Genomic DNA, 70295 nt, shown 5'->3' on the forward strand with positions numbered 1-70295 from the left:
TGAGCCTGGGGACAGAACTGCTGGGCCTCTTGGCTGTCCCTGGACCTGACCTGAAGTCCTGGGCGGGTCCCTCAGCCCAGTTCACCGCAGTCACCTCGTCCAGTTCACACCCTGGCGAGGCTGGTTCAGCCAGGGGCAGAGCAGGACGGCTAGGAGGCTGGGGGAGGGAGGCAGGGAGGTGGGGAGGGTCAGGGTGCCCTCGACTCTGTTCCTAGCACCGTGGGCCATGGGGAGTCAAGAGGCATGGCCTGGGCGGGAGGATCCTGCACCCGAGGGGGCCACACCAGGTGGGCACACCTTAGCCTGCCACCACTGCCGCACACAAGGGCACGGGGGAGTGTGGCCGCTCACCCAGGGCCCACAGCTGGGGTGGCACAGGCTTTCCCATGGGACCCAAGACGTGGAATAAGGTGGCTGGCACTCCCTCCAGGGCACTGTCCAGAAGACTCTGCTCAGGACCTCTCATGGCTTTTCTGGGGGTCAGAGTGAGGATGCAGGTCATCATTGCCAGTTGTCAAACTATCGTTTTCCTCAATCCTGCTACAGGGGTCTTAGATGCAACAGGTGGCCACAAGGAGGGTGGCTGAGGAGTACCAGAGTCAGGGACTGTCCACAGCCCATAGTCAGCAGCATGGCCAGGATGGCCAGTGCCTCCCACTACCCCACCACCCCCTCGGGCAACTCAGAATCCATGCTGGCCCAGCTCTGCGGCCAGCTCTGAGCAGCCCCGCTGTCCTCATGTGCTGGACCCTCGGAGGCACCACTTCTGTGGGAGTGTGCTGGGGAGGGAAATGTCAGCACACCTGGGCAGCCAGCTCCCCTGCTCCCCTGGACCGGGAAGTCCGTCTTCTCTTGTGGCCTTGACCACAGCCTAAGTGCCTTAAACACAGAGATCCTCTTACAGCTCGGGGGGCAGGTTCCCAAACCTCGACTCATGGCCGCAGTCACCGTGTGAGCAGGGCTGGCTCTCCAGGTCTCCGGGGAGAGGCCACTTCCCACCCCTGGCAGCTGCTGGCGGCCCTTGTCCCTGGGCCCACCCTCCACCTTGGAAGCCAGCAGCAGTGGGCCTTGCCCTCTGCACCTCTGCCTCTCTGATGGCACACAGGGCCATCCAGGGCCATCTCCCCTTTCCAGAGCCTTGACGTTTGCACCAGTCCAGTCCCTGTGGCCCTGTAAGGTCACAGTCCCAGGTCCCTCCTGGGGACCAGCATGTGGGGACCTCAGGTGTCGTTCTGCCCTACCTCCTGCTCCCCATCACCCTCCAGTGGCCTGACTCTTTCTGACAGGGTCCCTGGCATCACTGCCTGCTCACCACCCTGCAGCAGCCCCGTGGCACTCAGAATAACCCAGAACCTTCCCCCTGCCCACCCCCTGAGTGATGGGCCCCCTCATGTCACAACATCTCCAACACCCATGGCTGCCCATGGCCACCCCTGGTGGGGGCCTGTCACCTAGAGGGAATCGTCTTCTGTCCAGTTAGCTCCTCAGGCCCTGGTCATCAGCCTGCCCCTCCTGCCCCCTTCTCCAGCGGCCTGCGGGTCCATGCAAGCAGAGGTGCCCACAGCGCGGTAGCAGCAGCAGACCTTGGAGACGGCCACCGGTGGCAGACCCTAGAGAGTTAAAGTCAGCCCTGCCGCTTCTTGGCGAGACTCACTGTCCAGTGGCCGACCAGTCAGCTATTCAGAAACACAAAGCCTTTGGCACTGTCGGGGAGAACAAAGGGGCTGTGTGCTGCTCCAGGCCGAGTCCTCGGGGAGAGTCCTCAGAGTGCTCATTATGGGCTTCCGCAGACGGAGCCTTCCTGACGGGGAGACAGGGCCCTCACGGGGCGCTGGCGGGGCCTTCTCCACCCGGGGTTTGGAGTCTCGCTTATCTAACCTGCCCTTTCCCGATCCCAGTTTGGCCTCGGCCCTTGGGAGCAGAGAACAGCATTCCTACACTGGATGAATGACACCGAGCCTTGGCAGCAGGACCCAGGCTGCTCCTTTTGGGGAGCCTGTGATGAATGGACGGCAGAGACACGGGGAGCGCCGAGGCCAGCCAGGCCCCAGCACGATTGTCATCTCTGATCTGGTGGGCAGGAAGTTCAGAGGGCTCTGGCGTGGCTTAATTACAGCAAAACACGGTTAATTATCTCTGGGGAATGTGATGGGGCATTATTTTACCCAGGGCTAGAAGGTGTGGCACAACCAGGTAGATGGAGAGCCAGGGAAGCGCCAGGCTCCTGTTTAGTAGGACGAACAGACTGTGGGAGTTTATTTTCATTTGCCCTGTCAGGAGCATCTCCCAGGGACCGTGGAGACCCAGAAGCGTGGCCTGCAGAGGCAGCAGGGGTCTGGCTGGCTTAGGGAGAGCATCTGAGGGTGCTGTGGGGCCAGCAGGGAACTCGGAAGACTTGGGGAGGAGGCATAGTCAGGAGCCCCCGCCCCCCACTCCCAGCAGAGACGAGGATGTTTGGGGCAAGGCATCTCTGTCCCGGTTAGCTTGCTCTCTACGGCCTCCTGCGTGCCCCCGACCCCATGACCCTGCAGGTCGGCTGGCACCTCGTGCACATGGAACAGTTCCCTCCACTCTGGCACTGACACCAGGACTTTGCCAGCTCATGACACGTCCTGTTCCCCAGTTCTGGCCTGGCTTGTTAAAACCCTCAGAATCCTCTGTGAACTCCCAGGAATGAAACAGCCAGAGGGGCCCAAAGCAGCCAGGACTCATTCCAACGGATCAGCAACTCCCGCCTGGCAGAACAGGCCTGCGGAGCGGCTCCCTCCTCCCGACTTCCACACTGTCCTTTGTTCCTTGTGCCATGTTTTCAATACTTGGCCAAAGGTAGTGCCCATGTGCCCTGTACGCATCGTGGGCTGGAAACACAGCTGCCACTGCAGAGCCAGGGCTGTCACAGCAGTGCTGCCCTCAAACAAAATCACTGATGACTCCTGACACTGTGCTTTGATCTGAAGACTCACAGTCCTTTTCTTTGTTTTTTTGGTACTGGGGATTGAACCCATGAGTGCTCAACCACCGAGCCACATTCCCAGCCCTTTTTTTGTATTTTATTTAGGGAAAAGGTCTCACTGAGTTGCTTAGGGTCTCACTAAGTTGCTGAGCTGGCTTTGAACTTGAGATACTCCTGCCTCAGCCTCCTGAGCGCCCCTGTGCCCATCTCACCAATCATTTCTTAATAAAAATGACAAAGCCTTGCCCTCAACATGGAGTCTTCCTGCTACTGGATAAATCCCCCTGGAGGACGCAGGTGACCCCCAGGAGGCTGTGGGGAAGGCAGACATGACAGCCAGTTTGTCTCAGGAGTGCAGGAGGTGGCTGGATCAGGACCCCCCAAAGCAAATGTCCCATAGACCCTGAGTAGTGACACAGAGGGGGACTACTCCTGGCCATGCCCTGATTTCCTCTTGGCCCTGGAGTAGAACTTGGGAATGGGCCCAGGAACTGTGATTGCAGGAGCACCACTGGCTCCCTGTGAAGTCACATGTCCACCTCCCGGCTGTCCTCCTTCCTAGACACCTGAGAAGCTCAGCCCGCCGTGACTCTTTTCCTTTGCATGTCCATGAAACCAGCTTTCCTATCTGTGGGTGCACATGCGTGCGTGCGCACACACACACACACACACACACACACACACACACACACACACAGAAAATCGGAGATTTGTTGAAAATGGCACTGAATCCAGAGATAATGTGGAGATAATTGGCACCTTTTTATACTGAGTCTCCCCTCAATAATTGAGAGGTATCCTTCCTTTTATTTATGCCTCCTTATATTTCTCTCAATACTTGGCAGTTTTAAGCATAGAAGTATTTCACATCTCTTATTCAATTTATTCTTAGGTCTTTGGTGTGTTTTGCTTCTCTTATAAATGTTGGCTTTTTTTTCTTTCAATTTTTGTGTGCTGGGGATGGAAGCCAGGGCCTTGTTCACAACTGGCATGTACTCTCTCACTCGGCCACATCACTACCCGCAAGGGAAACTTTCAAGAGTTTACTTTCTACTCGTTCATTGCTGGTACATAACCAAAATTTTAATGTTGATCTTGTGTCCAGCAACTCAGCTGATCTTGTGTCCAGCAACTCAGCTAAAGTTACTAATTAATTATGGTAGATTGTGAGTCAGTTATTTGAACTTTCTGCATTGTATTGTGTCTGAAGAGCAACAGTTTAATTCCTCTTTGCTAAACCTTACACCCTTTATTTATTTTTCCTGCCTTATTGCTATGGCTAATTCCTCTATGATGATAATACATGTGGCAATGAGGGAGATATAGAAGGGCTTAGCCAGCCAGGGCAGATGGCAAGTGAGGAGGTCAGGGCCAGGGCCACGTGGAGAGGATCTTCTAAGAAGGTCAACTTTCTGCTTGACAAAAGCACTCCTGGACCCAGGCGGGGGACCCAATCAGACAGATGCTTTTCTAGTCTGTGCTGCTAAGCAGGGGATTCAATAGAAAAACTAAAACAGACACGTGGACAGAGGGAACACCCATCAATAATAGTGAAGAATGCAAGGACAGGGGAGGAGATAAGGAAAGGAGGAAATGCCGGAGACCACAAAAAGAACAAGCCCAAACTTCCCCACCAGATCCCAGCTCTGAGCCCCCCTCTTTTTGGAGAAGTCTGTCCCTGTCACTTTTGCAATAAACCTGCTGCTTGCTGACTGTCTCCGTGTCCCGTTCTTCAATTCTTTGCTGAACGGAGACAACCAGTCCAGCAGCCCTAGATGGTAACAGCGAAGAGGACAGAACAGCTTTGCGTCCTGGTCTCACCCCTCCCCACCACAAGCTCATGGAGGGTTCGTGGGAGAGGCAGTGGCAGCACACTCCAAAACCCCCACATGAAAATAGAGAGTCCGAGTCTCTGGCAAGATAAGGACCCAGGGTTCTCCTGTGGAGATGGGTTTTCCAGGGACTGTGTGACAGGCGACAGGCCAGAAGATTAAAGGCTGGAGCAGAGGTACGAACCCAACCTCTTCTGTTAATGCAGACAAACGGAGATTTGCAGGAACAAAACAAGCCACTGTCCTCACTCCATATTGTGTTTTCAAAACTATAGTCACTTTTCACTTAAAAATAAGTTGTTTATGTGAAGATGTAACTGGACCTGCTGGCCCAGTGTGTCTGAGGGACGCAGAAGTGGGTCGGAGTGAACCAGGGCAAAGACAGTGGAGCAAGTGAAGGAAAGTGTTTAGGTCAAAGTGAGGGAGAATCCTGGACCGACCACCCCAAGGCAGGCGCCCTCCTTGCTGATGTCACACAAAACAGCACAAGGACATCCGTGACATGAGAGGGGCTCCTGTGGCCAGCCTGCTCTCAAACCACGGCCACCACTTCTCCTAGAAAGCCGCAGCAAAGCACCTCCCACGCGAGGTCACCCTAAAGGAAGCAAGAATAAAGAGCAGAGTGACGACTGCGGACCAGGGAGCACTCCAGGAGGATGTGGCCACGGGCACAGACAAAAACGGCCACCTGCCGCTTCAAAAGCTAAAATGTCTGAGAAAATTAAAAAAAAAAAGGGGGGGCTGGGGATGTGGCTCAAGCGGTAGCGCGCTCGTCTGGCATGCGTGCGGCCTGGGTTCGATCCTCAGCACCACATACAAACAAAGATGTTGTGTCCGCTGAGAACTAAAAAATAAATATTAAAAAAAAAAAAGAAAGAAAGAAAGGAAGAAAGACAGAAAAGGCCCAAGTAAAATCCAGAGGCGAGGTGCAGACTCAAGACGTGAGTAAGGTGGAAGGTAAGTACATCCTCTGTCGGTGGAGACTGGCCTAGAGGAGGCAGAGCAGTAAACTGACCCGATCAGTGACATTTGAGAGAAACACAAGATGATGAGGAGACACCTTTAAAACTCAAAACAACCACAACAAGCCCAGAAGGAGCCACGGGAGAGTGAGAGAAAGGGACACCTCCAACCTAGGCAGAGGCCCAACGTCCGGATAACGGGGGTCTGAGGAAGACGGCCGGGGCCAGCGGACCCCAGAACTCCAGCCCAGGAGGCCAAGACACACACGGCTGGCAACATCCACCCCCTGGGCTTCCCGTCCACATCGCGGACTCGGGAGAGAGGAGCTGAGCTCTCGGCAGACTTCCTGTGGCACCGCCCCGCAGTGGACATGGAGTGACGGACATCAGAGGCTCTAGAAAGCACCTCGGAGCTGAAGTCTGTCCAGCCAAACGGCCACCTCGACACGAGGAGCACAGAGGAGACGCTGTGTGCTGTGAACCGTGTCCCTGCAATCCTTCTGAGGAGCCTGCTGGGGAGGGGCTTTGACCACCTGAAGGACCCAGGGGACATGGACACCAGGATGGCTCGTGACCTGAAGACAGGCAGGTTGGGAAGTACCAGCATGAAAGGAGATGTGGTAAAGTGCAAGGGCTGTGCGGTGTGGTGGTGTAGACGTTGTGCAAACGCACAACAGGGGACAAGGGGGACATCTGCTGAAAGCCGAGTGACTTTGTCAGCAGTCACACTGGGTGGTGGCATTGATATGCTCTCCTGAGACTACTGTGTGTAACCAGAACACAGCCAGCCAGCAACGAGGGGCAGTTGCCCTCTCCCCTGGGGTCCTTGAGAGGGACCAGGTGGTGGAGAATGGAGGGAGTCAAGCAAGGTTCCAGCTGGGGTCTCCACTCCCAGAGCCAGGAAACGGACGCTTCCAGGGCTGGGCAGAAAGTCGACAAGGGGAGCCCGCGAAGTCTTGGTGCCTTGTTAGGGTCTGTAAACAAGTCAGGATGGCGCCTGGCATTTTGCAGAGGGAGTGGTTTGTGAAGTAAGGCCAGCGAGCCATTGAGTGTGGAGATTCCTGATTGGTTGACTGCTGTATCTAGTTTATGGTAATTAAGATAAGCTTTATGGAATGTGTCTATACCCCTCCTGTCCTGCAATAAACAGCTCCCACTCCTGCTGTATCAGTCTTCACAAGTTGTTCGTCACCCCCCCCCCCCCCCGCAGCCGGACTGCGGCAGTGCCTCGGGAGCCGGGAGCCGAGAGGACTGCGAGGGGCCCTCAGCAGGGTCTGGCGTGAGTGGGGAGGTTCTCTCTGCCGCAGGATGGGGGGATCTCAGTACCATGGTGTCGGGAACTGCGACAGACTTGAAGCCACCAGATCTATTTAAACCCAAAGAGTCCACAACGGTATTTAAAGAGGAGAACAAGTGAACTGATCAGTCACAGCGTGAGAGTGACGGGGCAATTCTCTCTCTTGAAAATGAGGTCAGTTAGAGTAAGAACTGGACTTCCTGTAGGAAGGGCACCACTGTAATCCAACAGCAAATGAGGGAGAAGACCTCTTTGTAAATCACAGATTATTCCGACTATTTGATGAACACAAAATGGTCAATTAACTTTATACGCCCCGTGGCTCCCGACATCACAGAACAAGGTGCCAGCAGATGCCTGTGTCCAACCCAGGCGCAGACACCGCTGCGAGCCTGGCGGGAGACCGCGCTGTGGGGTGCCAGCCAGCACTGTGAGCGCACACCCAGCCAAGCCCAGGCTGTGGGAAATTCCTCAGCTTGAACCGCGTGGGCACAGCACAGATTGCTGACGAGGAGCACAAAGGTGAGAACGCTTGCGCCACACCGACAAAGAGTGAGCTTCCTGGGCAACGCCCCAGGGTGCGCACAGGACCCGAGCCTCCGGGAAGCACGAGCAAGGAGTGGTGACCAGACAAAGCCCATGGGCGCCCAGAGAAGAGGGCTTGTACTGGGGTGAGGCCGGTGGGGGTTCTAGTGGGCCACAAAGGCCGCTTCTTTGTTCTTTTCTTACCCCTGGTAAGCCGGGTGTGTGTGTGTGTTTGTGTGTGTGTGTCTTGGTATCAGGGTATTTATTCTTGTTTTGCATGGCTTTCTGTATCTGTGTTCTACTTTTACAATATAGAGGTTAACAAGAGCGGGGTGTCCTGTGCTGAGCTGTGTTCTCCCGGCCTTCCTGCATTGAAGCCTGTGACCCAGTGACTCGGCATGTGACTGCATCTGCGACGAGGCCTTTCAAGAGGTGACTAAGGTACAATGAGGATGTTAGGGTGGGCCCAAGTCCAGTCTGACTGCTGTCCTCAAAGAAGAGAGAATTTGGGGGATGGGGTCATGGCTCAGTGGAAGAGCACTTGCTGCATGTGTGAGGCACTGGGCTCAATTCTCAGCATGATGTGAAGCAAACAAGTAAATAAAGGTCCATTAATAACTAATAAAAATATTAAAAAAAAAAAGAAGAGGGAGTTTGGACAGGCCGAGAGACACCAGGGACACCTGTGTGCTCAAGGGACAGCCATGGAGGTGCAGCCGGGGGTCAAGGAGAGAGGCCTCAGGGGAGATTAACCCTGTTGGCTCCTTGACCTTGACTGCCCAGCCTCCAGGACTGTGTCACAGAAATTGGTAGCATGGTTTCCTCCTCAATAACTGCCCAGCTATCCTTCAGCAGTCTGAGCAAGAATACTGGGGAGGTGGAGTCTCAGCCCCAGCTGAGGGGGGGACTGCAAAGTGGGGCAGAGGGCAGGGAGCAAGAGCCCAGACCCTGCCACTCGGGACAGGAGCCAGCAAGCCGGGGGCCACCCAGGATAGCCAAGCCACACGGGGGCTTGCTTGTGTCTTTCAACAGACTTTTCTTTTAAGAGCAGTTTTAGGTTCATGGCAAAACTGAGCAGGAAGTACAGAGAGTTTCCACACATCCTACCCCCATACCCACACCCCCCCACTGACAACCCACACCAGTTGGTCACGATCCAGGAACCTCACAGGTACATCATGGTCACCCAGAGCCCTTAGCTGTTCTTTAGAACAAGTTTGTTCTTCCTCCGGACTCCACGCTGGCGTAGGAAGGCGTCTCCTGGTCCAAAGTTCTGGGGCATGAAGCAGGTGAAACCACAGAGAACAAAAGGAAAGGCTGGGGCGGAGCCGAGCACCCTCCGCGAGCTGGCGCTGGCGAGGGGCAGGAGGCCAAGGGCTGGAGTGGGCCTGGGCTGGGACAGCGAGGGAGGATGCCTTCCCTGGGCGGCTGGGCCTGAGGAGAGACACTGTGGGCTGATGCGACTGACCTAGCAGCCTGAGCGAGACAGCTGGAGGCTGGGAGGAGGCCACAGACCCCAGCCTGGCCCCACAGCCAGGGGCTCAGTGTCTCTGTGCTGGTTCCCTGAGTTTGCAGAATGAAGCCAGACATTCTGCAACCCCAGCATGTCTGGGAGAAAGAATGAGACAGGATAACAACTGGCCAGTGCGGGTCATCTGGGCCACAGGAAAACACCAGGGAAGCCCTCTTCCTGCAGCCGCAAAGACACCCGAGAGGCCACCTTGAGCAGGTGACTCAGGTGCCACTGAAGCCTTTCCACCAGGGGGCAGCTGCAGGGTGGTGGGGTAAATGTACCTTGTCTTCTCCTCGGGCCTCACTGGGAACAGAACAAGCTCCTCCTGAGAACCAGCGACATCCAAGTGGGGGCTAGAGTTGGGCTGGCAGCAACGTCCCTGTGTCGTCCTCTTAGATTCAACCACTGTCCTGTGGCCATGAAAGCTGAGCCCAGAAGAACTCTCAGAATTTGCTGCCACTTCTCTGCAAACCTAAAATCATTCTAAAAGAAAAAAAAAAAAAAACACTATCAAAAACACACAAAAAGGGCTGGGACTAGAGCTCAGTAGGTAGAGCACTTGCCCAGCACAGAATTAGGCCCTAGATTCGATCCTCAGCACCACATAGAAATAAATAAATAGAATAAAGGTGTTGTGACCATCTACAAAACAAACAAACTGAAAGAATTCCCACACAAAGACACTTCGCCAGGAGAATTCCAATTTTACTGCAAAAAGCTGTGTGCTTATACAGAACTAAAGGGGAGATGGTAGGGCTTAGATAAATGGCAGGCTGCCCGTTTATTGGCAAGTTCTTCCAGATATCAGCTCCCGCGCCCAGGAATTAGCTCTCATTGGGCTAAGGTTCCCCGCCAGCGAGATTTGAAATTGGCGCGGCGGGAGAGTTCACAAGGGCGGGAACTTTTCGCGCCACTGCAGAGAAGAAGAAGGTAGGAAGAAGAAGTCCTTAGGCGCCATGTTGGGGTTTTTTCTCTGGGGTACGGCTGCCATTTATACTTTTCCCAACACAAACAAAATGTGCCACAGCAAGAACCGCGGGGGGCTGAACCAGGGGGAGAGGGCAAGGGTGGTGTGGGGACTCTGCGAAGGAGGACATGCGGCTCTCTTTGAGGGGCAGAGGTCAGCCAGTGCCTGCCCTTTCATGTGTGTGGATGACGAAGATGATGCTGGTGAAGATTAGGATCGCAGTCAAACAGACAGCCGCCCGGGCCCTTGGCAGTTGCCCACTCGCCTGGGTCCTTGCTGCTTCCTTTTTTCTTCAGGACGAGGAGCAAACAGTGATTCCCTGGTCTCCATGGACACCTAGGAGACACTGGTGACTCTGGATGGCAGTTGTCCCTGGTTTCGGATGGGTCCCCTCCTCCTCCTCCTCAGCACTCCTCCTGGATGGTAAAAGTCTGGCAGGCACCTCCAGCTCCCAAGATTCCAGCTGTGCCAAAAGCTGGCTCAGTTGAGGGCCCACCCCACACAGTCTGTCCAGCCATGCCCTGGGCAGGGAGGAACAAGTCCTTGCTTCCCCGATGTTGAAGAATAACACCAGAAAAGCACGCCGAGGCCAGGTCAGAGTAGAAATTAGAAGTTTATTAAAGGATAGCAGAAAAGACTTCTCCCGGAGGAAGAAGGGGACCCAAGCGGTGGAATCAGTGGAAGTGCGGTTGTCTCCCCTTTTTATAGTTTTGGTGATGGAATGTGGGTTGAAAGGCCCGAGGGGTGGGACACAGGTGGGCCAAAGGAGTAATCTGGGCAGGAAGGACTTCATTATCACTTCTTGGGATGGGCTATCTCCCAATCTGTTGGGGGCTGTTTCCTGGGTTCCATTAACATTTCTTTGGGGTGGGCTTTGGCCTAGGGCCTTTCCATTCCATGAGTTGTCCTGTGTTTCCCGGAATCATTGTCAGCATGGCCTCCATTTTAGATTTCACTGATATGAGACCCGATTTACCTAACTACACTGACTACCTAACTTTAAATCTGGCTTCAGAACTTCTGGCCGCCCTGGGCTCAAGCGGGAAAATGGTAGCATTGTTTCCTCCTCAATAAATTCTTAAAATGGTCACTAGATCTGCACCAAAGCCACCCCCACCCCCGTTTTTTTTTTTTTTTTTTTTTTTTTTGGTACTGGGGATTGAACTCTGGGGCACTGGACCGTTGAGGCACACCACAGCCCTATTCTGTATTTTATTAGAGACAGGGCCTCACTGAGGTTTTGAACTCAGGATCCTCCTCTCTCAACCTCCCAAGCTGCTGGCCACCGCGCTAGGAACAAAGCCCCTCTTAAAACACACGGAACAGAAATGCAGCTCCTCAACATTTCAGCCCAGGAGGAAGGAGCCGATTCAGAAAAGCTGCTTATCAGAGCCATCTCCCCCTCTGGCTTCCTGGGCCTGACTGGCCAGCACAGCTGCACCAAGGGACCAGTCTGTCTTCGTGTCTGCGATGGCCGCGCAAGCCTCACAGCTGTTACAAGAGAGGCTGCGGAGGCTGTCAAAGCCTCCGCGTGGGCTCAGTCCCGCTGGCCCTGGGTCCTCCTGGTCCTGGAGAGGATGATGCAATGTTTGTGTCCTGTGTTGGCAGAGCTAAGGCCCCTTCCGTGTTGATGGGCTGACCTCTGGTGGCCGACCTGGACATTGCCGGGCGCAGACAGAGTTTCTGACCAACTTGTATGCCGAGTTGCATCAGCCAAGAAGCCATTAAGAAAGTTGAGATCCGTTCAGCCCCTGGGGCCCCACAGGTCCTGGCTTTGTGGGGGTGGGGGGGTCAAGGGACCTCAGTAAGTCTGCCTCGGATGCTCAGATGCTCAGCGCTGCGGGGACTGTGACTGACCGCCTGCAAGGGCTCCTGGCTGGTGGGAACTGGTGGCCAGGAACAACCCTCCCAGGGGGCTCTGCCACTGTTGCTGAGCCCTGGCCAGAGTCTGTGCTGACCCTTCGTGCTTGGGTCCTCTCCGTGCTCATCTTCAGCCCATGGAAGGGTCACTTGTCTCTGAGCAAATGCCCAAAGTGCCTGGGACTCAGGCCAAAGCGTCTGATAGGAAAACAAAAAATCCCTCTCCTCTGAAAACCGTTATCCCCAAGTGATGTGTGTGACAGATTCTCTGGAGCTTCATGGAGGCACGGGCAGGGTGCCTCAAGGGTCAGAAAGGGGCAACAGGAGCAGGGTGAGGATGCTCAGCTTACTTGGTACCCATGACCGGATTTTTATTTTCTATTTTTTGTAGTTGTAGATGGACAGAATGCCTTTATTTTATTTGTTAATTTTTTTTTTTTAATGTGGTGCTGAGGATGGAACCCAGTGCCCCACCCATGCTAGGCAAGTGCTTTGCCACTGAGCCACGGCCAGCCCCCATGACCTGTTGTCGGTTTCTCTTCCCCATCTCTTTGTATGCCTCTCCACCTCTCTATTATCATGCAACGTATATTAATATGACATTTCATGTGTGCCTCTGAGCAAAGTGGATTCTAGTACATGGTGTGACTGTTGCCACCTGCTGGCAGGCCGTAGCATCGCAATTTCCAGGTCTGGATGATGGGGCTTGGGAGGCTTCACACCAAGTCAAGGTTCATAAGCCAGGAAAACAATGATTCTAATGTCCTTTAATGTCATAATGACAACAGTTAGCCAGTGAACAGGCTGTAAGGTAACTGCGACCCTAGTGTGCTCCCACGTGATGGCAGGTTCATGTCTGCTTCAGATGTGTGTCCCCTAAACCCACCCAAACAGCTGTCTCTGCTGTCCTGTGGAGTGATCAGAGGTGCCACCAGAGAAATGCTGGACACAGGACAGAGCAAACTGCTAATTCCAGGTGTGTTCTTAAAAAGGCCAGAATACTGAGCCCAACAGTGCAAGATGGAGATGGTGCTGACAGTGAGTTGGATTTAAAAAATAATTTTTTTTTCAGTATTGGGGATGGAATCCAGAGACACTTTATCTCTGAGCTACACTCCCAGGCCCCTTTTATTTTTATTTTAAGACAGACGCTTGCTAAGTCACCCAGGCTGGCCTGGAACTTGTGATCCTCCTGCCTCAGCCTCCTGAATTGCTGGAATTACAGGCATGGCTGCCCAATCCACCACAGTTTCTAAAATCCCTCTAACATCACCCTTTTGAGCACTTGGTACTTTAATCCTGCTCAGCCCAGGAGCCAGCTCAGTTTCCCTGCTGGTGACCCCATAGCCAGCAACCTGTGCTGAGGGCTTACAGCAGCAGCCTTACAGTCGTCTGGGTGCAGACGACTGCAAAGCTCCCCATTCTCAAGAAGAGCACTTCTCTTGCTCTTCAGCCGCAGGCTCCGTTGGAGGCCATCTGGAGGGGCCAGGTGTTGCCTTTATGGAAGCTTGTTCTGAAACCTCCATCCCGGGTGTGGAGCTAACCACATCCTCCTGGTTTGGGCCCAGCTGGTGAATGAGGCAATCCACAGAGCACAGGTGGATGCAGCAGAGACCGTCCTCCACCAGAATCCCGGGTAGGCAGCTGCAGAAGGCCTGGCGGGTTCACACCAGGAAACCAGACCCAAGACTTGGCAACCTGTCGTCCAATATTTCATAGACAAACCAGAAACAGATCGCTGGCCTCTGATTTCCAAGTAACCGAAGATGTTCCCAGTAACAGCACTTCCTCTCATGGTGCTGGTCCACGTGCTCCATCCTCTGTCACCCCATCCTCCTTCCTGCCTTGTGTCACTTGCCTTTGTGTCCCCAGGACAAAAACATGGCCCCATCTGTTAAATTTAAATAAATCATTAAAAATGAAGAAAGTCCCCAAATGGCCCAGAAAGGCATGCAGAAAATGTGTCCCTGCCATAGTCAGAGGAAGGGAACACGTGAGATGGTGAGATATTGTCTTCATCCGTATGTGGGTTGTCCTCTCCAAGACCAAGAGCCACAGGCTTTTGATAGCAGCACTCAGGTGAGATGCAAATGAAGAATCAAGGAGTGGAGACAGAGGTACACAGGGTCAGCGAGAGCCCTTATAGCTGATGGCACGAGAGGCTGGTCGGCTGCATTCTCAGGGAGGCATGGGTTTGGTCTTGACCTCGTGGAGCTCCAGAGTGTCTCTGCACCTCTGTCACTCTGGCTCTAACATCCCCATTAAAGACTTTGGAGTCAGTTCTCCTCTCACTCATTTCTTACCTCTGTCTATTCTTCCTTCCTTTTTTTACCTTTTGTTCCATCCTGAGAAGGGAGGGTCGGAGCAGAGCAGAGGGAAGCGCTCAGTCCTGGGTCCTGGGAACACTGACAGCTTTGAAAGGAAAACACTGACGAGGTCATTCCAGGGAACTGGTGGGAAGTGGCCCTAGCAAAACAGAGCACAGGTGACATCCCTGCCAGGGCCTCATGCTCCCTCTGCCCCCGTCCCATCAAGTGTGTGGGGCACCCCAGTCTCCCACAGGCCCCTCTGCAACAAGTGAGAGTTGACGAGTGATTTTACACAGTGTGCGTGTTTCTCCATGGTCCATTATCAGGGAAACACCAAGCTCAGTACTAACAAAACCGTCACTTGCCTGTTAAAATGCCCAGACACCAAAGGCTAGTGAGGTGGGGGGGTCTTTCCATGTAAGTGGTGTGTTGACTCCTTCCCTCAATTAATGCACAGAAGAGCAGCCCCCGTGACCAGGACTGTGCAGAAGTCAAGATGTGGTGGATGGGGACCTAGAAGCCAGTGCTGATCTTTCAGAAAGTAGGTAATGGACCCACTGACCAGGAAGGCCCGAGTCTGCAGCCTTCTGCGGGCCTTTGGGAGTGCATCAAGCCTCCTGACACCATGCTCACCTTCAATACCATGTCAAACAAAGTTGCTTGTCGGGCTGTGACCAGGTGTCCAGCATGGCTTCTGTCTTTTTTCTGATCTCTGCCCTGTTTTCTAGTTTTGGAGTTTCTCTCTTTCCTGTCTTGGCATCTGATGACTTACAAAACGTCCTCATCTTCATGTGATGTCTTGAGATCCAGTGATAATGGTAAGAAGTCAGGAGACCCTGCCCCGAGCTGAGCAGGGAGTGAAGCCACAGAGATCATGGCTGGCTGTCAGTCAGAGGAAGTTACCCCAGATGTCATCAGTGGTCTGGGGGAGGGAAGACTCTAAGTGCCTTTGAGGTTCTCTCTTTGTTTCTGTTCACATTTTCTGAAATTTGAAGGTGCAAATGTATTAATGACGCACTGAAAAACTCCACTTGAAAATGAAGTAGAGCTGCGTTTCCAGGCTCCGGGTGGACTCCTATGGTGTGGGTATGAAGTGCCCCAGGGACTCAGGAGAGCTTTGTCAGTGTGGAGATGCTGAGGGACGGAGGGACCTTTAAGAGGCAGGCCTCATGGGAAGTCCTTAGGTCACTGGGAAGCTGCCCTCAGAAGGGATGAAGCCAGCATTTGTGGGATTTTGAGCTCTTGGGAGAGTACATTGTTAGAAAAGGAAGCCTGACTCTGAGTTGCTCTCGGACTCCCTGTTTTAAAATGCGATCTCTTCCTCCTGTGTGCACTCTGTCCCACCATCCTCCATGGGCTCCTATCAGAGCTGGCGCCCTGATATTTAAACTTTGATCCTCTGAGCTAAACCTCTTTTCTTTATAAAGTAATTTGCCTGTTATTTCACTATAGTAATGAAAAAAATAGACAAATACAACTAGGTTATTAGGACTGTTCCTACCATTTGAAACAATTGAAAAATGTGGGATAAAGACTGAAACAGGTCTTCTTAAAGGCATGAGAAAGCTAAATAGGAAGTAAGGAATTACCACGCCTGAACATGGGAAGTAGATATCAAGAAAGGTCACTGGGTGGGCTGGGGTTGTGGCTCAGTGGTAGAGCACTTGCCTTACTTATGTGAGGCACTGGGTTTGATCCTCAGCACCACATAAAAATAAAGATACTGCGTCCATCTACAACTAAAAAAAAGAAAAAGAAAGAAAGAAAGAAAGAAAGACAGGAAAAAGAAGAAAGGTCACTGGGCTCTGAGATCCCTTTTGCTTATAGACACGAGCCAGTCTTAACAGCCTCCAAGGGCAAGGCAAAGCCAAGGCCCAGAGAAGGGGAACCCAGAGAGACCTGCCAGGTTCTGTTGATGTCTCAAGAGCTCTGCCGGAGTGGCAAAGGCCAGGAACCCCAGGGAGGCACTCAGCACTGTGTGCCCAGTGGAGAGGGGATCCCCAAGACACTGACCACACCGCTGCCCTTCCTGGGACTTTCAGCCAAGATTAGCCCCACTGGATTATCCAAAGGCCTTACACCACAACCTGGACTGGAAGTGCCTGTGAAAGTGGTTCCTCACTGGAGGGACGGCGACCCTTCGAAGTATACTCACAGACAGTTCTCCAAGGATAATGAGCACAATTACTGAACCACAAAACGACAAAATAAAAGACAAGGTTGAAAATTTCCACAGGGAATGCGGAACTATAAAAGGATCCACCAGATTCAAGAAAGAAATAAATATGACTTTGTCCCATTTTATCATCAGCTGTCATCAACCAGGGTTGAAATTATGTGGACAGTTAGACTGACTTGCTGGGGCTAAGACAAGAACCCAAGAACCCAGCAGACTGACCAAAAGGCAGCAAGATGATGAGACATGGAGCCTGAAGGAGAGAGGCTGAGACCTGAGAGGAAGTGAGAGGGGACACTGCGGGGTCCCTGGGCGACACACAAGGAGGAGACAGGGAGTGGAGCGGACACTGCGGGGTCCCTGGGCGACACACAAGGAGGAGACAGGGAGTGGAGGGGACACTACGGGGTCCCTGGGCGACACACAAGGAGGAGACAGGGAGTGGAGGGGACACTGCGGGGTTGCTGGGCGACACACAAGGAGGAGACAGGGAGCAATGGTTCTATGAAGGGAAAATGACTGAGAAGTTCCCAGACATGATACAGCCAAGATTCACAAGAGCAGCCAATGCCAAGTGGGATAAATCAAAACAAACCAGTATCCAGATATACTTTAGTGAAATAATAAAGAATAATAAAGAATAAATAATAAAGAATAATAAAGACATAATCATGAAAGCATTAGAGTTTGAAAAAATTACTTCCAGGAAGATCTCTGGAAAATCTGCAAATACACACTTGTAGGCAGCCCCTGGATCTAAGAAGAAAGGGAGATCAGAGAGTATTTTCTACTGAATGAAAATCAAAGCATAGCACATCAAATTTGGGAAAGAGCTGCAGCAACATTCAAAGGGAAACAGAGAAACACAGAGATCTCCCATCAATGAACTTAACTTCAAGGCTAAGAAACTAGAAAAGGCATCAAATTAAACCCACAGCAAGCTGAAGAAAGGAAATAATAAAGATCAGAAAGGAAAACACAAGAAGTATAGGGGAAAATCGACGAAGTTCTTCAAGAAGACTGATGAAGTTGATAGACCTCCAACTTGACCTCGACAGATCAATGGGGTGTAGGGAGAGAAGGGAATTAATGGTATCAGAGAGAGAGCAAAAGATACCAATATCAGGAATGAGAGAGGGAATATTACTATAGATTTACAGACAGAAAAATGATAATAAAGGCTGACTATGGGCAACATTTTGCCAATGAATTCAATGACCCAAGTGAAATGGACAATTTAGCAACTACTAAAGCTCCCTCAAGAAGAAACAATCTGGGCAGCCCCATATCTGTTAAAGAAAATGGATCTGCAGTTAGAAAACTTCCCCCAAAGGAAACTCCAGGCCAAGTTGGTTTCACTGGTGAATTCTCCTAAGCACCCAAGCAGAAGTAGTATTGATTCTATACCAACTATGGGATGGATATCATTGATTCTATACCAACTAGAGATGTGTGGTATTAATCCTATACCAACTACATGTTCTATATCTACTATAGCAAAACTATTTAACAAAATCCAACATCTATTTCTCATAAGAACTCTTGAAAAATAAGGAATAACAGAGAACTTTCTCATCCAGGTAACGGTCGTTATCATGCCACTCAACAGCTGACAGGCGGGATGTCTAGAGGGGGGTGGCTGGGCTTCTTGCTCCCGGTCTCACTAAGCTGGCACTGAGGCACTGCCTGCCCTGTGCTCACGATGACTCAGGTCCTCCTCCTAGCTCCTGTGGTGGTGGTGGTGGCAGAACTGCCTTTCGTAGTTGTAGGACTGAGGTTGCCACCCCTGGCTAGCTGTCAGTCCTGGATCTGCCATGTTCCTTGCAACAAAAACACTCAGGGTCACTCCAGGGGAATTGGGCTGCACGAAATAACCACACAAGAGACAGAGGTACCTTGTCCTTTGGGGACCTGTGACAGCTCCTCTGACCTTAAGGGTCTGCAGAAAGAGAGAGGAGCACATGCTGAACCCTTTATTGGGAAAAAGACATTCAAATGAGGCTAGGGGTAAAATTACAAGGGAACAGGTGAGTGAAGCTCAACTCCTCTGGTGCCGCCTACTCCTAGAGCCACTCCCAGGGTCACACCTTATTATCCAAGTGAGGGAATAAATAAAGCAAAGATACTGTGTCCACCTACAACTAAAAAAATAAAAGAAAAAAGTACCAAAACATGAAAAGATACCCAGATATTTAGCTATTAAAAACACCCCATAAAGCTGAGAATTTGCTTCCAGCCACTATGGAGCAATAAGACTGAATTTACCTTTTTCCCTTAAAATACTGAAAAACTGGGTGTAATATATGAAACAATGGCTTTGATTTTGTTTCTCTTCCCCGCCTCCTCTTTTTTTGGTATGGGGGAATTGAACCCACTTAACCACTGAGCCACACCCCCAGCCCTCTTTTTGTATTTTATTTAGAGACAGGGTCTGGCTAAGTTGCTAAGGCTGGCTTTGAACTTGCCACCCTCCTGCCTCAGCCTCCCAAGCCACTGGGATTACAGGTGTGCGCCACTGTGCCTGGCTCCTTCCCTCCTTTCTTATTCCTTGTTTTATTTTACAAAGCATTTGGGGAGCATCTTCATATGTTTGTTTCACTAGAACAGAATCTCCCTGAAGCTGGCAGCTGGGTCTTGTGTTTGGTATGTCATGTGGCCTAGTACCTGTCCCACGTGTTGTAGTATTCAACTGATGTTGTTAAATGATTGTCAGTCAAGTCAGAATCATGACCTCACTCAACAGCATGTAGACTCTAAGGTTTGTACATGGCTTTTGATGTCTTGTTATTTCACTTGATTCTCTCAAGATTTCTGTGTGGTAGGGGCTGGTTTATTATTTTCATTTTCCATGTGGGAAATGTGTGAAGAATCATTTCATCTATCCCACACCTGGGTGACTCTTCCAGGCTTGCTGATTATTGTGAGGGTTAAAAAGTTGGCATTTGTCCTTCATTTAGTCTGTCATTAAGAATTTCTTTTGGGGGGCTGGGGATGTGGCTCAAGCGGTAGCGCGCTCGCCTGGCATGCGTGCGGCCCGGGTTCGATCCTCAGCACCACATACCAACAAAGATGTTGTGTCCGCCGAGAACTAAAAAATAAATATTAAAAAAAAATTCTCTCTCTCTCTCTCTCTTAAAAAAAAAAAAAGAATTTCTTTTGGGGGCTGGGGATGTGGCTCAAGCGGTAGCGCGCTCGACTGGCATGCTTGCGGCCCGGGTTCGATCCCCAGCACCACATACAAAACAAAGATGTTGTGTCCGCTGATAACTAAAAAATAAATATTAAAATTCTCTCTCTCTCTTTAAAAAAAAAAAAAGAATTTCTTTTGTTTTCTGAACTTCTACTTGGAAGCAGCAGAGGGCGCCTGACCACATAAAAGATAGGCTAAAAACATATTATACTGGAGAATCCATTGTCAAAAATGTGACTATCACTAAATTAGGGGCCTGTATTTAATCCTTTTATTATTTCAGGATTCTGATCTCACTTTAGATGTTTCATTCTATTCCTTTCTCAGTAATGAGAATTTCAATCTCACATAAGTCACCATGACGTGTAATCCAAGAGTCTTCCAATTTAGCTTCAAGATTCTTTCAATTAATAAAAGTACTAAACCCTGCATCATCCAGACCCTTATAAATCTTCAATACAGACTACACTCTTCCTTTTGCAGCTATTAAGAGGGGACCACTGTAATGCATTGCCAACAGACATGCTGTAACTGAAGGGCTAATTTGCTTCAAGTGCATTGCCTTGAGGTGACCCAGGATTAGGTGTGTTCTCCAAGTCACAGCACCCTAGAGGGCATGTACTGTTATTCCCCCAGGCAATGGTCAGGACTTAGGTCTTCGGTAGTTCATCTTAGGGATTATATCTGCGGCTGAGGTCAGGTTTTGTGAGTTCTCTGCAGCGCCCCACATCACTCGTGGAGTCTGGAAGCCTTAATCCAGCTCCCCCTTTCTTCCTATCGTTTTCCCAAATCTCACATTCCTCTTGAAGAACCGGGTTTCACCGCCCTTTCTTGGCTCTTCAGTGTTAAGTGGCCGACCGGATCCAGGGCTTGCTGAGTCCTTTGGCAGCTCACGCACAAAGGAAGAAACCAGGTAATTCCCTGATTCGCGCTTTCCCTTTGCCAACTGTCTTGCGTGTCCTTGTCCTTAAGTCGCCCCATTTCCTTGATTACAGCCCAAAGACGACACCTAGGTGGAACTCGGCTCTTCCCACCGCCATTCCCGACCTCCTCGGGCTCACACCCTAGAAGGTTCCTAGCGCGGGGGGCTGATCAGCTTCTCGGCCTCGACCACCGTCCGGCCTCAGGGCGACAGCGCCAGCCCCGCGCGGCCAGCGAGACGGCCCGGTCCCCGAGGAGCGCGGCAGCCCAAGGCCCGGCCCGCGGGGCGAGGAGGGTCGCCCACTCCGGCGGCGCCAGTCTGCGGGGCCCGAGGAACCCTCGCGCAGGGTCTCGGATCCTGGCGGACGACGGCGCCCCACGCCGAGCTCACGGTGCAGCCCCGCGCCGGAAGCGGGCGACCCACCGGAAGTGACGCCAACCGTGCGCGCGGAGCCCCGCTTCCGGCCGGCCGCGCTCCTTCCTGGTGTGCTGGTTTCCGTGGCCGCCGCGCCATGGGCAAGAAGGGCAAGAAGGAGAAGAAGGGGCGCGGCGCGGAGAAGACGGCCGCCAAGATGGAGAAGAAGGCGTCCAAGCGCTCGCGGAAGGAGGAGTTGAGCGGACCGAGCCTGGGGAGCGGAGGGCCTCGGCCTCTCCTTCTCCTGAGGGGCAGGTAGTCCTGCACCAGCGCCCAAGAGCGAGCGTGTGGGGCCAAGTAACCGGAGCAGCCTCCGGAAATGTCGGGCCTCCCGCCGAGTGGACGGCCGCTCACTGCCCTGTTTCCCTGTCCTCCCTCCCCTCACCCGGGGACCGCAGTGCTGTCCGTGGGGTAGACTTGGTGCTTTCTGTTGACCTATGCTCTAGGCCTCCCTCACTGAGGTGGTGGTCACGGCCGCGGTGTGGCGCGCGTTTGTGGCATGGCAGGACTGGGTTCTCTGGGCTTTCGCCCTCACAGCTGCCTGAGTTAGGTAGCACCGCCGGCTCTTCCCCTGGACAGTTGGGAAGCCGGAGACAACAGGTCACACGCCCATGAAGTGGTGGAGAGCTGGGATTTGACCAGATACTCCCAATCCAGTCCGGAGCTCTTGGCCACTCCCTCACACCTTTCTCCTTAAGATGCTCATCTCTCCATTTGCTCATTTGTCACATAATGGGTTGGTCTTTTCCTTTCAAATGGCTTTAAGCTCTAATAACCTAAGGTTCCTGACCAATTAGGTGCACAGGCTATGCAGGTCTGGGTTGGGTCTCTCCACTGCTACTAGCTGGACAGCCTCAGAGGAGCAGGACTTTCCTGCCTAGGGTTGTGGTATAGTCAGTTCATCTGTGTGACCTCTGAAAGCAGTGCTTGTTACTCAGAACCTCATCTTTATACATTTTGCATCTCCCAGTTGTGCTGGGACTTAGATGTTGATACCAGTGTCTTCCACAGAGAGCGCTTCCCTCGGACCTTCCACACAGTCTAGATTCATTCTCAAAACAAACCCTTGGGGTCACTGGTCAGATGATCAGGCCAACCCCACAGAGGATGATCTCCCTGTCTTCAAGTTAGTTGTGCCATATAACACCTCGTTATGGGAGTGATGTCCCATCATTTCACAGTCCTGTAGATCTTCGAGAAGGCAGGGAAGTCTTGGAGGAAGCTGGGAATTCTGCCACGGAGCCCACATGCCTGACCACCTGGCTGATAGCTTCTCTCTGTCCTGGCCTCTGACACTTCTCCAACTCCCTCCCCAGGCTAACTCCTTCAGCCATACCACCTTTATTTTGATGTCTCAATTGCACCAAGTTCTTCCTGATTATGTTTTTTTTTTTCCTCACCTCTACCTGAGTCACATTCCTCGTGATTGGCTCTTTTCGTCTTACAGCTTATCATCATCACCTAGAGAGATTCTCACTGACTACACTATCTGTACCACCCAGCCCCTGCTAGGCTAAGAGGTGCTGCCAGAGTAGTAGGAACAAGTGCTGCTGGTGAGGGTTCAGCATGCAGGCATGTGGTGGGGCTGCTGGAGAACTGGGGATGGTGGGAGATGCCCCACCCTGTCCTTATGATTGGTGACACTGCCCCTCCCAGCTGTACACATTTTCCTATGTCTGGGAAATCCGGACAAAGCCTGACTCCCAACAAGAGGCACAGTGGGACTCCTTTGTCCCACTGTGATTGGGTTACTAACATGGGTGGCCTTGGTCTGTGGGGCACAGTGCCAGCTGCACACCAGGGCTACTCCCTATCCCACCCATTGCCCTCTTTGCAGCCCATTCCTTCTTCATCTTCCAATAGTCCCTTCTTCCTCCAGGTCTTCTATAAACTTCCATTTGTTCAGTAAAATGTCTTGAGTATAGAATACAGTATATTTTGTCAGGGACGTGGTGGTCCTTGGATGGCTGCAGATAACTGCCACATAGGAGCAGAACCATGGGTGCTTCCATGGCCTGCTGGTGGGCATAGATTGGGGTGGAGCCACCTTTGGATTCTAATTTGTATCCAGGAAAGTGAATGCTTAGCTCTCAGTCATATCTGAGGACTTCTTGTGGAAAAACTTCCTTCTCCCCAGGAAGACGGGCTTGAGAATGGTCATGGTAGTAGTACTTGTCAAAGAAAGGGTGGGGAGGATGTTATCTGAGTTGTTCTTTGCCGCAAAGGTGGGCAAATAAGCTGTGACTGAATCAGAATGATAGTTTTAGTGTCTCAAATGGAGACAGGGACCACCAGAGAGAGGGCAAAGGTGCAGCCGGCCTTCGATCCTGGCCTGACAGCAGGCCCAGGAGGCTTGGTGTGAGCCACCCTCCGCCAGTATCAGCTTTGCATTGTTGATGTCAGGGTGCCCTGTGTGTGTTCTCATGTCTTTAGCACAGGGCAAAAACACCTGAGTTGAGTGCGATTACCATTCCCACCCTTGCAAATCACCAGTGAAACCTCTCTTGTTCAGAGAGCCAACCTGACATCATCTTGTTGGAGCTCAGTCTCCTCTCCTAAATGGTAGCCCCAAAATTGCCTGCAGCCCCCAGTCGCCTGTGTGCTTTCCCACCTGACTCAGATTGACTTCTGGTCATCACATCAACAGATCCCAGTTCCAGCCAGGTGTGGTGGTGCACACCTATAATCCCAGCTGCTTAGGAGGCTAAGGCATGAGGATCCTGAGTTTGAGGCCAGCCTGGGCAACTTAGTAAGACTGACTTAGGAACAAATAGAAAAGCTAGGGATGTCGCTCAATGGCAGAGCTACCCTGAGTACCACGTACCTTAAAAAAAAAAAAAAAAAAGATTCCAAAAGATCCCAGTGTCTACCTCTGGGCATCATTTTGGTATCTGGTAGGACACTGTGAGAGGAACATGGAACTCCCTAATGCAATATTACTGTGACAGTGTGGCCGCCCAGGTCTTTTTTCCAGAGTAGTTGCTTTGACAGGAGATCTACCCTCAGTTTTCCCTAGTCACTTTGTTTCTTCCTGCAGGCAGGGCTTCCCCTCCCCTCCTGATCTTGCAGGCATAGCTCTCCATCTGTTTTCTTCACTTCCCTACTCTCCCGCTTTCTCTCTTTTCTCTCTTTGTGTCTTATTCTATTTTTCAGTCCCTGACACAGGAGGCTCTTATCAGGGCTAAACACCCTGGCAGCTGCTAACTAGAACACAGGTCTGGTCCCCCAAAGTAGTTGGCAGGCCCACGTGAAAAGGGGGGTTTGAGTCCCCTGGCATGTAGGAAGCAGGGGAGTTTGAGAGCCCTAGACTCCTCACCTTTTCTTTCTCTAGGGAGAGGAATTCTATTTATTTTTCAAAACTGGGTGGCACCACCAGGACTAGGACCTCTTGGCCATAAACAAACTCTCAACAACCTGCTCTCACAGGTCCTTTCCCATCAAGGCTGAATTCAGGGTCCTCTGCCCTTTCTGCCCCTCTGATGCCTTCCTTCCATTACTATCTCCTTAGTGGCACCAGTCCCCTCCTGCCCCTCCACTCCACCCTGAGAAACCAGCCCTGACCTTTCCTGGGAGACTTTATTCTTGGACAAAATTAGGACCAGCTAATGGGGTTTATACTCTTGAGAGAAGTACCTAATGGAGAAGGAAGTCTCAGTGGCAAGTCTGTCCTTTTCCTAACAGATTTGGATTATGTGAGGAAAGATTCTGGGATGAATTCATAAAGCTAATTCATCTTGGCTTACCTGGCGAGATGTGATGGTAGACCTGGCTCATTGTTGCCCTGCAGGTGGGAGGCTAGAATTAGATGCTAAGGAATAGGCGTGGCTGATGGGTATGTATCATCCCCCAGGTGGCAGCGTATGCAAGGCAGGCAGCGATGCCATCCTAGGTGTTACAGCTTTGTTGTCCGTAGGGAGTAGACAGAGCACTCTGTCACCCGCTTTGCAGAGGGCAGGAAGCGATACACGGTTAAACCTGTGAATTGTGACGGAGTCCAGTTGCATTCTTTTTTTTTTTTTTTTCCTTTTTAGTTGTAGATGGACACAATACTTTATTTACTTGTGTGGTGCTGAGGATTGAACCCAGTGCCTCACACGTGTGAGGCAAGCACTCTGCCACTGAGCCACAACCCTCATCCTAGCTGCATTCTTAAACAGGCTGACAGAAGGTTTCAGAAAATACACTCTCCCTCTGACTCAGCAGAGAGAGAGACCCTGATAGTCATGGCTTCAATCTCTCAATCAGCCCCAGATATTAGGAGAAAATTGCAAAAATTAGAACAGGGACATCAAACTCCTGTCGCTACTCTGGTTAATGAGGCCTTGAAGGTATTTAATAATAGAGACAGGGCAGAAGCAAACTGGGGTAAGTTATTGGCTGAAAAAGAAACAAAACCCCCAGCTTTTACATGCCTTATTACAGTCCCCTCCAGGTGACCTTAAGAAACAGCCCTCTCAGAAGTTTGGAAGTCATTGATAGCCCCTGGGGCCCACTCAGTGTGCTTACTGACACCAGAAAGGCCATAGGCAGTGGGAGTTCCCTGGTCGTCCAGATGGGGCGCACCTGGGTGGCACCCCAGCTCAAGGCCTCTGTGGGCACTGCTAGAAGATGAATCTGGGGGAGTGATGGGCCTGAGCGCTGCTGCAGCTCCGCATCGATCATGCTCACTGTGGCGGGTAGGAAAAGTAAGTCACTTGTCCACCTAGAGCTGTCTCTTCTGTCCTGCCTCAGCTTGCTGGTCGTCTTCAAGCCTGGATATTCCATGGTAGGAATAGATGGTGGACCTCAGTGGAGACACTTCACTTTTCTTCTTACTTGCAAAATGGCTCTCCAGCTGCCTCCCATTCCTATCTTTATGTTCCAGAATGTCCTGTCCTTTTGTTAGGAAAAAACCTACTAAAAAGATTAGGAGCAAGCATCTCATTAACTAGAAGCCAGATTCAGGTAGAAGAGCCTCAGTGCCAGGCATTTCTCTGGGGTGGACTCTAGTGACGGCTCACTCAGTAGAGAGACCTGTACATGAAGCATGGGAGGGAGACAGACGGAGCTTCCCACTGGGCTCCAGGTGCCAGAGGGTGTCTGACCAGGTAAAGACAGCTGGTTACACCCCTGCCTGGCCTTCCCAACTTAGAAGTCCTTTCATATGTGACATTTGTGAAAGGCTGGGTTTAGCTTTAAGGGCTCTAACCCCCAAATTGGGCCTGTAGCCTATTCTCCAAGCAGATCCAGTGATATCATCAGTACTGCAGTCAACCAGACCTAGAAGATGGCCTCTTGACAATGCTGAGGTTGAGTGGTTTGTAGATGGGAGTAGTTTTTAAAAGGGCATCAAAATGACCACCCTGCAAGTATTTGGGCTCTCTGCCAAAAATTCCCTACACTCCCTGTGTGTACTTCCCTGTGTGCTCTTCTAGTTACCACCCTCCCTGTCTCCACCATAGCCAGGCTCCCAAATAGTAGTGCACAGCGTCTTCCTGTCTTACCATCATTAGTCAGCCAGCTCTTAATTGAACTCTTAATTGGTCACACTTTGACCTGCCTGCATCTCTCTAATAATTAGTCCTGGCAAAAAAAGTTTACCTCATCTCAAACCCAGAAGGGTGGCTTTGGTCCTCCTGTTACTTGATTCCTCTTAAATGGTGTGATCAGCTACCCACTTCTTGAAACTTTGGATTTCCTTGGTTTCTGTGACATCTGTTTCCTTTGTTTTACCTTATTCAGTAAACTTCCCTGCTTGGTATTGTGCTAGGTGTCTGGGTTGCAAAGATGTTATAGCCATAGATCGTTCAGGACTAAGAGGTTTAGGCAGATTTCTGAAATTTTCCTACCCTTTTCAGGTTGTTTTGCTGCCTTTTTGATTCTCACCACTGTGTGGAAATGCTTTAAAGACACTGCTCAGAAAGGTGGAGGTTCAGTAAGACTAGCCTTGGAGGGGCTGGGGATGTGGCTCAAGCGGTAGCGCGCTCGCCTGGCATGCGTGCCGCCCGGGTTTGATCCTCAGCACCACATACCAACAAAGATGTTGTGTCCGCCGAGAACTAAAAAATAAATATTAAAAATTCTCTCTCTCTCTCTCCCTCCCTCCCTCTCTCTCCTCTCTCACTCTCTCTTTAAAAAAAAAAAAAAAGACTAGCCTTGGAGACAACAGGGACTGCACAGAAAGGAGCTCCCAGGGAGAACAGAGCTGAGAGACTGAGTGGACAGTTGACAGATGGAGGTGGCAGGAAAGACAGACCCTTGCATCAGAGCAGCCTCAGGGCCATAACTTGGAAAAATCTCTGTGCATTCCTTGACCTCAAGAACTGTCTCTAGTTTGCGCTCTGGGCAGGGCATACCTCTGAGCTACACTCCTGGTCTGAGACTGTTTCTGCTTTCAAAGATTGTGTTTTCCCTGAACAGAGAAAGCCTGCAGGTTAAGAAGGTTGAGTGAGATTGGCTTGGATTTTAAGGGATCTGTGTGACCTTCTTGGGTGCTGGAGATTGAAGACGCTCCCTAAAGTGTGCTGGGCAGGGTGGGCCTCGGCAGTGCTCACTTTCCTGGGCTGTCCCTCAGAAAGAATCTGAGCTGACGTGATCCAGAGAACAAGGCACACTTCGTTAACTAGGTCATTGATCGCTGTCCTGTGTCAGCTTCCTGTGTCCTCCTTGTGCTTAGTGGACTTTTTAAAAGTTGCTGTTTATCTGACCTGTGCTGAGGAAAGGGGTTTGGGTAACTTTTGAGGCCCATGGAGCTGTGTGCAGAGGCCAGCGTTGGGTTGGTAAGAGGGAGGTTGCTCTGAAAGTGTCTTAAGTGCTAGAAGGACATCTGAACTTCCAGCTCTGCAGAATGTGGGAACAAGGTGTGCGAGTGGGAGGAATGAAAGAGTCAGATCCCAGGTCTCAGTGCGAACAAGGTGAGGGAGTGCGTTTGAGAGGAGACTGCAGGCCGCTTTCCAGATGACTGGCCTTGCACCAGCTGTGGGGGTGGGGTGTACTTGGTGCCTACAGGGAGTGAGGGCTGGGCAGGGCGGAAGACTGGCCTCCAGAGCTGCCCAGCTATGCCAGTGCATCAGCACCTCAGCTTTAGGTCTGCGGCCACAGCTGTCAGTAGGGGTCTCTGAGCCTCTATGCAGGCCCTGTCCCAACCTGACTCTAATGCTTCTCTGTTGGAGCTCATATTTTATCATGGGGGTAGGTGGGGGTGTGAACAGGACAGACAAGATCAAGACAAAGACCAGGTACTGTTGTCAAACAGGGGGCAGGCGGGAGCACCCTGGGCCTGGGTGCTGAAGTTAAGGTGGGCAAGTGCTCCACCACTGGGCTGTGTCCCCAGCCCTGTGCATTTCAAACCCAGGGAGAGCAGGTTGTGATTCATAGATGTGACTGGACCAGTCTGATCCAAGTGACCTTGGAGGAAAGCTGGCCAGGCTTTTGGCTCCATGGCAGGCTCTAGAAAGAGTCTCATGTTGGCTGCTTGTGTGCCCTAGGAAGACCTGGAAGCCCTGATAGCCCATTTCCAGACACTGGATGCCAGGAAGACCCAGGTCACCGAGACACCGTGTTCCCCGCCCTCTCCACGGTAAGCGGGCAGGCTTCCCTGCCTTCTAGTTCTGTTTCCCTCTCTTCCCTAAGTTGAAAAGTGACTTGACATGGATACATGTTCTCAGGAATGATTGAACACTCTGAACATTTCCCATGAGCACTTGCTGTGGGTCACTTGCCTCTGCAAAGCTGGGGACAGGCTGTGAGCTCTGCTGTCCTGTAGGGGCCTGGGGGTATGGCTCAACACGGCTGCTCCTCTTAGAGTGGGTTTGAAGGCACTATAGTTGGTGGCACCCATGGGTGAGTATCACCCCCCCCCAAGCTATTGTTTGGCTCTGAAGGTTTTTAAAAGTGTTTTAAAACATCACAGGTGTTTGTTCTGCTGCCTTTAAGTTCTCACATGAAGCTTATTAGATATACATTGCCATTTTAAGTGAGCGTATTAATGGTGAAGGAAATCTCAGGTCTCTTGCAGGACTTCAGACACCCATGGATAGAGTTGGTGTGGGCTGAAATGAGCAGGCATTGGTTTCCCTCTGGCTGCTTCCTCCTAATTTCTGAGTGCTGATTATTTTCTGCTTCTGTCTAGGACCCTCTGCTTCTCTGTTGGTTACTCACAGAGCAGAGGCAGGACATTGAGTGCATCAAGCTCTTTAGTTCCTAACCTAGGGAGGCCCAGCATCCTCATGAGAAGATGATGCAGCCTTCAGAGTAGGGAAACGTGTAATTGCCAAACATGTAACCTAGGCTTGTTTTGTTCACTTGAGAAATGTTTGCTTCAGTCCTCAGAATGAGATGCAGCTTGTAGGTCCCGCCTGGTGGCGTGTCAGCCTGGGCCAGCCTTCAGGAAGTTGGCTCTGCTGTGCGGTCTTTGCCTCAGCAAAGTCAGGACTGGCTCTGTGCCTGCATCCCTGGGCCCTTGGGCTGGTGGCAGGGTGCAGTGAGCCCCTGAGCAGAGTGCTGGTGGTGGAGCAGCCCCAGGCACACGTCCTGTTATTGTTTAGTTCATTCTGCTGGGGACTGGGTTTTATTTTTCCTTTAGTTGGTATGTTTTCTTTGGTAGATGGACATTTTCATTTGAGTGGTTGAAGCAGATTGGATATTTTTAAGGCTTCTTTGTGGGTACTGGTGCTCCTGAGGAAAGCTACTTGGAACATGGGTTGTTATTATTATTAGTTTTGATGATGTATTAGAACTTTTTCTAAAGAAAAAGCTTGTCCCAAAAGTCAGATTAAATGCCAAGTATATAAAGTGCTGGCTGTCCCTGTGCCAGCTGGGCTTGCCTGCCAGGCAGAGGGAGCTGGTGTTGGATCATATGGTGAGATGAAGACCTTGTTTGGTAGCTTTCATAACTTCTGACCTCCCTCCTCTCAGCTGTGTATCATTAGGAACCCTTGACAGTTACAGGTTCCTAAGAAGCATGGCCCTGAGTGTGGCCCAGGTGTGGCCTAGGGCCAAGGACGCTGCACTCACTGGTGTCTGTGCCTCTTGCTGCCTGTGCCTAGGTGGTGCCTGGGTACAGTGGGGCCTTGTTGCTACTTTCTGCTTTAGGCCTCTTACAGATTCTTATGTTAGATACTTTGCCACAGAGAACTAAGACATGTTAAAAGAGAAAACTAAACAAAACAAAACTGGGGGTGGGTGGGAAGCATTGTTCTTTTCTAAAAACGTGTCATTGTGGTTGTGTGTGTGACACAGTTTGCCGTTTTAACCTTTTCTTCAGTTCTGTGGCGTAACTCGCATTCACAGTGCTGTGCAGCCATCTGCATGGCCGAGTATCACATCCTGCCCTGTACAATATGGCTCCCTGTCCTGCTGCCCTGCTCGCGTTGTCTCCTGGGATGTGGAGGCTGTTCAGATGCTGGCACCACACCATGTTGGCATTGGGGCTTGGCCTTATCTACCTTGTGCTGGTGGATGCTTGTGAGCAGTGCTGTGGTGGACATGGCTGCAGCTGTCCCCTGGAGTTTCCACCTGGGGGGCTGCCGATTCATGACGTAGCTCTGGATTTAGCTTCTGAGGGATGCCAGACTGTTCCCTTGCAGCTGCACTGTTTTAATGCTGGTCTCTTTACTGGGAAATTTCCCAGACTGTGAAATCTTTCTGTGCATAATAAATCTCCAAGAGAAAAATAGAGGTTTCAGATTTCCCCAGTTGCTTGACTTTGAAATGGCTTTCCCTTTGAGAAGCAGCTTCTGGAATGAGTAGTGTGGACCCACCTGGGGACTCCACTGTCAAGGATGCTGAGAGCAGGGCATTCTGCCACAGCCATGGCCTCTTGTCCTGCTTTCTACTGAAGTAGTCAGAATGTGTGTGCAGCTTCCCCAATGGCTATTATTTTGTCCTGTGTATGCAGGAAATAGAGAGTTATTGACATTTTCTTGGCAGAAGGCCCCTGGGACATACTGGGCTTTAGGAGCAGCTTCGATTATGATTTAAGGGGCTAGACCCCCAACAGGGCAGGTCTGGCAGAGGCAGCGTGGTCAGAGGTCTGAGCTTCTGCCTGCCTGCTCATGTTTTCAGCCAGTTCTGAGTGAGATGGCCCAGACCAGGGCTCTTCAGGTGCATGAACTTGGTATCTGGCTGATGGCCTCAGGATGGCCCCAGGGCCTGCTGTCTCTGGTAAAGCATGCTCATGGAAAGGAGCCTGGCCTAGCATGGCGTTGTGTGCTCATCTCTGCTTCATGTCTATTGCAGGTTAAATGCCTCCCTGTCCGCTCACCCTGAGAAAGATGAGTTAATCCTTTTTGGAGGTGAATATTTCAATGGCCAAAAAGTAAAGTATACCTTTTTTCTTTTCCTCTCAACTTTTCTTGGGTGTCATTTGAAGCATAGTTAACTGAAAGCAGTGATATGAGCGTCACCTTCACGATCCTCTCTTACATCCTACTTCCTGGGTGTCAGGCCTGGTGCATCCTTGACAGTCACCAGGGCCAGTCGGGGACTGAGTGACTGCAGGCAGAGTTCTGCAGGGTGTTTGTCCCCAGCACTGCCTGCAGAGGTGGGCCTGCTTGGTTCTCTGGTGGTTGCCGGGACTGCTCTTCCTTGTGGTGGCTTTTCACGTTCCTACCCTTCAACTTTGGTTTCCGGTGCTGGGAATGGATCCCACGGGGCTGCGCACGCCAGGCAAGCTCTCTTCCACTGAGCTGTACATTTCCAGCCTTCAAGGTGGTTCCGAATGAAAAATAATGCTAATAAATTGTGGGGCTTTTATTTTTGAGTAGTCTAGAAAGCCCTGTGCATGAAGCAGAAAGCTGTGTTCACTTACCTCTGGCCTGCGAGGAGTTCTGTCAGTTCTTAGCCTTCTCTGCCTTTTCATGCATTCAAAAACTAGATCTGAGCTGGATGCAGTGGCATATGCCTGTAATCCCAGTGACTGGGGAGCTGAGGCAGGAGGATTGTAAGTTCAAGGCCAGCGTCAGCAACTTAGACCCTGTCTCAAAATAAAAAATAAAAAGGATTGGGAATGAAGCTTAGTGGTAGAGCCCTGGATTCAATCCCCAGTGCACCAAATCAGTCAATCTGTCCCCAAAAAGTTAGGCTTGGGTTTGGAGAGTGAGGGTCTGGCTGATCAGCCAAGGCGACTGGTGCCTCAGAGCAGTAAACTGTGAGCATTTGGCTTCTGTCTGCAGGACCTCTGACTTTGTGGGAAAGAGCACCTAAAACAGCCCTTCTGTTTTCTACTTTCAGAGCAGTGTTTAACAGTGGCATGAGATGTCGGTACTCTATTATGAGATGGGCTGTGCTTTAGATGGTTTGCTCAGCTGCGGGCAGATGTCAATATTCTGGGCACGCTTACGGCAGGCTGGCTCAGCTGTGATATGTGGTCGGTTGGGTGTGTCAAATGCCTTTTCACTCAGAGTGGCAAGCAAATTAACCTACAGAAAGTTGTGGGGTGGCTGTCCTGTTGTCCCTGTAGATCTCAGGACCAGCGCCCTACCTGCCTGTGTTGGTTTATAGTCCTTTGTTGGAAGGGACAAGCTTTCTGGGGATTTGTCATAGTGTCCTCCCCACATGCTGTCACTTTCTTGGAGCATGTCATTCATGATACTGAGGTTCCTCTTCCTTCCCACAGACTCTTCTGTATAATGAGCTCTATGTCTACAACATCAAGAAGGACACTTGGACCAAAGTTGACATCCCTGGTCCACCTCCAAGGCGCTGTGCTCACCAGGTAACAAGTACTGACCATCCTCCTTCCTCCCTCTTCCCAGGCTAGAGCCAAGGGTAGACACTTGCAGAGTCTGTGGAGGGCAGGTAACCTTGTGCTGATCTTCTTGGGCTCCGCTGTTTTCTAACCTGAACTCTTTACTAAGGTTCTTTGTGCTTGTAGTTCTTTACATGTGAGAAGGGGAGGTGGGGTGAAGATCATGTGAAATACCCACGTGTGAACAACTCATGTCTGGCCTGGCACATGATAGGCTAGTAAAAGGCTTGCTTCTCTTGTAAGTAAGAGAACCCCATAGGCCCAAGATCTGAACTAGGTGTTGCACAGGAGGAGATGGGATATCCAGGAACAGGGCACTGGAGGAAGGAAAATAATTATTTTAGAATGAAGTGAGTCATGACAAAGTAGTAGTGTGGAGTTAGCATGTAGTTAGCCTGTTTCTGCTCTTTGCCTCTCTAGGAATGAGTTCCTGGGCTCCATGGGTATGTGGGTCTGTCCATGGTCCTCGCTGCAGCTTTGCCCTGAGAGCAGTGGGGCTCGCTCGCTATCTAGGAGGAAGGCAGGGAGTGGGTGTGAGGCACAGCTCTTCTGCCTGGACTGTGTCGGCAGATAGCTGGCTGTAGTGGAGTCCTAGGAGTGAGAGAGAGTTGGTCTCCTGAGTCACTTGATGGTTGGTTCCCCCAAAGAAAACTGACCAAAACACACTGAAATGAAATTTATTTTCCATAAAGAAAGAATTTAAAAATTCCAGATGGGCCTGGCATACGAACGAACATGGTAACTTATGGGGAAGAGTCAACGTGTACACACTTTTATGAAATAAGTACAATTTCACTGTGTCCATTGAGCCACAGAAACTGTTGGCCTCCTGCTAAGCGACAGCTCCTGCCACTCATCTGTGCAGGCCTTGTAGGAGTCCACTGTGTCCTTGCTAAAGAGAGTTACTGAATGGCTTTTATCTGCCAGGCCCTACTGTGGGTGCTGGGTTGTGGCCACAAGCCTTAGCTGTGTTCCTGTTTCTTGCCTCATCTGGTCCTGAGGGTGTGGGGCATGGATGGACTTGGCTGTCCCTCAGCAGAATCCCAGGCTGGTGGTAGAACCCATTCACAGCATGCTATTTTATGTTGGAGTCTATTGGTTGCTGCTTCTGGCCTTTGGGAAGAGGGTTGTGAACTTCAGGTTTTCCATTTATTCCAGTTAAAACCACAAGGAGGTCCAAATGCCTGGGACACAGACTCATGGGATGCGGAGGAAGTGGGTGCTGAAGGGAAGGCCTTGCTCTGTGCTCTGAGTTGTTGAGGCATGTCCCAGGCGCTTGGTTCCGAGGCTGTGTTTGGCCTCCACTGGACCTGGAGAGTGGTGGTGGTTAGTCAGCTTGAGCAGAGCTTCAGGAGAGCTTCAGGACACCTATGTGCTGCGTATACATCCGGAAGGTGGTGTTTAAAAAAGCTGTTTGTTTACTTCTGACCAAGTACATAAATGGTCACACAGATGATAGCTGGGGGAGTAGACTCTTATCAGTAAGCTGGACAATGCCGAGAACAGATAGTGGTCAGGGAGCCAACTGTGGTCAGTTCCAGCCCAGGACACCTGGGTCTCTCCAGATGGGCCAGGTTTGTCCTGAGGACTGCGTGATAGTTCCAACCAGACCTTCAAGTTATGTCCTCTAAAAGAAAAACACTGATCCTTATTTGGGAGGGATATCAGAGGAAGCAGTTTTAGTGTGCTTTTAAGTCTTTTAATCCTCAGACTTCCTTCTTGACCCTGAACCTCTTATGTTTTAAGATAAATTTCTTCCTCTGGGTATCTCTTAGCAAATGATTGGTTTTTCTCCTACCTCAGCATGATTCAGAGTACTGTGTGCTGGTGGTTAGGTCAGTTTTAACTGGCAGTGAGCTTATTAAGAGGGTCCTTCTGCCAGACAGTGGTCCATTCTGTTTGTTTAATAATTTCAAAATGGAAAGAACATTGACCTTGTCCTCAGTTGAAATTTTGAGGCTGCTTTGTTGTGCTGGTGATCCCAGGGCCTCACACATACTAGGCATGCGTTCTACCATGGAGCCACGTCCCCAGCCTTGAAACCTTTGGGTTTGAATTATAAGCTCCTATTGTTAGTGCCCTAGTTAGCCATTTCGTTCTTCTGTTTTTTTCTTAATCAAAAAGTTTTCCTCCATGTTTTTCCTGTTTAATGACTGACAGGTCTATATAATGGTCTTTACCCTGAGAGAGTTGGTTCAAGATATTTGAACGGGCCAGATTATTTGAAATAACTAGAATTTCAGTGTGTGTCTTGCTGAACTAGAATTAACCGTGTCCACCATGCGGCCTGTGTAATGGTTTTATTAATGAGGTTTTAGGCATAAAGTTAGCTAGATGACATCGAAATAAAACACATAGACTTAGTTACCTTATTTATATTGTCAGGTCTGAGACGGCTCCCCTCTCTGGTTTTTTCTTCTAACCGCCCAGCAGGGCAGCAAGGATTACTCAGGGCTAGCAGGAGAGAGAGAGATTGAACACGCCTGGGAGTAGCCTTTTATTGGGGAACAAGAGATTTAGGGGAGAATTTCATCCAATGAAGGTTGAGGGGGGACCGCACTCCAAGGTCAGGGTCAGTGATTGGGCCCCCGGGGTCAGTGGTCAGGCACACCCCCACACGGATGGGCTCTCTCATCAGGAAAGGGCCGGGAAAGCCCCGACACAGCCAGAGCGCCTCAGACCCTTAACGGGAGCCACCCAATCACGTGTCAGAAATGGCTTCCCACAACCGTGTGTTTTGAAAGCAGCATGGGTTCTCTGGTGTCTTTGACACGCACACAGACTGATTTCTGTGGGAAATCTGGGCAGGTGCTTGGCTCAGGCGTCCTTGGTGCTTTTGGAAGACTCCCCTGGGTGTATGTTTCTTTTGTGAGGGGGGGGGGAGCTCTGTATTCCTCAATTCTTTTGGGATGACAAGTAGAGATTTTGTTTTATCATGCATTTCCTTAATAAGTAAAAAAGTAGTTTGGCAGAAGTACAGATTTAGTTTGTCATGGTTTATTTTTACTGTGCTCGTGGTAAGGGTCTTTCTGCAGGTGTGAGTGGAGAGTGGTCCCTGGGCTTTGCTCTTTAGTGGCCACTTGACAGCAAGCTTGGCTTCTTCAGCTCGACCGTTCTGCTTGTGTGGGTGGCCGTAGGTGACCACAGTCCTTTCTGAACCTTTAGGAGATGGTGCTGAAGTTGTGAAGTTTGGGGGACATAATGACTCTATTGCCTTTTATCTAGCAACTCTGAAAGCATTCTTTTTTTATATTTTTATTAGTTGTTGATGGACTTTTTATTTATTTATTTATTTATATGTGGTGCTGAGAATAGAACCCAGTGCCTCACACATGTGAAGCAAGCGCTCTACCACTGAGCCACAACCCCAGCCCTGAAAGCATTCTTGAAAGAAAGTAGAAAGGTTCCAGGATACTTAAAAATCTCAGCATTACATCCAAACAGAAACAGTGTTTTCTTTAAGAATTTCTTCTTTTTTTTTTTAAATTCTGATTTGTTTTATGTGACAAAGGAATGCATTATAATTCATATTACACATATAGAGCATAATTTTTCATATCTGGTTGTATACAAAGTATATTCAAAGTATATTCACACCATTTGTGTCTTCATACATGTACTTTGGATAATAATGTCCATCTCATTCCACCGTCTTTCCTATCCCTGTGCCCTCTCTCTTCCCCTCCCACCCCTTTGCCCTATCTAGAGTTTTATTTATTTTTATGTGGTGCTGAGGCTCAAACCCAGGGCCTCGCACGTGCTAGACAATTGCTCTACCACTGAACACAACCCCAGCCCCTGATGTTGGTTGTTTTAATCAATCATAGTAATAACCGTTATTTATCAGGTGGCTAGTATGTGCCCAATACTGTTAAAACACTTCATGAACTAGATTTCTTTTTATAGTCATGTTTGTTGAGATATAATTTATATTTGGTACAATTTGTCCTATTTAGTTTTATAGTTATATGAATTTTGACAACACAAATATTAAAAAATGACAACATATATAATGGATATATAGTACTACAGTCAAGATACAGAATATGTTACCTTGTTCTCCTTTCTTTCTTTCTTTTAAATAAATAAATAATAATAAATTATTTAATATTTATTTAAATATATTTAAATAAATAAATAATAAATAAATTAACCCAATGGATTATCAATATAATTTGCAAAGAAAATAATTGTTAGATATGTCATGTTCATTTTGTTTGTCCTAATAATTCTTTGGAATGTAATGTCTATTTAACACATAGCACACCTCAATTCAGATGAGACATTTCAAATACTCAGTGGCCTCATGTAACCAGTGGGTGCCATATTCCCTCTTTTCTCCATCTTTCACTTTTGGTGAGACATATGCTATAGGCTGCATGATAAGTCCCCTGTTATGTGGTGTCTTGTTGAGTTCCTTCAGAAAGGGACACCAAAGAGATGAACTTAGAATATTCAAAAGTGGAATGAGGTGATTTATTCTTCCCTATAAGGCTATTAGACTCTTAAGTTGGTTTCTTCATGCTTCAGTTAGGTCACCTCTACAAGGTTTTCATAATGGCTCTCTCTTCTTTCACCTCCTACCTCTCCAAGTCTACAGAAGGAAAGGTGCTTCACAAAATTTGTTGGTTTCCCTCAACCTTGCCCTTATCTTTATAAATACCTTATTAAACAATTTTTACCCTGATTGATCTCTTTCATCCTTGACTCTTGAATAATGGTTTTTTAATTATAAGAAAGTAAGATATACCTCATCTCATATCACAGGCAATATCTATACACATACCAGATTAATTATATGTTAAAATATCATGCATAGAATGCTAAAACTTTTGAAAGAAAATATTTGGTAACTTTTCGAAGAGAAGTAGAAAATTAAAAAATACAAAATAAACAAAAACCTGAAAAATCAGATGACATTGTAGTTAAAATTTTTATGTGTAAAAATTTATCAAAAAGAGTTGAGAGACACGAATTGTGTTACCGGTCATTTTTGTTTGTTATTCAGCTTGACTTGGTTTCTGCTTTGGTGGCTTTTCCTTTACTGTATTTCTTCCCTTTGCGGATTTTCATTGTTCTCTTCATCTCCTCCTTGTGGAATATTTTGCCAAAAATGTTCTGTACTGCAGGCTTTCTTGCTGTAAATTCTTTTAGCCTTTGTTTATCATGGAAGGTTTTTATTTCATCAAATTTGAAGCTTAATTTTGCTGGATGTAAGATTGTTGGTTGGCATTCATTATCTTTTAGAGCTTGGTGTATGTTGTTCCCGGATCTCCTGGATTTCAGGGTCTGCGTTGAAAATTCTGCTGAGATCCGAACTGGTCTTCCCTTATAAATAATCTGATTTTTCTCTCTTGTGGCCTTTAAAATTCTATCCTTAATCTGTATACTGGGCATTTTCATGTGTCTTGGTGTACATCTGTTGTAATTTTGTACACTTGGTGTCCCATAGGCCTCTTGTATTTGATTTTCTAGTTCATTCCTCATGCTTGGGAAATTTTCTGATATATTTCATTGAAGAGATTGTGCATTTCTTTGGTTTGAATCTCTGAGCCTTCCTCTATCCCAATGAATTTAAATCTGGTCTTTTGATGGTATCCCATAATTCTTGGATGTTCTGTTTGTGGTTTCTTACCATCTTCACTGTGAGGTCAACTTTATTTTCAAGATTGTATATTTTATCCTCATTGTCTGAGGTCCTGTCTTCCAGGTGGTCTAGTCTGTTGGTAATACTATCTGTTGAGTTTTTAATTGGCTTATTGTTTCTTTCATTTCAAGGATTTCTGTTTGTTTGTTTTTCCCCCCAGTAATCTTTCTTTCTTCAAGTAATCTCTTGCAGCCTGTGTTTGCTCTCTTATCTCTTTGTTCTCTTATCTCTTTGTTTTTGCCTGTATCTGCTCCCTTAGGTCATTCTTTAACTCCCAGGTCACTTTAGTTATGTGTGTTCTGAACTCCTTCTCTGACATTTCACCTACTGCTCTATCTATGGTGTCTATTGTTGTGGTATCTCGGTTTGTTGGGGACACTTTCCTCCCTTGTTTTTTCATGATGTCTTTGTGTCTTCCTCCCCTGCAGTGTAGATCCGAGGTATCACAGCTTCTGCCCTATTGTCTTATAGTGTCCCCATAGGTTACCAATACCTCACTTTTAAAGGAGAGATCAATATTACAGCACTCAGTGTGCCCAACGTGCAGCCATATATCAGTTAGCTTCTGTTTTTACATTTAGAGTTTTGTCACTATAATCAGAAATGATGAGTTTGGTTCTATCTTCTACCTTATAGTCAATAGGTTTGTGACATGGTTTACAGTTTCTGGTGGTGGAAGGGGGGGGGGCTAGAGGGTTGGCTGAGATGTTCATGAGGTAGGATGTGGAATATGGAGGTATTAGATTATATGACTAGTGAGAGGGTGATCATAAGAAGGTGGCTATTAGTAGGAGAAACAAGAGAGAGGCCACCCCAAGCAAGACTCCCTGTCACCTCAGCAACATGATAACTGTTAGCACCCCTAGTAGAGAAACCTCTGGTGCAGCCAGGCCCACAGGGACCTTGGTGACATCTTACCAGGTCCTCATTGTTGTCCCTTGACAGAAGCGGCGCTATCCCAGTTACATGGCAGTGGCAGCCTGAAGCCTATATAGGCACTTGATATTGGGCTGTGGAGCCATGCTTTGGTGAAAAAGGGACCCCAGCCCTGGTGGCTGGCTCTCGGAATCTCCAGGCTGCAAGGGTGATGGTGGTGGTTGTGGTGGGGGGCAGGCCTTTCCTCTGGATCTTCAGACTGCCATGTCGGATTTGTTGATTTCTGTTTACAATTTTTCTTTTCAATAATTCCTACACTTTGTTGTTTCCTTCCTTTCACTTTGAGTCTGATTTGTTTTTTCTAGGCTTCTAAGGTGGAGGCCTGACTTCTTTCAGATGGTTCCTAACAGCACTTAAAAGCTGTGCATGTCCCTCTGGACATTGCCTCACTGCTCCTTGTACACTGGACCTGCTGCTGTGTTTTGTGTCACTCTGATTGAAGTAAGGTGCTTTAGATGTCTTCTTTGACCCATGGTTACAGAGGTTAGAAGGGTGTTGTTTAATTTATGAATATTTGGGGATTTTTCAAGAGGCCTGTTGTTATTCGTGTCTAATTCTGTTGTGGAGAGCACCTTGTATGATTCAGTCCTTTCATGTTTGAGATTTACTTTTTGGCCTAAATCGTCCTGTCTGGGTGCCTGTCCTGTGCGGGTTGCTGAAGCACTTGTTTTCTCTAGCTGTTGTATACAGCGCCTTGTTAGGTGGGGTGGCTGGTGGTGGTTAGTTCTTCCCTGGTCTTGCTGACTCTGCCTGATGACCTTAGCTGTCCTCAGGTTCCTTTGTCTGCGGTTACAGAGCTGCCTCCTTATCGCTGGGCTGCCTCCTTATCTCAGGCTCAGGATTGCCTGCTACAACTTTTTCCTTCCTCTGACTCTTGACCTTTTTGACCCCTGACTATTTAAAGTGCACTTCTTGTGAACAGTGCTATGATTGTGTTGTGTTTCACATCAGCTCCCAACTCTGTGGTCTTTGCTTTTTAATTGGTGTGTATTCTTCTCATCTTCAGTGTAATTACTGATTCTGTCATCAGGTTCCTGCTGTTTCGTCCCAGCTGTTCTGTATTTCTATACTTTGTGTTTCTTCCTGCCTTCTTTTGCCTTTTAATATCTCATTTTAATTTTCCTCTTGGCTTATCAGCAGTTCCCCATTTGTTTTGTTTTAGTGATTGCTCTGTGGTTTCCAGTGTACTTGCTCATCTTATGGTGGTCTGTTTCAAATACTGTGCCACGTCTCATAAACTGGAAGAACTATGGTGGAGGCCCACATGTTTCCTTCTGTTCTTTGTGCTATTATTGACAAATATCTTCTGTGTATTTTATAAACCTTACAATGCAGTGTTACTCTTTTTGATTTAGACTTGTTTTTAAAAGAAATTTTAAAAGGAGAAAGAATCTTATGTTGACTTATTTACCTTTTCCAGCATCCTTCATTCCTTTGTATAAATCCAGGTTTTCTGTTGGTAATGTCCCCAGTCTGAAGAACGTCTCTGGTCATTTCTTGAACAGGTCTGCTGCAAACAAGTTTTTTTCAGCTTTGCTAGAGAAAAATGTCTTCATTTTGAAGGTTATTTTTGCTGGATATGGAATTCTGTTAACAGTATTCTTTGAGCATTTGAGAGAGGTCCTGTTTTATGATATTTTTTTCTTTTGAGAGGCTCGTGGTTGTTTGTGTGTGTGTGTGTGTGTGTGTGTGTGTGTGTGTGTGTATGTGTGCGTGCTGGGTGGGCCCAAGCCTTGAGCCTGCTGTGCAGACCTCTACCTTTGACCCCCCACCCCCACCCCCACCCCCACCCCAGGGCTCCAGCCTTAGCTCTCCTGTACCAGGCTGCCCATTTGGCCGTTCGTTCTTAACTTGCCTGTGTGTTTCATACCTGTCTTTCCTTCCCAAGGATGCTTAAAAGATTTCTCTTCATTATTGCTTTTCCTTCAGTTCAGTTTTGCTCTATCTTTGATTTTCTTTGAGTTGCATATATGTTAGACTGTTTAATGTTATCCAGCCTGATAATCTTTCCCTCTCCCACTCTGGTTTTTTAAAAATTTCTGTTTAATTTGGTGTAGTTTCTGTTTGTCGTCTCCAGGATCAGTCTGTGCTCTGTGAACTAATGAAACGTATTTCATTCTGTAGTCTGTATTGAAAAGCCCTAGCACTTGTGTGGTTCTTGATCACAGCTTCTATTTCTCTTATGTTGTTTTCTTTTAAATCTTTGAACATAGTGTGTGTTTTAAAGTCCTTGTCTGCCAGTTCTCCCATCTTTGCCACTTTGACCACTGTGCCAACTAGCCACTTCTAGGGCAGTTCCGTGGACTGAGCTTTCTCCTTCCTGGGTTCACATTTTCCTACTACTATTCTGTGGTTAGGTGCTGGGCTTTGTAAAAGCTGCCTGTTTCCATCTTTCAGCAGAGGGTGAGTATTGTCTTGAGTGGACTGTGAGAGTGGTGGCCAGATCAGTCCATCCTGGTTTGAGTGGACTGACTGGACTGGGTGGTAACTGTAGGCAAGTAGGCGTGGCTGAGGAGGTGAGTTCTCTGCCCCGTGACCCTTCCCCCTTCTGCTTCCTGATGACCATCATGAACTTGGAGCTGTCCTCTGCTGGGCCCTTCCCCGTGATGTGCTGCCTCACCTTGGGCCCAGAGCAGTGGAATTGGCTTTCTCTGGAGATTCTACTGCCAGAGTCCCCAGAGGAGCAAATCCTGTGGGCCTCACGCCTAGAGCCCGTGTCCTCCTTTTTGTTAGCAGTGTCTAATGACTGTTGAGGAGTGCCCCTGCTGCAGCTGTTGGAGACCTTGTGGGTTTGCCCCCTGCTATCCTCGGGTCCTTTGCACTGTTCAGCCCAGGGAACGCTTCCCATGGTAGTGGTCCAGAGACCCCAGCTTTCACTCGTCATGATCCATTTTGTGTACTGTAACACAGTATCATAGTCTGGGTAGTTGTATTAAGAACAGAGGTTTATTTCTCACAGTTCTGGGGCTGGGAAGTTCAATGCTGAGTGCCAGTCTCCGGTGAGGACTTAGGTGCTATGTTATAACATGGCAGAGGGCATTGAGCATCAAGAGAGCCCACTGTTTTGACAAAGCCCCCCTGCCATCACTGATCACTGGTGAGGGTGGAGCCCTAGGACCACAGCACCAGAGAGAGCCTGTTTTCAGTCTGTCGTGTGGATGGGAGGGCCTTTCAAAGCATAGCCACTCCTACCTTTCAGTCCTCAGAAGTGAACGTCAGTGACACTCCACAGATGTTTCTGTATTACACGTGCATTTTTTAATTTCTGGGGGTAGTTTTAGGTGTGTAGTGCTAGGAAAGGGTAATGAGGATTGAAACAGCTTTATTGTAGATATTTAATAAAGAGAAAGTAGGGTTGGCTTGTGTTATAACTATTATTATGCTCCATTTTAACAGGCTATGGCATTGTGTGCCTTTAAGTGGAAGCTCATTTTGCAATCTGGGAGGGCATGAAAGTGTAGTGGAGTTCTGACTGAGGACAGTGTGCCTCGCAGAGGATTTCAGGATTCTTTCCCCAGAGGCAGGAGATGTTGGCTGGTTCCCAAGCTCTCTGGCCCTCTGGGACTGGCTAGCTTCTCTTGCCTGGCCTGACTTGTTGCCTTTCTTTTGACAGACTGTGGTGGTACCTCAGGGCGGCGGACAGCTGTGGGTCTTCGGTGGGGAGTTTGCGTCTCCCGATGGAGAGCAGTTCTACCATTACAAGGACCTCTGGGTCCTGCACTTGGCCACCAAGACCTGGGAGCAAGTCAGGTAAGGTCCTGGACAGGAGCCGAGCCCTGGACTTGCCCTTCTGTGCCAAGTTCTGCACAAGGGAGCAGGGCTGGTGGGGCCCTGGTTGTAGGCCCCAGTGGTGACTGAGCTGTGGAGGAAAGGCTCATGCTCTCTGGACCTGCACAGGGAGGCCTGGATGGGGAAGGCTGCTGGCTGCCCAGTGGTGCCCGGGCTGCACTGGCAGTGTGTTCGAGCCTGTTTCTGTGCTCCTCCCACGTCACCTCTGGTGCTCCTTGCGGTGGGCCCTCTGTCTTTTCCCAGGTGTGGGGTGGTAAGGCAATTCTGGGGCTCAAGCATGCCAGAAACAAAGCCGATCCCTTGGGTGTGCTTTCCTCAAAGGAAGTGCTCCTTCTGAGTGGGGTGCGGGTGGGAATGTGGCGCAGGGACAAGGGACCAGCCTGTACGTTCCTCCTCAGGAAGCTAGGCTGGTTCTGTGGTTTGCACAGCCCTGGCAGCTGGGCCTGGCAGCAGCCACTGAGAATGGAGGCTCTACCAGGCTCTTTTGGTAATATATCCTCTGCCTCCCCAGACAGAGAAAGGTGTGCCGCTTCTGCCTGCTTGGTACAGCCCACAGCCGTGTTGGCCAGGCTTCCAACAGGCCGACATTAGCACAGGGCTGAGGAGCCCAGTTGCACTTCCCTTTCTTGGGCGGCACTGGGAAAGGTTACTCGGGAGGCACCACAATCAGGAAATTATTTCATACTAAAAATTGTTTTTGCCACTTATATATTGAACCTTAACTCAAATTTGTGTAGACCCAGACCATGTTTATTCTCTTTTGTTTTGCTTTAATTATTCCTTTCAAAACCCAGTTGTGCTTATTTGCTTGTTGGGTCCTTTTTGAAAAACGTATTCTTGATGTTTAGTAAATTTTATCAGCCTCAGCAGTTTCCATCCATAACTGAGGCGGGCACAGGTAGCAGGTCCTCGAGAGCTTTCGCTTCACCTGGTAGCTCCCCTCAGGGCTACCGTTGAGTGGCACTGCTGTGGGACGTGGCTGCAGTGACACTCTGAGCCGTTTGTGGCATGAACATTTTCTCCTGTCTGCAGGCTTTGCTGTTTCGTTTCTCTTCCAAGGACACAGGAGCACTCTTGAGGTGTGGTCACTCGGGGTGGCCCTGCCACTGTCCTTCTCACCTCAGTGTGTTCCAGCAGTTGGGCTGGATTGCATCTGCAGGATGTGGAGGCAGCTGGCTTAAGCAGGAGGTGGTACTAGCAAGTAGCTCATTACTTAGATGCTTCCTATTGTGAAAACAGGAGAGGTTTAAAGTGTATTGCACAAAGTGGGGAAGGCTTTTTTTTTTTTTTTAAACTCAGGTGAGAGTGCAAACCTTAAATGTAGCTGCCATTTTTTGCTCCTTGGTGGCAGCCTGCAGGACGGTGGCTACTTTATGCGCTTTATTTTTTCTGTATAGATCTCTGTGTGGAGCTAGCTGGTGATGGTTTCTTGTTGAGAGCCACAGCCGAGTCGGAATGGCCCCTGGCATTTTGCCAGTAGTATTGGTTGAGAGGCGAGCCATTAAGATGATGCTGGATTGATTCAATTATATATTAGGCCTTTACTGTCCAGTAATAGGATGGCTCTTGCTGCATCGGACGCCTGCTACGTTGGAGTTCCCGTTGAGTTCTCCCGGGGTTCCAAGAGTGAGTGTGCGCGCAGCCCGGGAGAGGGAGTTCCGGTTGGTGTGTGGTGTGTTCCTGAAGGAGCGGCGTGGGTGGCGTTCGGGAGAGTTCCCGGGGAACGTGTGTGGAGTGTGCTGGTGGAGTTCAGAAATAAAGTTTGTTCCTGCTTGAGTGGCTCGTGATTTGTGCCCAGCCAGACTGCGGCAGTTTCTGACTCTGAGTGGCTTGAGTGTTTGCTGATGAGGGAGACAGGGAAGGTGGACAGATCCAGAGATACTGGCCTTGGTAGCCAGGGTGCGATCCCTGGTCCAGGAGGGGCACATGTGAGCATCTTGGATTGGAGAGAGAGAGCTCATTTTGAGTATTAATTTGGAAGTCAGGAAAATGAGGCTCTCCCGTCTACTTCACTTTTGACTGTGGCCTGCCATGCTGGGTTTGTCTTGCTGGGCTCATGCATCCTCTACATGGGCTCATCAGAATACATTCTCTCACAAATGTGAATCTTGAGAGACTCGTCTCTTGCATGTGGCCGGGGTCCATTCACTTGTTACAGAATAGTCCTGCATTTGACCTGTATGTTCTGAAAGCTACTGCTGCAGTGCTTATAGGTGGTCCTGTCCTTTCCTTGTCTGGTGATAGACAACGGTGTACATTGCCGTGAGTCTGCTGCGGCACAGGGTGAGGCTTTGTGCTGTGGCACCCTTGTGTGATGGGCAAGCATCTTCCAGACTCCGTGCTGACTGATGTGACCAGCACCCATTCCTGTGGCATCTCCAGCCTCTTGCTCTTTCTGTTCCAGTGGGTGTTTATTCATTACCTTGACAGTGAGTGGTCACTTATGCTTGGGAGCGTGATGGGCACTGGTGTCATACCCCTATCAGAGAACCCTAGTGCTAGTGCAGTGTCAGCTCCCGCTTCCTCTGAGGATGTCAGACACATATGACTGCTTTAGCAGCTGTTGGGAGATTTCCTTCAGGCTGTCTGGAGTGAGAAGGGCCCATGGTTGAGTCGGCAGCATAGCTTCTGTGTGCCAGCCATGTTTGTCGTCTCCAGTGAGGGGAGGGAACAGTCATCAGGGTGGGGCTCGGGCTCCTGTTTGGTGGTGGGCTGCAGAGAGAGGGCCGGGAACAAGCATGAGGCTGCGTAGAAGGTCTGTCTGTTCACCAGCAGAGCAGCTGGACCCGCAGCAACAGAAAGCCTGGCCACTGGCCTCTGCAGATGTCTCTCCACAAGATAGGTGGGCCATGGGGCCAGGGCCTGGCCCCTGGGGAGGAGGCAGGGACAGCAGGAGGCGCCTTCCCCTGCTGGCAAGTTGCTGAACAGAGGCTATCACGCAACAACACCTGTTCAGTGGGTTTTGTGGCTGCTTTGCTGTGTGACATGCCATAAGTGACTCCTTAAAAAATGCACAGTTCAGTTGTTTTATCATGTTCGGAGTATGCAGCCAGCACTGTCATTTAGAACATTCCCATCCACCTGAAGAGAAACTCCATGCCTTTCCTCGCAGCCTCCCTCGGTCTTCCAATTCCCCACTGTCTGTCTCCGTGGGTTTGCCTGTTCTGGGAATTGTACATGAATGAGGTCCGGCAGTACACGTCTATTCTCTTGTGCTTGCTGTCACTGGGTGTCACACATCAAGGTCGCTCATATTGTAGCAGGTGTGAGATCTTTGTTCCTCCTTAGGGATGAATGACAGTCCCCTACCTGGGTGTCCATCCGTCTGTTATTGGACCCTTGGGTGGTTTCCACATGTTTATATGCATCAAATTGCTTAGTAGAGGAGCAAGAAAATTTTGTTAATATGTGTGTGTGTGTGTGTGTGCGCACGCGCGTGCTGTTTCTTCCTGATTTGAGGAAGGAGCCAGCATTTGGTCTGCAGCTAAATCCTCTGAGTGTCAACGTGGTAAAGCAGCTTGTTAGTGCCTACAAAAGACTTGTTAGCAAAACGAATCGGAGGTGTTTTTCAGCCCTGTGCGGAGGGCAGCAAGGCGTCGGCTGGAGTCAGTGGTGCCACATTCCAGTGTGGAGCTGCCAGTGGCACCCAGATGCTTCCTCTGCCCAGGTGAGCTGGGTCAGCTCATGGCCTGCACGTCTCTTGGGTGTGGACTGCCTGCTACATGTCTGCAGCTGTTCTGCTGTGTAAGGAGGCTCATTGTGGCTAGAGTGTGACCAGTTTGTAGCAACACTAAGGGGGTAAAGCATGGGATATGTGAAGTTTAAAATGTGTTAGGACCGGTAGCCAGTTTTTGACACATCTGCAGGTGCTGAGGCCTGAGCTTGGTGGTGGTTGACACCACACTGTTATGGTCTAAGTTCTGGCTCTGCCATATACTGCCTGCTGGGCTTCTTAGCTTATAGGTGGGCCTCGATTTTCTCATCTGTGAAATAGGAATAAAGGTAATACGTGCACCATGAGGTATAAATGCACACAGGAGAACCGTGCCCATCCTGAATGAGCACTGTACCAGTGGTGCTTTCACTGTTAATAGTCTTGGTTTGAGCAACACAGGGACATTGTATGTCCAGGCTGCCTGAATCTGAGAGATGGCTACTGATCCTGCCTGCTGGGATTGAATACCCTCGCTTGTTTGGTGGGTGTGGTGCAGGAAAAGTAGGGCCGAGCTGCTTTGGGGAACAGAAGGGCCTGCTCTTGCACTGTGTCCTGCTTGGGCTGTCCTGGGCCTGTGCTTGCAGGGTGCACTACTGGACCTCGTTCCCTGTTGGATGAGCTGTGTGACCTCGAATCTCAGGGTCATGATAGGAGCTGTTCCTTTGCCCATCAAAGGCCTCGGGGCTGTACTGTGTGTTTATAGTTGTGAGTTTTATCACGTGTGCTGAGTGCTCGGCTGTTTGCTTGCTGAGCCTGTGTAGCTATCTGATGCTCAGACATCTCCTGTGAATGTCATCACAGTGGCCCAGTAGGTGGCCTGGTGACAATGGCTGGCAGTATGCCCCATGGGAATGCCATTCTGTGCACATCCCCCAATGAGCTGAGTGCTCTGGCACCCACAGCATTATATTTGTACTGTATATAGACATCTGCCTGAGTGGGTCACGCTGATTCGTGAGGACTCTACATTTAGGACTGACAGCAATTGAAAAGCCTGGCCTTCTTTTCTTCTCTTGTCTTTTTTGGGAAGGGGTGGCTTTATTTTCCAAAGGGAAATAGATCATTCTTTTAGCTACACAGTGGCACTTGACTGCTGCCCCGAAACATTGGGCTGAGTCCTTCATTCCTGACAAAGCTGGAGGCTGAGACACCCAGGGGCTTTCTGTACAGGAAGCTGGCAGAAATCAGTCCCCAGTCTCATGGGCTCTTGTGGGTCAGAGGTAACCAGCTGGCCAATGGGCCTTGGCTCCCATTACTGGACGGACACTGGAAGCATCCAGGGTCTCCTCTGTGTCTGTTGTGGAGTAGACGTACCTGTGAGCACAGTGGCTTAGAGTTGAATGAAAGTCTCTTCCCTGGATCCTTCTTATAAAGTGACATATCAAAACACTTCTCAGAAAGGAACGTGGCCCTGTGCCCAGTGTGTGGAGGGCATGTGTCTGCACTGTCCTTTGCCTTGGGACAGGGGCAGCTCACTGGGAGCTGGGCCTGTGCTGTGGTGAGAGCCAGATAGTTCCCAGAAAGCCTCCTGTGGTGTTGTCATAGTATGCCCCAGACCCTCTCTTCTGAGCCCTGTCACATTTTATATTTGTGATTGTGAATTGTGGCAAAAAACCTGGTTACTAAATTCGTGGGTGATAGAAAGCCAGGACAGAAAGCAGGTAAATTGGTTAACAACTTCAGCATCCAAATCCATCTTCAAAGAACCAAATCTTTCAACATGGAATTTACATGTAAGACTTATGTAAGTGTAAGATATAGGAGCTGGGCCTGAAAAGCCCCCTTAGAAGAGAAAGAAGGCTCTGCTACACTGTGGTCCCCCCAGGCGTCAGTAGGTGATGAGGCCCCCTGAGGGGCTGAGGCCTGTAGGATGCAGTGTCAGGAGGAGTGCTTGCCTCCGCTGACATTCTGTGGACAGCGAGGCTGTGAGATTCTGTAGGGCACATGCCATTTGTGGAATTTTACATGTCCATTTGGGGGACAGCTGTATAGCGTGCACAAAAATAAATGAGAAATAATGCATTGTAGAAATAGGTGTCAACATGTGTGATTCAGGTTGTGACTACCGCTCTGCAGCCTAGAGTTGAGCCATCTCGAGGTCAGTGGGAGGGCCAGGTGGTTGAAGCTCATCCTTTGCCACGGTCTTGGGATCGTCCCTTGGTGGCCTTGCTGGCTCTTGACAAGACCCTGCCCTGGTGTTAGCTGTTCTAGCTCTCCAGGCAAGACTCCCTGTGCTGTGCTGCAGCCTGCAGCCACGCCCTCTCTTGGTGTGAGCCAGGCTTGTGCTCACTGGAGAAGGCTCAGGAAATGCAAGAAGCTGGAGAGAAATGAAGCCCCTGGAAGCCCATTTAGAGATGTGTTGAGTCACCTGCTTTTCCATTACTGTTTTACAAGCACTTCCTGTGAGGAGAAATATCTTAATCTGAATTTTAAAACTCTTGCTCAGATGGAGGTGCATGGTCTGTCTACTTTGATCTGTCTTTCTTTAATTACAGGTTGATTATGTTTTTGGTTTCTATTATTTGTATATTCTTAAGAATTACTTATTTTTTCTGTTGCTTTTTTATTGCTGTGTATTTTCACGTTTGTTTTATTGAGGTATAGTTACAAAAAAATGCACACCTTCTGGGTATACAGGTAGGTGAGTGTCAGCTGCTGCAACTGAGATGCAGAACATGTCCACCACCCCACCAAGTCCCTTCCCAGCCCCGTCCCCTGCAGCTGCCATCAGCCCCAGGTTAATCTTGTGAAGCTCTCGTGTAAGTGGGGTCATGCATGGTCTGGAGCTCTGTCAGCACTGGCTGTGTCTGGAGATGTGTGTGTGTTGCCCAGAGTGTCCACCTTCCACTGCACCCTGCGATTGGGAGAAAGCCTCTGTGAGTGTGTGTTAGCCTTCGTGTGACCCAGTTCTTCCTGGTGTGCAGGAAGCCCTCAGAGTGACTGTAGGGCTCAGGCTCCTCCAGTGCTGATGGACACGTGGCGTTTCTTCTCACATGCTCTCATGGTGGTGGCAGGAAGCTGCGTGGCTTTAGTTTGCATTCCCTGACCACTAATGATATGTTGAGCGTTTTTGTATTTTTATTGACCATTTTTACGTCTTTCTTTTTTTTTCCACTGATACCTTATGAACTTTCTATTCATATTTTTGCCGTTTTTGTTTTATGGATTTTTTTCTCTGCCAGGGATTACACTTGCTGGGCAAGCACTCTGCCACTGAGCCACACTCCCAGCCCTTTAATTTGAGAGAAGGCCTCACTAAGTTGCTCTGGCCCCAGGCTTGGGATCCTTCTGCCTCGACCTGGGAGTTTCTGGGATCGCGGGTGCATGCCCTCTGTCCAGTTGTGCCAGTGTTTTATGGGGTTATTCATTATAGCATTAAGATGGAATTGTGTGTGCGCCTGTTAGTGGTGTCAAAATGCATGCACCTGGCTCAGTGGTGCATGCATTTTGACATTCTTTATTAGATGGAACCTACTTTACTATGTTCTGCCCAATAAATCTTTATCTACTTCAAGGCCACAGAGATTTTCTTCTGTTTTATACTAGAAGTTTTATAATAGCTAGCTAGACTGTCAGGATGGTTTTAGTAGCTTGTGATCAAATTAAATGGTACTCATCAAGTACTTAGAACAAAAAAATGTAAAAATGTCATTTTTTAAAAAGCAACTGGAATAACTCCCCCTCCCCTTTATTTTAGATCAGCTGGGGGTCCTTCTGGCCGGAGTGGACATCGGATGGTGGTGTGGAAAAGACAGTTAATCCTTTTTGGTGGATTCCATGAGAGCACAAGGTTGGTACCAACAGCAGAAGTCTTTCCTGGAGCATTTAGGGGCAGACCTTTTACCATTCTGAGTAAACATGGAAAATACTGCCCTCTGAAAGCAGGGCCAGCTCTCTGGGCACATATAGCTTGGCAACCATGCAGGGCAGCTGGGGAATGAGTTGGCAGTGCACTGATTACCTGCTGTGTGCAGGGCAAGATTAGCCAGCCCTTCCTTTTTGTTTCCAGGTTCTAAATCAAGTTTTGCAGAGGTTTTAACTTGTATCCATTTTAAAATCAGAACATTTTTTAAAAACTATATGTTATCTTGTTTGAAATGATCTAAGATGTATTTCAGACCTACAGAAAGGCAGTGATGCTCTAGGAGATGTGGTTTGACTTCCAAATGCCAACCCTCTGCGTTTGCTTGGGAGCATTGCTCTTAGCTGACCTGCAGCATAGAATTCCATTACTGACAGCGCCCAGCATGAGTAGGGTAGTCTGTCCTCTGTGGGAGGCGTAAGTCTGAGTGGCAGCCAGCAGGCCGAGGCCCATCCTCACAGCTGCGGTGTGCATGGGGAGTGACCCGCCTGGCACCTGCATTCTCATGCAGGATTTGTCACTTTGCACGTGTTGTCGAGCCACCTTGCTCTTTGCATTCCAAGGAACAATGGTTACTTCTGACCAGGGTAGATCCTCTCCTTTGCCTCTTGTTGAATGCTGTGTCACGCAGAGCTGGAGAGCAATGTCCTGTTCTGTGACAGTTACCTGGTGACAGCAAGTCTCCTCATTCCCCTTCCAAGTTCTGTCTATGGGCTGTCTTTTTGTGCAATGTCCCTGGGCATTGAGCCAGGTGGGGCCCCAGGCTGCTCCTCGTGCCGTGCCTAGGTTGTGGACACGGACTCTGCTTCTGTCCTTCAGTTCTGGGGATGCTGTGCCCCCTCTTCACACCCCTCCCTTTCAGTCCAGGGTCTCGCCCCAGTTCTTGCCAAGCTGTGGATAGCTCCACCCTCGTGATTCAGTCAGACACCACAACTCAGTGTTGGTGTTATAGTCGCACAGAATAACCTAGTGTAATTATCTGGGAGATTGCCATTTTGTCAGTGGGTAGAGGAAATGTGGTATGACTTTCAGGTTAAGTTAATCTGCTTCTGTGGGCTGGCATCATTTCTAGTTTCCAAATGCAAACTCACAAGTTTGCAGTCCTTCATATGAGTTCACGTGTGGAGCAGACAGATAACTTAGTTCAGCTTTAATTTAAATCAAGTGCACTTCTCAGTGACCTGTGTCCTCCGTGGTCCCAATGTGATGGCCTGTGTTCCTCTGTTCCACCCAGGGATTACATCTACTACAATGACGTGCATTCCTTCAACCTGGATACCTTTGTGTGGAGCAAGCTGTCCCCGTCAGGAACCGGGCCCATGCCCAGGTCAGGCTGCCAGATGTCCATCACTCCCCAGGGCAGCATAGTCATCTATGGGGGCTACTCGAAGCAGGTGAGACCTGGTGTGCAGGAAGTAGAGGAATTTCGGTCTGCTGTGTGTCAATGTCATCAGTAATGGAAGCTTCCAAATGAGAGGACGATATTTGTTTAATATAAACAACTCTGTTGAATTTGAAATGGATAGACATAACGTCAGTCTCTTTGTCTTACCTACATTGAGATTTGTAAGTCCTTTTGATGGTCTAGTCTGAATCGTCCTAGAACACTGCAGTGTGACTAATTCTGTTTTGAGGTCTTTCTCCCTAAGGCCTAGAGACTGACAACCATGTGGTATTCTGTCGTAGAACAGGCGGGGCTCGTTGATCTTCCTGGGGATCCCTGCTGACAGACTTTTATTCTTATATCTGTAAGCGGCACCAGCAACATGTTCCTAGGCATGTGCACTGGAGTCCTGGTCTGGGGCTGTGGGCTGCCCTCTGCCGGCCGCAGTTTCTCCTGCCCTGCTGCTTGTCTGCATGTGGCCAGCCTCAACAGGTTGTGAATCACATGGCGGTTTTAAGTCCTTTGCTTTTGGAGATTCTGAAATGCACAGTGAACTTGCAGACTGCACAGCAACTACGTGCATGCCCACACAGGCCCTGGGCTGTCTGTTCTACTCAGCTGGTTTGGCCAGGGGTCTGTTCACACTCTGTACCTACCTATCAGTCATCTTCTACATCGTTCACAGGAAAGTGCAAACTCTGATGAGTGCACACCATCAAGTAGAGATCGTTGGTGCTTTGTGACTGCAAGGCCACCTGCGTGTGTGATAGATGTGTATGTGGTATGGCCCACCCTCATCCTGCCAGGCTCTCCTGTACCTCTTGCCTCCCCCAGAGGCACGTGCTGAGCTTCTTCTCATCGCTAGATGTGCCTGTTGTGCAGTGTTCAGGTCATTGCCTCCACGCCTCTGTTTCCATTGTGTCGATGGACTCCTGTGCTGTTCTCAGTCAACTGTGTGTGACATTGCATGAGCACTTTGATGCAATCTTTGTTTTTGTTTTTGTTTGTACCAGGGATTGAACCCAGGCGTGTATAAATACTGAGCCACATCACATTCCCTAGCCCTTTTTAAAAATATTTTGTGACAGGGTCTTGCTAAGTTGCTCAGTGCTGAGGCTGGCCTGAACTGGCGATCCTCCTGCTTCAGCCTCCCAAGCTGCTGGATTATAAGTGTGCGCCACCACGCCTGGCAATGTTTTAGTTTCTCTTAAGAAGTACCAGGGAGGGAACCTTCTGGGTCCCTGAGTGGAGCTGGGCTTGCAGGTTATACCCAAACCGCCTGACGGTTCTGTTGCTCTGCCTTCCTGGCACCACTTGCCTATGGGTCCTGCAGCGTCCTCTGCACTCATGGCTCTCTGTTTTGGCCGCATTCCTCTGACCCTGCTGCTGTGTGCCTCTCGTGAGCTTGTTGGTGTCCCTAAGTCTTCCCTGCAACCGGCTCCCCACCAGGGCTTCCTCTGCCCATGAAGCTTCACTGTGGTTTAAGAGGCAGGCCCTGTTCTGCCAAGGAGCAGAAGCTCTGCCTTGATAAAGTCTGGTTTGTTGTGCTTTAAGGTCTTTGCTCTCCATACCTCAGAAGACCTGTCTACCTTCAGTGAGGGAGAGCCTCTCGTGTTTCGTGAACTTGGTAGTTCAGCTGTTGTGTTTTGTTCTGCCATCGACTTGCCCCGTCTATGGAGTGTGAAGGTGCTGAGTCCGCATGTGTCAGCACCCCCCATCAACTCTGGCCCAGGACGACCCTAGGTGTGGGTGGGCGGGCTCCCCGCTGACAGAAGGAGACGCCAGTGCCCATGTGACGGCAAGCGAGCTGGGCGGCTGTGGGCTGCCCCCAGCTCTGCTCTGGTGGCTTCGTCCCACTCATTCCTGCAGGCTGGCCAAGGCCACAGTGGCCAAGGCACCCCGGCCCCAGTCTGGGGACTGCAGGTCTAAGATCCAGGTGCCAGCAGGGAGAACCCGCTTTCTAGCGCACGGATGACACCTTCCCACTGTGTCCTTGCATGGAGAAAGGGGCAGGGACCTCTCTGGGGCCTCCTCTTAGAAGGCGCTGATCCCATTGTGGGGTCTGCACCCTCGTGACCTGGTCACCTGCCAAAGGCCCTGCCCCTGACACCAGCATGCTCAGGACTGGGTTGGACGCCTGTTGGGGACACTCTGAGTCCTCTGTAGCCCTAAGCTGCCTGATCCCTCTCCCTGCAGCACCTGTCACTAGGGGTCCACGGGCTAAGCCTGGAAACCCTCGAATCTTGGGAGGAACCGGGTTTGGTCTCTTCAAAATCCCTCGGTGCTAACAGGAACAACTTTCCTGGAGAAGGTGACTCTGTCATGGATGCAGACACAGAAATATAAACCGCCACCAGACATGCTTCCAGGAAGTGAAGCAAGGCAGAGGAGCCCGTGGCTCCCAGGCTCCTGCCCTGGCTCTGCCATACTGCTGGGAGGAAGCCCCAGAGACCCGGGAGGAAGCCCTGGGCCGGAATTTAGCGTTGGCAAGATTCTGTCCTCGCATAGTTTTATTTCTTGGAAATGGGAGAATCTGTAATTTCTCAACATAGTTATGGCTGCATGTCCCATGGAATATGAGGACCACCTTCTAGAAGATTCCTTGAGAATCTGGTGTTTGTAATCACACAAAATGGGGGCAGGGAGTCAGAGATAAACCTGTTAATAAAGCACTCATCAATACCTGACTTACTCTCTCTGACGAGCCGGTGGCAGCCGTTGCTGCAGGCCGCTGGGCGCAGATGCTCAGCTTGTGTGCTGATCCTGGGGCTCTCTGCTGCAGTCCCCACCTGGGGACTTTGCGGGACATCTACACTCACCCTAGTCTGGCAGCCTCAGGGTGGCCACCCCTGCCTGCCGCTGCTCAGTGCCTCCTCTGATGCCCAGATGGACAGCCCCACTAACCAGCAAGAGCAGCGGGGTGCCCTGAGGTCTGCAAGGTTGCAAAGTTGACAACGCATTGGTCCAACATGGCCTGCCCTTGTGGAGACACCAGGCCTGGCTGCAGCCTCAGGGAGCCTGGGTGGCCAAGGACCCAAGGCAAGCGACGCACCCCCCAGTTCACTGACCGCCCAGCCGGGCAGCCTCTCCCTGCCATGGTCTCTGGGTCTCCTTAGCCACAGTGGTTTCACTGAGAAAGAACCCACAGGCCTGCACCCGCCTCAGGGTGGCTCCCAGGCACGCAGAGCTGTGCCACCGTCCAAGGTGCTCCTGCCCCAAGGGGACCTGTGGCCTCTATCGGTCACCCCCTCCCAGCCAACAGTCCATTTTGTCTCCACTCATTCTGGAAACCTCATGCCAAACAGACTTTTTAAGGTTTTCTTTCTTTTTACTTTTCCCTCACCAAGTGGAAGTCACATGACATGGAGGGACACCACCCACTGGCCTTCAGCGCGGGTGCAGCCATCACCTCCAACATTGCATCACCCCCAAGGGAGACCCTGTGCCCTTACCTTTCCCTCCAGTCCCACCAGTGACCTGTGAGGTTCTAAGCCACCATTCAATGCGGACAAAACACCTGCCACTGTCTCAGGACCCAGCCCCTTTGCTTCGGGTGAAATGCTGGCACTGGGCCAGGGCTGACCTCAGGCTGCACCACACGGCTGCTGGGCAGCTGGGCCCGGTCCCCTCCAATCCCGGGTTCTTGCTGGGAACTCCTGCCTCACAGGGTTGTCAGTTGGTAAGGGAGACTTGAATCTGCCCAGGCGAGTGTTCCTGAGGCCTCCACCCAGAGACTGAGCGTCTCAACTTCCCCCAGGAAGCTCCCGGTCACCTTTGTCCCCGGGTCTGGGGTAGGCCCCGAGCAGGAGGCACACAGTGATCAAGAGATTGAGTCCTGGGGAGGTGAGGCTGGGGACTCCGAGCCCAGGCTGGAGAGCAGAGGAGGCCCTTCTGGAAGAGCCAGGGCTCGCTGTCCTCGGGCTGCTCACCCTGCACTTGGCTCAGAAGAGGGGGCAGCCCAGGCTCTGACCTGGAGGAATCTCCCCCCCCCCAGGACTCCGGGGCTTCCTCACTGTTACTAATGCACACTCACTGTACAAACGACGGGCTCTGGGGGTTTCTGCGAAGACCCTGATGGGGGCTGCTGCGGCCACAGAAAGTGAGTGCAGCAGAGTCCACGCAGCAGGGCCCAGTGTGGCTCACGGCGGCCCTTTCCCAGGTGGACCTGGATGGTGTGGGGCAGGTGGCGTCCAGCGTCTTCTCTGACAAGAGGCAGGGCAAGCCACTCCATGTGGCTGTGTTGACAACTCTTCCTGCTCTTCGCGCCCTGCACACAGGCTGATCATCTGCGCCCAGCAGGCCCTATGGGTGTGGCCCCCAGGACCAGCTCTGCAACGTGGAGCAGAGGTGGCCGCCAAAAACTTGGATGAGCTCCGTGACCCCGCTCTCTCTGAGCCACACTCTGGGAGGAGATGTGCCTGGGACAGGTCTCCCTGCCCAGCTGGGATGGTGTGGGCTGACGTCCACAGCCAGGAGGAGGCACTTTACTGGCAGAGGCCAGCTGGGGCCAGGCACCCAGTGGGCAAAGGCAGCTGGGTCCTCCTGCAGGGCACTGCACACACAGGCCAGAACAGGGAGTTCCCAGGCACAGGCCGGCCAGCCGGGAGGCCATGCAACCGAAGGAAGCCGAGGATGGACGATCGGAATGGTGCCCAGCTCGGACCAGAGCCAGGGGACCTGCACCCCAGGAAGAAGGCGTGTGTCTGCACAGCGGGTGTCAGTGAGTGCCAGCACGTCCTGCGCCTGCACTGGGTGCCCTGTGCACCCAGGCACAAGGCGTGTGACCACGGACGCGGGCACCATGAGGAGAACCTCTCTAGGACAGTGACAGAAACAGCCACGCAGCCCCAGAAAGGTGCCAGGGCACCAACGTCCGTCAGACACAGACTCGATAAAACTGCTGCTGGAGACGCGGGTGCCCCGGCAGGTGAGGGACGGTCGACCCCAGAGCTGGGCTGCGTGCACCCCGGGGTCGCCTGCCGTCTGCAGATCTTGCTTGTTCCTGAGGGGTGCCTGTTGGGAGGCTGGAAGGAAAGGAGCCCCCAAGAGGGAGCAACCCTGCCTCCACCCTGCTGATAGTCCAGAGAGACAGTTTTGACTCTTGTGCATGTGGTGCTGGGGACGGAACCCAAGGCCTTGCGCCCATGAGGCAGCCACCCTACCATAGCTACACCCAGCCCTTTTTATTGTGGGAGTTTGCTAAGTTGCCTAGGCTCAGAGAACCCAGGATTCCCCTCCTCGGCCTCCCAAGTAGCTGGATGACAGGCTGTGCCGCTGTGCCCTACAGAACACGGGAGAACAAGTGTGAGCCCAGCCCTTGGTAAGTGGCCGTCTGTCAGCACCCAGGAAACTTGGGCGCCCGGCACCTTGGCTCTGCCTGGCTCTCCTCCTGGGGCCAGGCTCGCTGTGGAGGCTCAGGCTGGACTCCAGGACACCCGCCCAGGCCTTTAGGATGGGCAGAGGGGCTTCTGCCTCCAGTGCCTGCCAGGACGGGGAGCAGGTACTACTCGGGGGCCAGGGCAGGACCTGGGGGTCTCTGGCAGAGGAAGCCCCGGAGCCACAGCGAGGCTCCAGAGGCAGGAAGTCTGCTCCAGGTGCCTTCAGAATGCCCTTTTCACCTCCGGCCCGTCTCCTGAGCCTGCAGGGAAGGGGCTTCCTGGTGGGAGAGGAAGGCATTCTGCCATGTCTGTTTGCACCTCTGACTCTGATGCCACGGGCAGCACCGGCAGCTGAGCCTGGGTTCAGGACACGGGTCCACTGGCTCTTTTTCACAACAGCTTTACCCCTGGGACTTTAGAGGAGGGCACACCGTGGCAGGTGTGTGGCCACGTCCTGCCTTCCTCTGACCACGGCAGGCATTGCTAGTCAACCGCAGCACTTGGGAGCCCACAGACCCCCGAGTCACGCTCCAGGGACAGATGCCTTCGTCCTCATAGATTTAGCCCAGGCCTCCCGCCGAGGGCTGGCTTTGTCACACAGCACGTGTACCCTGCAGGCCGGTGGCTCTTCCTGGACCCACTGCTCTCTCCCCCTCTCTGTCCCCCTCACCTGACCTGACTCAGCTCTCCCTAAGACCCCAGGTGCCACGGCCCCACCCCAAAGCCTTCCTGTGTGCACCTGCAGTTGAGGTGAGATCCCTGCCCAGAGCTTCGAGAAGCCTCAGATCTGCCTTGAGACAGAACCGTCCTCTCCGTCAACTGCTGGCGTGCCGAGCCGTCTCCTGCTAATCCTGAGTCCCAGGAAAGCAGGGCCACCCTGTCTGCGTCCCCATCATCTAGACAGTGGAGGGACAAAGCATCTCTGGGCAACATAGATACGCCTTTCCCTTGAAGAAAAGCTGGTGGGCGAGAGCCAGATCCAGGTGAGACAAGGCAGGGGCCAGTCCCTGAGCAGGGTCCTCTGCACGGCACTGGCGGAGCCACCCACCCTCTCGCGGGCTTTAGTCAACACCGAGGAGCTGCTTCCAGCTAAAGAGACTCGCGTGGCCATCGAGGGCGCTAAGTGGAGGGGGAGCAGCGCGAGGCCAGCGCCACTGCCTCCCAGACCCGCTCCACCCAGGCTCCACCCAGGCTCCCGCCGAGGCCCAAGGAAACCAGTTAACAAACACCAGCATCCCTCACTCTCCTCATGTCACTGTCCTGCTTCAACCTCCTGGCCAAGGACTGCAGGGGACACTCGGGGAACCCCCTCCCTGAGGCTGCGGGGGCCACCTGCCTGGCTCAGCCCCTCCCACGCAGCCCCCCATGGGCTCAGGAAGGCCCGCATTTTGCAGATGAGGTTAAGCTGCTTGCTGGGGGCCCAGGAAGAGTCCAGGACACAGGGCAGGTGAGGGGCCAGAGCTGGACAGTAACGGGGCCACCTGGAGGCCAGGCAGGGAGCCTCTGACAGACCTCTGGATCCGGGTTCTCCTTCCCTCCCCATCCCCCGCATCTGTCCCCCTCATCCGCACCCATCTGGGTGAACACTTGCCGTGACATCAGAGACAGGGCTGGTGGGGGACGGCCGTGGACAGAGCATCATGGGCTGACTGGGAGCCCAGCTATGAGGGCACACCAGGAACAGGGCCACGGGGCACAGGCAGGGAGTGGAGTCCCCACAGCTCCCCGGGTGAGGAAACCGAGGCCCGTGGAAGTGAAGAGACGCAGCGGGTAGGCAGGAGGTCAGGCTGCAAGCAGAGGGACTCGTGCCCGTCACTGCAGGCCCCGCTCACCCCGGGAGGACGGGCTCCCTCGGCCTGCCTGTGGCTGCTCTCAGGTGGTACGAAGGCGGGCGAGAATCCCAGGGGTTGAACTGTGCCCTGCGACAGACACCCTGGGGCCCAAGCCCACGTCCCCACATGGGGACCTGGCTCGGGGGTCGCGCGGCTATCAGGGCAGATGCTGACCCTGCGTGACTGGCGTCCTCATGGAAAGGGGGGTTTGGACCCAGGGTCAGACCTGATCGGGCAGGCAGAGGACACGGAGCCAGCCGCCACCTGGGAGGAAGGTCAGAGGTGGGGACAGGCTCTCCCCGGCCACTTATTTCCTGTTTGGTTCTGGCCGGGGATGGGCTGTGTGAGCCTGCAGGGGCTCACCAGCCGTGGCAGCAAGACTGAGGTGCTAGACACTGGCCCGAAGCAGAAATCCTGGGCAGCCCATACGAGTGGCCCCAGGCCCTTAGCACAGCAGCCAGGTCCCAGCCCTCCAGAGCCAACGCCCCTCACGGGCAACCCACAGCACATGTGCCCTCACCCTGGATGGCACCTCATGGCCCACCACAGTGGGCCCTTCCCACCCCTGCCCAGCTGGTCCACAAGGACAGGCGGTGGGGGGGGACTGTGGTGGAGGGACTGAGGATGAGGCCAGGTGCGCCTTGCACCAGACCTTTTCATGTCTATTTCGACACAGGACCAAACCAACTTGTCCTGGCTGTCCTGGAACTGCCCCTGATGCCTCAGCTCCCAGCTGGTAGGGGTCACAGGCGTGGCCACCTCATACAGTGACGGGCAGGATTTTCAGAATATTAGGAAAGTAGAACCTGTCTCAGAGAAAAAGGGGCAGAACAGAAACACAGGTCCCTGTGCCATTACTGTGACAGCATTTCCCCATGCGCATCCCGCGGCTCCTGTGTCCATCGCTGAGGGTCTCCTGTGTCCATCCCCGAGGGGCTCCTGTGTCCATCCCTAGGGGCTCCTGTGTCCATCGCTGAGGGTCTCCTGTGTCCATCCCGAGGGGCTCCTGTGTCCATCCCTAGGGGCTCCTGTGTGCATCCCCGAGGGGCTCCTGTGTTCATCCCTGAGGGGCTCCTGTGTCCATCCCTAGGGGCTCCTGTGTCCATTGCTGAGGGGCTCTTGTGTCCATCGCTGAGGGGTCCCACTTGACACCAGCCCGAATGCTCCTGGTGCTCTGTGCCTGCCCTGGGCGAGCTGAGCTCCCAGTCTAACAACCTGGAGCCCAGAACCTGCTGTCTGAGTGCTGGCCGGCTGGTGGATCAGCACAGGGGGAATATCCACACTACACTCACGTGTCGCGTGGCTGTGACGACATGGGCTCCTAAGACTCTAGGAGACTCCCTTCAGGCCACGTGAAGGTGCGCGGGTCACAGAGGAGCTGCGTATTTCAATTGCCTTATCTCCAGAGCATCTCATTGTGCCGTGTGAATATTTAAAAATCTGACAGAATCTGAATGAGTGCGGTCAAGGACCTCGGGATGAGGAAGCTCAGCCTCCCCCACCCCAGGTCTCCCGCCCCCAAATAGCTGAGGAACTTGGGGCACGAACGCCACCCACCGTCATGTGCTCTGTCTCGGGTTTGTTTCCAGGACCTCGTGCTGTACCTTGGAGACGGTTCCATGCCAGCCATCGCAGGCCACCTCTGGGGTGCCTCAGGTCCTGGATTCTGCCCGAGCTGAGAGGGAGCAGCTCTGCCATTTCCTGCCACCTGCAGTCATGGCCTGGTAACCTCGAGGTTTGACCTTTGGCACAAATCTGTCTTCAGGATGAGTTCCCAGAAGGGCGACTGTGAGTCTGAGATGGACCGAGATGTCCCTCGGCCTGCCCTTTGCTGGAGATGCCAGTGTTCTGCTGGAGACTGTGCCCATTTCCATCCCCGGAGGGCTGTCCCCCACACTGTATCCAGTTCGGTGGACTGCGACCTTGTCTCCATCTTCCAGCGCTCCCAGGGGGACAGGAGAGTCCACCGTGGCTGCGGCTGGCCGTCCTGCGGTCCGGACGCGGTGGATTCCCTCCTGCTGACTTGCAGGTTTTCACAGTAAGGAGCCAGTCTGTGCCCTGCTTCCTGTTTAGGCACATGGTCTCTGGCGTCTGTTCCAGTGTGAGGCATGAGGTAGGGATCCGACGTCCTTTCCCCTCAGTGGGTCCCAGTCGGCCTGACACCACCTCCTGAATGTCACCCTCCTGGAGGGGCCTCTCCTGCTCCTCTCAGCCCCTCCTCCTGCAGTGCCCTCTCGCGCCCACACAGAGCCTTCCCTGCTCCACAGCCCCTGGTCAGGGACACCCAGGGCAGACTCGGGAGGCCACGGCAACTCTAAGAAAGCCACTTCTGCCACAGACAGATGTCACTGAGGGTCAGGCTCCCTCTGCCTGCCGGCTCTGCTCAGCATCCTGTCCCCGGACGTGAGGCTCACGGCCATCCTCCCCCATGCCACAGGTGGGACGCCAGGCCTCAGGAGACGGAGCCCTTGCCGACGGCTGATCACCTCTGGCTGGGAGCCCAGCAGCCCAGAGAGGAGGCCCTATTAGGGCCAGCTGCACTCTAGGGGTTGGGAGTGGGGGAGAGGGATGCATCCCAGTCGCCATGACAACCCCAGGGCTCCTGGTGCCAACACTAGTTGGTTTTCAAACAGCCTCCACCCTCCTCCCCGGGCCTCCCCTCCCTCAGCCTGCCTGGACCTAGCACCCCACTTCTCCCTCACCCCACAGCACCCCATGCACCAGGGATTGCAGGCATACTGCAGCTGCAAGGAGCCCAGGGACCCACTCAGCAAGGGGCTGTGTCCCCACTCGCCAGGCTGGACCCAGGCCACAGGAGGGCAGGGTCAGCTGAGGTCTTGGGCTCGAAAGGGGAGGCTTCCCACTCATGGTAGAGCACAGGTTCACCTAAGACAGCCCTGTCGGCCTGCCTCTCTAACGCCCGCCTGAAGCCTGAGGTTGTATGCAGGAAGAAGGGACGAGTCCCCACGGGGCCTGCAGAGGGTTCAGGGCCGTCCGGGAGGGACAGCTGTCCCACTGCCAGAACCTCTCACCAATGGCGCCCCTCAGGCACAGTCAGACCCAGGCTTCTATCCACGTCTGTGTTCCTGGGTGAGCACGTCACACCTGACAGATTGCACACACGCGCTGTGGGGAGCCATTCTGACACGTGATTGGGTGACTCCCGTTAAGGGCCTGAGGCACTCTGGCTGTGTCGGAGTTATCCCGACCCTTTCCTGATGAGAGAGCCCATCCGTGTGGGGGTGTGCGTGACCACTGACCCCGGAGACCCAATCACTGACCCTGACCTTGGAGTGCAGCCCCCCCTCAACCTTCATTGGATGGAATTCTCCCCTGAATCTCTTGTTCCCCCAAATAAAAGGCTGCTCCCTGGCATGTTCGCTCTCTCTCTCTCCTGCTAGCCCAGAGTAATCCTCGCTGCCCTGCTGGGCGGCTGGAGGCGGGGAAACAGGGAGGCGAGCCGTCTCGGACCTAGCAATATAAAATAAGGTACTGTCTGTGTGTTTTATTTTGATCTCTTCTAACTAACTTAATGCCAGAACCTCATTAATGAAACCACTGCGCAGGCCGCGTGGTAGAACGCGCCAAGCGCGGGCCTGGCCGGGACGGCCCCACGGAGGTTTCCACCGAGGCTGCCTCCTCTGATGGCTTGAGACCAAGCCCTGAGGGGCTCAGCGTCCTGTCAGCAGTGCCGGACGCACAGTGGGACCCCAGCGGCCCTGTCTGGCCAGCCTGCGAACCAGACAAGGCTCAGAAGGAGGACCAACAAGGCTGACCTGGGAAGGGCCCCAGGTCAAGAGCCAGCTACTCCCTGGAAGGCCAGGCTGGCTGCAGGGGCCTGGGACAGCAGGGACCTGGGACAGCAGGGACAGCAGTGAGAACCTCCCTGCCAGCCTAGAACTCTGACCTGCAGTTTGCTTCTTGGAGGGTCTCGAGCCCAGGGCAAATGGAGGTCTCCAGGTGGGCATCATCCTTCATGCCAGAATGATGCTCCACCATGCTGGTGGCCTTGAGGAGTACCCCCGGCCACTCCTTGCTGCCCCACCCTGTCTGCTCTCAGAGGTCTAGGAAACAGTGCCCGAGGTGGACTCCAGGGAAAGATACCCACCACGTCTCCATGCCTGGGCGGCCAGACGCGAGGAGCAAGCCTGGGCCTGGACCCAGCCCTTGGACAGCAGGCAACACGGTGCCCACACCTGGGGCTCCAGACAGCCTGGCCTGGGCTCCACCTGCTGCTCAGACACTCGCTGCGAGGCAGGCAGGGGACCCCAGCCTGGCTGGGCCCCAGCTCCCCAGACAGAGCAGCAGGTCCCCAGGGCCCCCGCCCAGGTCACCCACAGGTGGCAGCTGACTTTGTCTCACCACTGTGCCCTGCTACTCTGCTTCCTGCCCTGAGCAGGTGGCTCTCCCACTCCTCATGCTGCCCACCACCCCTCAGTCCAGGCCTCCTCCTCCCCCTGTGGAAAAGGTACCCAGCAGAGAGCGAGCTGGGCACACTCCTCACGCCTCCACATGTGCCACCTGTGGGTCACCCTGCCTGGCAGAAGAGCTCTGGGAGGCCCAGGAGGCCAGCACTCTCCCAGGGCGCAGCCCGGGGGCCCGCAGGGGACGGGCCTCAGGCTCAAGCCCCAGGCCCTGCTCCTCCCAGCTGTGGCAGGGCTGGGCGTAAAGGTACCAAGGCCCTCTTAGGCCTGGCGTGGAGGAGAGCAGCGTGGCTCCCAGCCGGGGCCCGGGCAGCACCCTACCCCCCACCCTGCAGGCAGACACCTTGAGTCTCAAATCCCACTGACGTGACAGAAGGTCCTGCTGGAGGGGAGGGGCACCAGGGGCTGGAGACCACCCCCAGCCCATGCTGAGGGCCATTACCAAGTAGGAATGACGAATCAAAATTTCCTTGCTAGCGTACCCCATGTTAATGATTTCGCTGTTGACATTGCATGTAAGGTGACCTTGCTCAAAGACCAAGGCGGATCCGGGTTTAGAGCTGATCAGGTTTGAGGAAGTATCCCGGTCCTTGGGTTTTAGGCGTTCCCAGTGGAAGACAATAGGGGTTTTAGGGAAGTTGGAGGTTGAAGATTATTGCTGCCGGGATTAGGGCGTTCCTGCTGCCTGAGCTCCCGTTGAGCTCTCGTGAGATTCTGAAAGTATATGGGAAAAAAAGCCTCGTGGAGTAGGTGAATTGGGTGGCAGCAGAACTGGGATTGCCCGGGAGCGTGTGTGGAGGCCGGTGTGAGTTCGGGAATAAAGAATTGCTGTTTGGATCTACAAAGCTGTGTGGTGGCTCGTGATTCTGTGCCCAGCCAAGACTGCGGCAAGCCCAGACACAGCCGTCGCCAGGCCCCAGGCCACTGAGGCCCGAGACGGGAGCAGGAGCCGGGACAGCGAGGAGCAGCTGGGAGCCGTTCCCGGCCGGCCTTCAGTCCCCAGAGGCAGCATCGCAGCAGGCCTGAGGACTGAGGAGGGTTGTCACTGTCCGCAGCTCCCTGGGGACAGACCTCAGCTCGTGCCAGGAGCCAGCCAGAGCCTCGAGGGAACATCCCCGGGGCTCTGCCTCCCCTGGGGCCTAAGAGCAGGAGTAAACACCAACCGAAGCCAGCAGGAAGGGGCTCTGTCACCCAAGAGGCTGCGGCACCCGTCAGCTCAGAGGCCCCAGTGGTACCCAGAGAAGCTGTCCCCTGAGAAAGAAGGTTAGCCACTCTGCAGGACAGGCTGGGTTCGTCCCCACAGGCAGAGGCCCTGGCTCCTCCCTCCCCAAGTCAGAGGAGCGGCTGAGGCTGGGAAGGGCGTGGGCAGCTGGTGCTGGGTTCCCCATGCAGGGAGCAGCCACCAAGTGCCAGCTGTTTGCCAGGAACGAGATAGATGGGCCAGGAAGGGGATGGTTTCTGCAGGCTAGATGCCCTGGCTCTCGGCGGTGGAGGTTTGGGGCAGGGGTCACCCTGGATACACAGCAGCAGTGGCCTGGGCCCTGAGATGCTTATGCAGGCACCAAGACGGGTCCAGCTCTGTCACTAAGCCTCTGGTTAGGTCCCACATGTACCCTGCGCCTTGGCTTCCCCACACGTGGCCGCAGTACCATGAGCACAGGAGGGAGAGCCACCAGCACTCAGGGTGCCACCCAGGGCTCCCGTACACCACTGGCCGGCTGGCACAGACATCTCTCCAGTGACGGCGCGCACTGGGAGCCCCCAGGACAATCCTGTCCAGCTGCCACGATGTCCTCAGAGCATGGACCCATCCCCACTCCTCAGCCAGCCTCCAGAAAAGGATCTGTGTGGGCATGCAGAGGCCGCACCGGGCTCACACCTGGGTCAGGAGGTGGACGGCAGCCTTGGCTCTGGTGCCTGAGGCCCAAGCTGCCAGGGCACACCAGCCGTGTGGCAGGATGGCCGCGTCACGCAGGGACAGCAGGGGCAGGGTGAGGTGCCTTGAGACGGTTCTGCAGGTGCTGGAGGACACCACGGTCCACTCTCCCCAGCCTGGGGCCAGGCGAGGCTCTTCAGCAGGGCTGAGGAGAGACGGATGCGCGGGAGCCAAGGGCTGCGCCTGGGACAGGGGTCTCCACCCTGCAGCAGGAGGTGGAGGCCCCGAGTCTCCGAGTCACGGTGAGAGAGCACAGCTGACATGCAGTCCAGAACCAGGGCCCAGGGCCTCTCTGTGCCGTGGTATCGGGGGCGGGGTCCTGGAGCCCTCCTCAGGTGACTGTGAGGACGCAAGTGCCCGGGGTTACGAGAGAAACTGGTCATGTTGAGATACTAAGTACTGAAAGTCACATTTTCCAGGTGCAGTTGTGCACCCGATGACCCCAGACACTCAGGAGGCTGAGGCAGGAGGACCACAAGCTACAGGCCAGCCTAGACGGTCAGCCAGGCCCACCCGGTCTCGGTGGCACAGCATCCCTGGGCTCAGTCCTCAGTGGGGGTAGTGTGGCATTTGTGAGTTGGACACCTGCATCCTGAGTGGCACATGAAGTAACAGCAAGGACGGGGGCTGGCAGTGTAGGACACAGCACAGAGGTGGCCCTGCCTTCCCAACAGGGAATGGCTAGCCCAGGCTCAGAGACCCTGCAGGAGGCCCAGGGAGCTGCCCAGGGTGCTGACCCCGCAGGCTCTCCTGAGCCTCTCCACCAGGAGCAGGCGCCCCGCCCTCAGCTCCTCCGCTCCCCGGCCCTCTACCCCAGTTCTGCAAGATGCAGAGAATTCTGCATCGGATGGTGACAGCTGCACGATGCATCAGACACCATGGAACTACACGCAGATGGCTCAGGTGACGATTTCATGTCACATGGATTTACTGCAATTCCAAAAATTGGAAAAAAATTCAAACAACCAGGGCCAGAGCACATGAGAGACTCACTTTCTAGAACTTCAAATCAACAGGCTGGTCTGCTGCCCTGGGAACCGCCTGAGAGTGGCAGGATGAACACCACCAGGTGGACACACAGGGTGGACGACATGCAGCCTCTCCGGCACTCACACCCATCTATGGCCATGACAGACAGCACTGATCAATGGAGGCCTGCCCCCAGCCCAGATCGACCTCAGAATCCTTCCCAACCCAGTGCACAGGCAGCCACCACCAATCAATCTGAGATGGCCACGAGCCGGTCACCTGGGGCCAGGCTGCTGGGGCTGCTCCTCCCAACAAGTGCAGACACAGGGTGGGGCCGTCTGGGACCTTGCGTGGGTGCTTCAGCCGAGCTGCGCTAAGTGGTAACCGAGGTCGCTGTGACTGGCACCCCGCCAGCAGTCGCTCCCCGTTCAGCACTTCAGGCACCAGTCGGCCACCCCACCGGGCCAGTCACTGACGGGATCCGGGTCGGGAAGGGGAGGACGTGGCTGTGGCAGCCTGGCTGCGGCAAGAGGCCCGACTCCCCAGGTGGGGAAGCGCAGCTGCTCCCACCACCACGCCACCCGCAGGGGCCCGCCCTCCACGACCCGTGACGTGGCGGTACCCTGGACGGCAGGCCAGCCATCCCAGGCACATCCTGGGGACCCGGGAGGGGGAGGGAGGAGGGCAGGGCAGAAAGGTGAGGAGGAGGGAAAGAGGCAGGAGTGCGAGGGAGACAGCGCGAGGGCAGATGGCAGGGCGAGGCGGGCAGGAGGGGAGCCAGGGACGGGCGAGTCCCCCACGCTGACCCTGACCTGGCAGGAGGGAGACAGGAGCCAGCTGTGGCCTGGCACAGCTCTGGCATGATCACTCAGCAGCTCTGCGGCCCACGATCCCCACGTGCTGCTCTCACCTACCCACTCAGTCTACCAAGAGACCCCTGAGGCCAGTTTGGTGTCTGGCACCTGAGCCCCAGTGACACAGGGAAGGTCTCCCCGCTCACAGGAGCGGTCTGGAGCAGGTGAGAGGCCCTGCCAGGCTGGGCAGCAGGGCAGCTGCAGCCCCAGGGTGCTCAGGGCAGACTCTGCAGAGGAGGGGCCACTGAGGTCCTGAAGAACGGCCCTCCTGGGAGCCACGGTACTGAAGCCACTTCCACCCCCGGTACTGAAGTCACCGGTGGTCACTTGGGCCCATGTGCCCAGGTTACTGACGCCTCCCAGGTCCCGATTGTCCTCACGGCAGGCTGCGCCCACCCTCTCTCTTCCTCCCTGGGGGACACTTCCTCCCTGGTGACTGGTCCCAGCCCGGGGACGGGGCTGCTCAGACCTAGGGGCCTGAGCACCAGTGCCCTCAGGGCGCCTTTAGAACCGGCTTCTACCTCAAGTCAGTGCTACCTGTTTAATGTCACAGTGTTTGATGTGACACAAGGCTGCCTTTCTATTTTAAAGTACAGGGTTCAGGACGTGGGGTCCATTCCCTCCCAGTACTGAGCCATGCGAGGTCCTTCCAGCACGTTCTTCACCTGGACAGAAACCTGCCCCCGGGCACTCACGGCCATGCTGCCTGCCTGGACACCCTGCTCCTCATCTCCCTGGGGCTGTGGCTCTCTGGGTCACACAGGGCCAGCCTTTTGTGCTGTCCTCCTTCCCTGGGCCCCATGTCCTCAGGGCTCACTGTGCAGATGCCGTGACCTGGGCTCTGGTCAGTCTGCAGGTGCTGACCAGACTCCCCCACACTCCAGGGGAAGAGCCAGCCGTGCCAGCTGCGTTCGGGGACTGGGCCCTTCAGCAGGTTGCAGGAGGGCCTGGGTGGCGTGTGCCCAGACAGGACGGCTGGGCCTCTAGGAGGCAGGGGAGGAAAGGCCACGGGAGGACCTGGAGCTGAGGAGACCCTGACCCTGTGTGCGCTTGGACTCCCAACTTGGGAGCCAGGAGGGAGGCGCGTCCTGTGGAATGGCCCTGGCCTGGCTTTTGTTTCCACACGGGAGTGAGTCAGATGGCAGCAGAGAGGGTACACGGGTGGGAGGGGCGGAGCTCCAGGCCCGGGCAGGGAAGTCCTGCAGCCCTCTCTCTGCCGTCCCCGACTGCGCAGCACAGACTGCAAGCCCTCCTGAGGCCCAGTATGGTGTGCAGGGAGGGGACCCAGCAAAGTCCCCTCTCCCCTGGGATGGCTGTCCATCAGGCCCTGCATCCATCAGCTACCCCCACAGCAGTGCCGAATGGCCGCACCCCCCAACTGAAAGAGACCCTCGTGGTGCCCCACACACCGCAGCCTCCCCAAGGTTGCCCACCTGCCCTCCCTGGGGACATTCTCGTGAAATGCAAGGGGTGAGCTGAATCGCACCTGGCCTCCGGGGCCCGGGCCACGCCCAGCTTGGGACCCCCACCCCACCAACCATACCAACCACGGTCCAAGTGGGAGGAGCCACGGGCAGGTGGCCAAGGGCAGACTGGACACAGGAAGCAGACAGCCAGGAAGAGAAAGCAGCCTCCCCCAGCACTGGCTAGACCCCAGGCTGGACGGGACGTCACATGAAGTTCAGCCCTCAGACCCCCAAGGGGGGTGAGCTGCACCGCGGCCAGCGCACCCCACCTCACTGTGGGAAACGGAGGCTGCTCTGGTACATCCACCACAGGGGAGGACAGCGAGGGCCCCTGCACTGGGTCTCCTACAGGACAGGGACGGGGTGGGTGTTCTGGCAGGCTGCACCTGGGGCACTGGGGGGAGCCGCGAGACGCCATCTAACTCGGGTTAGAACTGACCCACAGGGACAGCAGCCGGAGACCCAGCTGCCCCAGGCAGGAAGTGGGGCTCCAGTACCCAGCAAGCAGGGCAGGACCCTGGCTACGAAGGCCAGACGCCCTGCTCTATCAGGACCATCCCACACCCAAGTCAGTTTCCTTCCTGCGTCCCGGTTGCCCCTGGAGAAGCCCTTGGGTGCTTAGGATTGATGGTCTCATCAGCTGGACACCAAGTCCTGGAGCTTCCGCACACAGCCCAGAGGGAGCACAGCACTTAGCACCTTCTAAGCACTATCTGTGGCCAGCAATGAAACTGGAGCCATAGCCATAGACTCAGCAGTGACTCCTGACTGGCCACAAGCTGAGCCCTGATCCTGGCTTAACACATTGAGTACTGCACCCAGATCCTGGTTCACGTTGGAACCTTAGTCCTGGTCACACACTGAACCCTAATCCTATGGCAGCTTTATACACAGGCCTCTGGTCCCAAGACTGTGTAGACTCTAAGGTAGCCTCAAAGGATGGGGATCAGAGAAGCATGAGGGGAGCACTGGGAGGCAGGCCTCAGAGCCCCATGTATTTCCAACCATCTTCACTTAGGACTCTCTCATTCTTAGGGAGGAGGGTTTTGTAAGGTCCTAGGGGAGCATGGTTAGAGCCAAGCTCGCTGACTCCCAGTCTGGTCGTCCACCCCTTGCATTTAGGAACCCTCGGGTGGGTAGGGGCCCTTTCAGGACTGGGGTCCCACAGTAAATGGGCAGGAGGGGGGCAGGCAGGGATTCTGGTGCCTACGCGTAGGATGGCTGTGCCACCGGCTCCTGGGCCCTCACCGGTGAGGGCAGGTCCTGCCGCTGGTGCTCAGGGCCAAGCTGAGGCACCCCTTCCTTGGGGAGGAGTGTGGGGTAGACCAGCTGCAGTCTGCTCCACCTCTGGGAAGTGGAACATCTGGACTCTGGATCAGAGACTGGGGGGGGGGCAAGTCAGGGGGAGCAAGCAAGGAGTCCCCACATGGAAAGGAATGATGTGCCTCCCAGAAG

The 70295-nt window shown here is 52.6% G+C and overlaps 2 protein-coding genes across 2 annotated transcripts in view; one reads left to right on the forward strand and one right to left on the reverse strand.

Moving 5' to 3' along the window:
• Positions 1–20959: 20959 nt before the first annotated feature.
• On the forward strand, positions 20960–56263 carry LOC308640409 (kelch domain-containing protein 4-like; the record flags this gene model as incomplete). Its single annotated transcript, XM_081312333.1, has 8 exons — positions 20960–21114; positions 28385–28478; positions 31139–31217; positions 32517–32615; positions 42845–42981; positions 50433–50525; positions 51832–51991; positions 56078–56263. Exons 1-8 carry the CDS (start codon positions 21018–21020, stop codon positions 56261–56263), a joined length of 945 nt encoding a protein of 314 aa, XP_081168459.1. The 5' UTR covers positions 20960–21017.
• A 13783-nt stretch (positions 56264–70046) lies between these two features.
• Positions 70047–70295, reverse strand: part of LOC308640410 (uncharacterized protein) — a gene marked incomplete at its 3' end in the record, with an annotated part of 44901 nt that continues 44652 nt past the window's right edge. Inside the window, exon 7 of the mRNA XM_081312334.1 lies at positions 70047–70187. Within this exon, the coding sequence (XP_081168460.1) occupies positions 70047–70187 (141 nt within the window). The remainder of the gene's footprint in view (positions 70188–70295) is intronic.

This window comes from Spermophilus citellus, assembly GCF_964194105.1.
Source record: "Spermophilus citellus genome assembly, contig: SCAFFOLD_409, whole genome shotgun sequence".
Taxonomy (NCBI): Eukaryota; Metazoa; Chordata; class Mammalia; order Rodentia; family Sciuridae; genus Spermophilus; species Spermophilus citellus.